The sequence below is a fragment of the Stegostoma tigrinum genome, unplaced genomic scaffold (genome assembly GCF_030684315.1).
Source record: "Stegostoma tigrinum isolate sSteTig4 unplaced genomic scaffold, sSteTig4.hap1 scaffold_49, whole genome shotgun sequence".
Lineage (NCBI taxonomy): Eukaryota > Metazoa > Chordata > Chondrichthyes > Orectolobiformes > Stegostomatidae > Stegostoma > Stegostoma tigrinum.
This window is the reverse complement of record NW_026728419.1, coordinates 3,407,582-3,479,670: the sequence shown is the minus strand read 5'-3', so window position 1 is coordinate 3,479,670 and position 72,089 is coordinate 3,407,582. Positions and strand designations below refer to the sequence as shown.

At 44.4% G+C, this 72,089-nt stretch overlaps 1 non-coding gene across 1 annotated transcript; it reads right to left on the bottom strand.

Annotated features, from left to right (window-relative positions):
* Positions 1-49,481: 49,481 nt before the first annotated feature.
* Positions 49,482-49,553, bottom strand: trnae-uuc (transfer RNA glutamic acid (anticodon UUC)). The gene has a single exon. It is a non-coding gene; the product is annotated as a tRNA-Glu (tRNA).
* Positions 49,554-72,089: the final 22,536 nt, after the last annotated feature.

Here is a 72,089-nt window from a genome sequence, read left to right as displayed (position 1 = left end):
TCGGCTCCTCCACTGGTCACAGCAAATTTTAAATGCAACCTGGTTGGTGATGTGGCCGATGATATAGGGCTCAGACTGTGTCAGCGTCAGTGTAAGGAGCAAGTCAGGCAGTTTTCTTTGATCTGCGAAAACAACATGTTTATGATCAAAACAAATTTACTCAAACTATGATGGAATGAAGAATGACACATGCAGTTCACAAACACACACACACACACACACACACACACACACACACACACACACACACACACACACACACACACACACACACACACACACACACACACACACACAAAGAAATGTGATCAATTCTCACAAATGTTATTCTGGTTCAAAATTTATTCTGATCGTACAAGTTGTTGGCAATGGGATTACTTCCTGCAGCCCTTAGATTTGGCTGAATTCCCTTTGCTACAGCTGGTGGGAGATTACAATGAATCCTCATCATGAATCCTCCATGAGTGTTAAAGATGATTGGCGCGTTTTCAGCTTTCATTCATTGATGTGATGAGGAACAAGGAAATAGAGACGGAGCAATAGGCTGTTGCTTTCGAGGCAGGTTACTTTTTTTCCCTCTGAGTTGAATCGCACAATAACACTATCCAACCCACAAACTGGAACATGTGAGGTCTCCTTGAACATTGTCTCCATTATATGCGTACATCACATTCCCTGCTCCATGTAGATGTATCATTGCTGCTGTAATACACAGAGCCACATATGACCGCACTCGTTATAAAGGTATGTTTATATGTGCCTGCATAATATAAAAATAACATGTTTAATATATGTTTAATACATATATAATCTGTGTTAACAAGAATGTGTCTATTTCGTAAAGAAATACAAAAATTACTGGAAAAGCTCAGCAGCCTGGCGGCATCCATGAAGAGAAATGAGAATTAATGTTTCAGGTTAAGTGATCCTTCCTCAGAAACTGTTTTATTTTTAAAATTATTTCCCCAGTTTTATTCTCCCATACAAGAGGAAATATCAGTCAGGTCTTCACCATTTACACTCACCTCAAGCTCTTACATAGTCAAGAACATTTCTCGTTCTCAGGCCTAAACTGTTACTCCTCCAAGAACTGAATGCCTTCATCACAGGACGGTATATACAATTTAGCCAGGAAGGAGCTGAAGGAAAGGCTTAGGAGAGCTATAATGGGGCATGAGAAACCCTTGGTGGATAGCATCAAGTAAAACCCCAAGGCTTTTTACACGTATGTGCAGAACAAGAGAATGAACAGAGGAATGGTAGGGCCGATCAAGAATTGTAAAGGGAATTTGTGCACAGAGCCGAAAGAGATAGGAGGGGTCCTTAATGAATACTTTTCTTCAGTATTCACAACTGAGAGGGACCTCGTTGTAGAGGAGGACATTGTGAAACAGGTAGGCTAGAGGATGTGGATGTTCAGAAAGAAGATGTACTATGAATTCTGAGGGAGTTGAAGGTAGATATGTCATGCAGCCCTGATGGGATTTATCCAAGGATTCTGTGGGAAGTGAAGGACAAGATCACAGGGCCGGTGGCAATGATCTTTTCATCCTCATTGTCCACGGTTATATTGCTGGAAGATTGGAAAGAGGCAAACATCATTCCCTTGTTCATAAAAGGGAACAGGGATAACCCCAGAAATTACAGAACACTTAGTCTTAATTCAGTGCTGGGCAAGTTATTGGAAAGGGCTCTGAGAGATAGAGTTTATGATCACTTGGACAGGCACAGTTTGATTCGTGATATGCAGCATGGACTTGTAAGGGTTAGATCATGCCTCACAAACCTTACTGAATTCTTTGAAGTGGTGACCAAACACGTGGATGAAGGTGGAGCAGTGGATGTGGTATATGCGGATTTGACCCAGGCCTTTGATAAGGTTCCCCATGGTAGGCTCATGCAGAAGGTAAGGAGACATGGCATATGGGGAAATGTGGCAGATTGGCTGACCCTTATAGGACAAAGGGTGGTAATGGACGGGAAATATTCAACATGGTGCTCTGTCACGAGTGGTGTACTACAAGGATCCGTTCTGGGTGTTCTTCTGTTTGTGACGTTTGTAAATGATTTGGATGAAGGGGTGGAATGATGGATTAGTAAGTTTGTGGATGATATAAAGGTGGGTAACTGTGGACAGTGTGGACGGCTGCTGGAGGTTACAAAGCGACATTGATAGGATGCAGAGCTGGGCTGACAAGTGGCAAATGGATTATAACCCTGAAAAGTGTGACGTGATTCATTTCTGAAGGACAAATTTGAAAGCAGAATACAGGGTTAACGGAAAGATTCTTGGCAGTGTGGGGGAGTAGGGGAATCTTGGGCTTCATGTCCACAGTTCCCTGAAAGATGCCAACCAGGTGGATAGAGTTGTTAAGAAGGCACATGGTGTGTTAGCTTTCATTAATAGAGGGATTATGTTCAAGAGCCATGAAGTTTATGCTCTAGCTGTACAAAAGCTTGGTTCTGCCACATCTGGAGTAATGTGTTCAGTTCTGATCACCTCATTACAGGGAAGATCTGGAAGCATTGTAAAAGGTGCAGAGGAGATTTTCCAGGATATCGCCTGGAATGGAGGGAAGGTCGTCTGAGGAACGGTTGAGAGAGCTAGGGCTTTCCTCCCTGGAATGACAAAAGATGAGAGGTGACTTGATAGTAGTGTACAAAATGATCGGAGGTGTAGATAGAGTGGAGAGCCAGAGACTTTTCCTAGGGTGGAGGTGGCTTTAATGAAGGGACATAGTTTTAATGTGAGTGGAAGTAGATATAGCGGAGACGTCAGAGGTAGGTTCTTTACTCAGAGAGTGGTAGTGGCTTGGAATGCATTGCCAGAGAGGGTAGTGGAGTCAGCCTCATTAGGGGCATTTAAGTGGCTATTAGACATGTAAAAATGTGATAGTATAAGGTTGGGGTGGAGGTTAGATAGACCTTAGGTTTAGGGTAAAGGTCTGGCACAACATCGTGGGCCGAAAACCCTATACTGTGCTGCACTGTTCTGTTCTATACAGAGACCCATCTTTGAAAAGTTTCAAAGGCCATCATTTTTTATTAGTTTAGGGCATGATACCTACAGACAGTGCATTGGGTAGAATCTCAGCAATGTCCTGTAGAAATGCAGGGAAATATGCCTAAGATCATACCCAGCACCCTTTGCAGGAAACAGCACCATTCCATTTCCTTTCAAAATCACTTGTGACATCTTCAGATTAACTTTATCTGATTTATGTACCAGGACCCACAACTCCCTCTTTCACACGCAAGCTCTGCTTTCTCCCTCCAGTTAAATAATTTACCGCCGTTTTACCCTTTCCCCAAAACACAAACTTCCCATAACCCACACTGTAGTGTTTTATTTGCAATGCTGAAAGTTTGCTCATTATCATCCCCTGTCTACAGCCCGTTATAGATGTTCTTCCTCTACATGACATCTTATTGAATGACTGTACTGGTGTACTACCAAATTGAGCTCCAATCTTATCAGACCTTCGTCCAAATCGTTAATCTGGATTGTGAACTGTTGATGACCTCGCACTCATCCCCAAGGAATTCCAGTCACTGCAGCTTTTCAAACTGAGAATAAATAATTATCTCTACTCTGCATTTCCTGTTAGCGAACGAGGGCTTGCTGTGTAGCAGCCAAGAAAGATTGCAGGGCCTCTCCTGCAGTGTGTAACTCGTAGACGAGGTGTATTTGAGCTCAGCAACACACCATTAGGGCTATTCGTTGTCAGATCATCAGGTAGAGGTTGTATTGTCAATGATTCCGATCCTTGAGCATTTAAAAATTCAAGCACAGAATATAGACTGACATTTGAGTAGAATGCTGTCCGGTCAAAAATGCTGTCTTTTAGATGCAGCAATAAATCTAGTCTGCCCTCTCAATCAGGTGCTCAATTTTCCCCGGACACATATTGAGGAAGAGGGAAGATTTCCTATCAGTCTGGTTAACATTCGCCCCTTTACAAACACCACAAATACAGATAATCTTCATAATTAATTTCATTTCTGGCTGTAGGTGTTGTGTGGAAAATTTCCCATAATAAAATAGAACAAAGTCTTTGACGAGTGACCTTACAGACGTTTGCAAAGTCATAACGGGCACAGATGTGCAAACAGCCAAGGCCTTTTCCCTGGGGTGGGAGAGTCCAAAGCGAGAGAGCATAGCTTTAAGGAGAGAGGGGAAAGGTTTAAAAGGGACTTAAGGGGCAACATTTTCATGCAGAGGGTGATGTGTTTATGGAATGAGCTGCCAGAGGAAGTGGTGGAGGCTGGTACAATTACAACATTTAAAATTATCAGGATGAGTATGTGTTTCGGAACAGTTTAAAGATGTATGAACCAAATGCTGCCAAATGGGCCTAGATTTATGTGGGATATCTGTATGGCATGGACGAGTTGGGCCGAAGGGTCTGTTTGGATGCTGTCTATCTCGATGTCTCTCTGAATCCATGTTTGACTGATCCATTTGTGTAACTCCTGAGAGGGGAAGAATGATCCTCTATCTCATTATAACTTCCTTTCCCTCTGTAACAGCTTTGAGGGGTGGAGTGAGAGAACAACACACAGGATAGGAACTGCAGTTGGCCATTCAGACCCTCGAGCCTGCTGCTCAACTTAGAAAGCTCATGGCTGATCTGTTTGTGGCTGAACACCCGTTTCCTGTTTATTCCCAATAATGGTCTCTCTTGTCCATTAAAGTTCAGTTGATCTCTGCCTTGAATATCTTCACTAACCCAGTCTTCACTGTTCCCTGCGGATGAAAACACCACAGACAGCACAATATTAAAGAGAAAGATAAATTCTTATCTCAATCTTAATTGGGCGACTCCTTAAAGTGGGTTACCCTCACAGCAAGTTACCTCCTCTTCAAAGAGCACAACAAATAGGAGCAGATGTCGGCCATTCATTCCCTCAAACCTATTCCATATTCCGATTGGCTCTGTTCAGTAAAGTATTTATCAATCTCAGCCATCACTGCTCTCTTGGGAAAACATTCCCGATACCTTCAGACAAGACAGCATAAGAAGTTGGAGCAGAATTAGCCATTTGGCCCGTCAGGTCTGCTCTACTGTTCGATCCTGCTTGCCAAGTTTCTCAAAATAATTCTCTTGCCTTCTCACCATAACCCTCAATCTGCTCATTGATCAAAACGTATCTATCTTTATCTTAAAGACGCGAGTGTGTCTGTGTCTGTGTCTGTGTGTGTGTGTGTGTGTGTGTGTGTGTGTGTGTGTGTGTGTGTGTGTGTGTGTGTGTCTGTGTCTGTCTGTGTGTCTGTGTATTTCTGCTTTATGGCAGGAAATATCGTGGTCATGTGGGATTGTCCATCAGACTGGAAGCCTGTGATTCGCTGTGATCCACAGGGATTGGTGCTGGATTTATTTTTGGTTGTCATTTCAATAAATGATTTCGATGAAAATGATAGAAGGCATGTGTTGCAAGTTTACATATAACACTGAGATTATTTCAACTGTCAACAGGGAAGGCTCTCCAAGATTACAAAGTGAACTTGATTAATTGAATGAATGAATCATAAAGATGTACAGTATGGGAACAAATCCTTTGGCCCAACATGTCCATGCTGACCAGGTATCTGAAATTAATCTAGTCCCATTTACCAGTGTTTGGCCTATATTCCTCTGAACCATTCCAATTCATATACCCATCCAGACACCTTTAAAATGGTGTTTTCACAAGCCTCCAGCATGTCATCTGGCAGTTCAATCAAATGTTTTTAAAATCTTTCCCCTCGCACCTTAAACCTGTGCCTTCTAATGTTTGACTCCCCATACTCTGGGAAAAAGACCCTGACTATTCAACCTATCCATGCCCTTCATGATTTTATAAACATATATAAGGTGCACATTTTACTCCAGTCCACACGAATGGCTGTGCTTTCTGTTATCCCGGGACTGAATTCTGAAATTCAACACTGATCCTTCTCAATCAAGTCAAAATTCTGGGAAAAGGTTGAACCAATTTGTTCAGACATTTTATGAAACACTGCTGTGGGAATTGAACCCAGACGTTTGGGCCCAAAGGTGGAGACACTGCCACCACACTGCAAAGGCCCCTGAATCTGCAACATTACTCTCCTGTAAATTTGCTCATCAGCCTGTTCTGACAGGCTGTGACACACCTCTGTGACTGGCAGCACTTGAATCCAGAACTTTTGGTCCAGGGCTAGTGACATTGCCACAGGTTCAAGGACGGAAATCGAATCCAGAGCTGTAGCACAGAGGCATTGGCACGACTCATTACACAAGGCCTAAGTCATGCTCAGATTTTGAGTCACATTTTGCCTGCCAGCTGTCAACTGAGTTTTGGTTTGTCAAATCCTGGTTAACTTTTCTAAGTACGCAGGGAAGATTTTTCAGTGTTGACCAAATGCAAAGTACTTGCCTCAACTATTAGCATGTTGAGTGCATTTCTGTGCCATGGAGATCAACTAATAACATCTTGAATTGCTTGGCTATGATTTCCAACTTTCATGGTTATTATCTGAAACCCTCCCTCCACTGACCCCTTCTCTCCCTCCTCCTGGACACCACCCCAAGGCCTCTTACTCTCCCTTGAACTCTTCATTTCCAACTGCCATTGAGACATCAAACACCTCAACCTCTCCAACCTCTCACCCACTCCAACCTCTCCCCCACAGAGCATTCAGCCCTTTGCACCCTCCGCTCCAATCCTAACCTCAGTATAAAACCCACGGACAAGGGAGGTGCAGTTGTAATATGGCGCACTGACCTCTCCATCACCGAGGCCAGGACCAGCTCTCTGAAATCTCCTCCTACCGCCCCCTGGATCATGACCCCACCCCCGACCACCAAAACATCATCCCCCAGACCATCCACAACCTCATCGCTTCAGGTGGCCTCCCACCCACAGCCTCCAACTTCATGGTTCCCCAACCCCGCACCACCCGCTTCTATCTCCTTCCCAAAATCCACAAACCGGACTGATCTAGTCGACCAATTGTCTCTGCCCGCTCCAGCCCCACCGAAGTTGTCTCCACCCATGTAGCCTCAACTTTCTCCCCCTTGGTCTGGGAACTCCCTACCAATGTCTGTGACACTACCCACGCCTTCCACTGCCTCCAAAACTTCCGACTCCCTGGTCCCCAACACCTCATCTTCAGAATGGACGCCCAATCCCTACATTATTGATGTCCCCATGCAGACGGCCTGCAGACCCTCTGCTCCTTCATGTCCCGCAGGCCCGACCAGCCCCCCTCCACTGACAGCCTTGTCTGTTTAGCTGAACTCATCCTCAACCTTAACAACTTCTCCTTCAATTCTCCCACTTCCTACAGACAATGGGGGTGGCCATGGGTAGCCGCATGGGCCCAAGCTATGCCTGCCTCTGTGTAGGGTACGTGGAACAGTCCCTCTTCTGAAGCTACACTGGCCCTATCCCCCACCTCTTCCTCCGGTACATTGATGACTGTATCGGTGCAGCCTCATGCTCCCACGAGGAACTCGAACAGTTCATCCACTTCACCAACTCCTTCCACTCCAACCTTAAAATTATCTGGACCATCTCTGACACCTCTCTCTCCATCCAGGGCCTCTCTGTTTCCATCTCTGGCAACCACCTGGAAACCAATATCCATTTCAAGCCTATGGACTCCCACAGCTACCTAGAATACACCTCCTCCCACCCACCTTCCTTGCGAAAATGCCATCCCCTATTCCCAATTCCTCCGCCCCCGCCGCATCTGCTCCCGAGATGAGGCATTCCACTCCCGTACATCTCAGATGTCCTCGTTTTTCAAGGGCTGCCACTTACCCTCCAAGTGGCTGAAAACCCCGTCGACAGGACCTCCCGTGTTTCCCACAACTCATCCCTCACACCCCCTCCCCGCAATAACAACAAAAACAGAATCCCCCTTCACCTCACGTACCACACCATGAACATCCGGACCCATTGCAACATCCACAAGCATTTCCGCCACCTGCAATCGGACCCCACTACCAAATCTGCTTTCCAGAGGGACCACTCTCCCCCTGACTCCCTTGTCCGCTCCACACTCCCCACCAGCCCCACCATCCCCGGCACTTTTCCCTGCAACCGCAGGAAGAGCTACAGCTGCCCCCACACCTCCCCCCTCAAACCCATCCCAGGCCCCAAGAAGACTTTTCACATCATGCAGATGTTCACCTGAGCATCTGCTAATGTGGTATATTCTATCCCCTGTTCCTGATGGGGCCTCCTCTACGTTGGGAAACCAAGCGCAGGCTTGGAGACCACTTTGTGGAACCCCTACGCTCGGTCTGCAACAAACGATAGCACCTCCCAGCCGCAAACCACTTCAACTCCCCCTCCCATGCTTTGGACGACATGTCCATCCTGGGCCTCCTCCAGTGCCACAGTGATGCCACCTGAAGGCTGCAGGAACAGCACCTCATATTTCGCTTGGGAACCCTGCAGCTGAATGGTATCAATGTGGACTTTATAAGCTTCAAAATCTCCCCTCACGCTACTGCATCCCAAAACCAGCCCAGCTCGTCTCTGCCCCCGTAAACTGTCTGCCCTTTCTCCCACCTATCCACTCCTCCCACCTCAAATCCTACCCCCATCTCATACCTCCCAGCATCATTCCTGTTTCCTTGAACTGTCCTTCTCCTCTCCACCTATCTGATCCTTTATCTACCTTCTATCTGACTTCCCCTCTCTCTCTATTTATTCTAGAATCCCCTTCACCTCTCCCATTTCTGAAGAAGGGCCCAGACCTGAAACGTCAGCTTTCTTGCTCCTCTGATGCTGCTTGGCCTGCTGTGTCCATCCAGCTCTAAACCTTATTATCTCCGATTCTCCAGCATTGGCAGTTCCAACTATGTCTGTGAACTGCAATGTTAGCGTAAGAAATTCTGCAGACATATTCTGCACTATGAAGAATCTCAATTAGACATTACTGAACACCAGACATGACCAAAGAACATAATTTCCAACCCCAAAAGATCATATTGCAGATCACTATTTCCTGCCTCGAATGTGTGACTGCCCTCCCCTAAAACCATTAAATGTTACAAGGCAACAAACTATATTCGATGAATAAAAGCAAAGTTGCTGGAAAAGCTCAGCAGGTCTGGCAGTATCTGTGAAGGAAAAAAAACAGAGTTAATGTTTGGGGTCCAGTGACCCTTCCTCAGAAGTTATGGTCACTGGGAAAATGTCAGTTTGTCTGCCGAAAATAGGGAGGTGGGTGGGGTAGGGAATAAACAATACGATAGGGCCCAAAGAGCGAGAAAGAAGTTGGACAGACAAAGGAGTTGCTAATGATCAGCCTGGGAGGGTGAGTAGTTGCAAACAGGGACTGTTAGTGATTAACAACAGGTAGTGTGTAATGGCAGGGTATGTGGTAACAAGGCCTGGTGTGTGCAGTGGGGTGTGGGACATGGGAGAGTTTAGGCCCTAAAATTATTGAACTCAATATTGAGTCCGGGGGGCTGTAGGGTCTCAAGCAGAAAATGAGGTGTTGTTCCTCCAGCTTGTGTTGGGCTTCACTGTAACACTGCAGCAAGCCAGAGACAGAGATGTTGGCCAGGGAGCAGGGTGGTGCATTAAAGTGGCAGGCAACAGGAAGATCAGGGTCTTTTCTTGGGAGCAAAATGTAGATGTTCTACAAAGCGGTCGCCACGTCTACGTTTCGTTTCCCCAATGTAGAGGAGGCCACATTGTGAGCAGCAAATGCAGTAGACTAGATTCTGGGTAGTTCAGGTGAAGTGTTGCTTCACCTGGAAGGAATGTTTGTGCCCTTGGGTACTGGGGAGGGAGGGAGTAAATGGGCAGGGGTTGCATCTCCACTGGTTCCAGGGGAAGGTGCCGTAGGGCTGTGGGGAATTGTTGGGGGTTTGGACCAGGGTGTCCCAGAGGGAACGGCCCTGCAGAAGGCAGACAAGGAAAGGGAGAGGAATATGAGTTTGATGCTGGCAGCTCGCAGAAAGTGGCGGAAATGGTTTCTGATGATCTACTGGATGTGGATGATGGTGGGATGGTCGTTGAGGAGAAGGGGAACCCTATCGCTGTTGTGAGAGGGAAGAGAAGGAGTGAGGGCAGAAGTGTGGGAGATGGGTCAGACCTAGTTGAGGGCCCTGTCGACAACGGAGCTGGGGGATCCTTGATTGAGGAAGGAGGTGGACATGTCGGAGGCTCCCTTGTTGACGTTGGCCTCATCTGAACATATGCGACAGAGACGGGGGCCCTGAGAGAATGGGATGGAGTCTTTAGAGGAAGTGGGATTGAGGATGTATAGTCCAGGTAGCTGTGGGTTTGTCATGGACATTAGTGGCCAGTCTATCCCCAGGAATGGAAACAGAAATGTTTAAGAAGGGAAGGGAAGGGACAGAGGTAGACCAGATGAAAGTGAGGGCAGGGTGGAAATTGGAAGCAAAATATTTGAAGTTTTCTAATTCCAAATGAGAGAGAGAAGCAGTACCGATGATATCAATGATGCATTGGAGAAAGATTAGTGGATGGAGGCTAGAATAGGACGAGAAAAAGTTCCACGTACCCCATGAAGAGGCAGGCATAGCTTGGGCCCATCTGAGTACCCATGACAACCCCTCTTTCCCGAAGAAAATGAGTGTCCTCATTTGGTCTGCAGTCCATCCCCCATCTGGCTCCTCCTGCCCGCACAAGCTCAGAGACTTTGTAAAAATAAAGACCGGAGTTTGTAGGCCTTCTGGAGATGGGAGGGCCTTTCAAAACATGTCAGGGTTGTGTGGGGGGTGGGGGTGGTGTGGGAATATCCCTCCCTGGGCTGTGGTGTGGCAGATTGTGTTTAATCTGCATAAATATGGGACATTGCCTTTGGTAAAACAAACAAGGGCAGGACTTACACAATTTAAATTTGGGCCTTTGGTCATGTTGCAGAACAGAGACGAGGCCATCAGGTATAATTCTTTGAAGTGTGAGTCACACATAGACAGGCTGGTTAAGAAGGTATTTAGTTCGTGACCTGCTTTGCTCAGACCTTTGACTTTAGGAGTTGGGGTGTCATTTTCATGTTGTACAGGATGTAAGGGAGGCATGTTCTGAAGTACTGTGTCCAGTTCTGGTCGCGCTGTTATAGGAAGGATAATATTAATCTGGAGAGGGTTTAGCAGAGATTTACCGGGATGTCGCTGGGAATTGATAGTTTGAGTTATAAGGAGAGGCTGGACAGGCTGGGACTTTTCTCAGTTGTGCATCGGAGATTGAGGAGTGACCTGATTAAGGTTTACAAAGCTTGAGGGGCACAGATAATTTGAAAGTCAGTAATCTTTTCTTGGGGGTGGAGGATTTCAAGACAATGGGGATGTTTAAATTTTTGAGGAACAAATATCTTAAAAGACATGAGAAACAATTATTTTACAGAGAGTTGTTCGTGTATGGAACAAACTTCCAGACAAAATGGTGAATGTGCAGACAGTTACAACGTTTAAAAGACATTTAGGCAAGTACATGAAGAAGAAATCAGTTTGGATGGTGTTGTGAGCTTCTGCCCTCCCAGGCCCTCTCTCTTTCAATCCCTGATGGTTCCCATCATCTGCGACTGCCTGTGCAGTGGCGTATCGTGACCAGCAGAGGGTGGCATTGCATCACACCAAACAGCACAGAGACTGTCAGACCTGCCCCACACAGAGACACACAGATACACACACAAATACACCGATACTTACACAAATAAGGGGAGCCTATCACAATTTCTCTGGCTCTGTGGTTTGTCAATATTTCATTCATTCCATCTGGTGCGTGGCAGGATTCCTGTTATTCCGTGGACAGCATTTCATTATTTGAGTCACTCCATGCGATTACATCAGTATTTGCTCTCTCCAGTGAGTGTGACATTATTTCAGTTGTTCCATGGGGACTGTGACTCTCAGATTTTCAATGCTTGATTATTGAAGCTGCAAGGACAAGTTGGGAGACCAGTAAATATTACAGGTTAGTTTCAGTATCTGAGCTGTCTGAAGGAGGAGGTGTCGGAGGGAGACTCCGTGCTCCCTTCCTGGGAGCTGGTGGAGACGATGTGTTGTAAGCCCACCCTCCTGCCCACCGAGACTGTGGGGATTCCATTTGTACCAGCTCGATATGAAAGGGAGATGGCATCAGGGGCACGGTTTCTAACCTGTGCCAGGTGGAAATGGAACTGACAGTGGGGTTAAAGTGAGAATTACCCTTCACTGAACATTGCTGCTTACTCGGTCGGTGGGACGTGTATATTTTGGAATCTCCTCACGGGCCGTCCTGGTTCTCTCCGGCTCATTCCAGAGCCCTCCCCATGTGGTGGGGTAAGGTGGGTGAGGGAACTGATGTGGGGAACACCACCGCCCTGCTTGGCCCTTTCTGTCCTATTCCAGGCTGTTTCTCCTGGAATAAGGGAAAGGGAGGGATGGAATGAAGGTGAATGTGCGTGGCCCTGGTGTTAGTGATGGTGTAGGTGAGGGGGAAGTGGTGAGGGATCCGGATTGAATCAGTCCACAGAGAGAGAGTGAGAGAGAGAGAGAGAGAGAGAGAGAGAGAGAGAGAGAGAGAGAGAGAGAGAGAGAGATGGAGCAGGGAGAATATGGTGACACTTACCCTGACACAGCGGGGAAGGTTATTGTTGCTTGTCCTGTGTTGCTGGACATTTCTTCAGACTGCAGGCACTGCACTGAGCTGGGTGCTGAGCTCAGGCCATGATCGGTGGGTCTGGTGGTGTGGTTTCCTCTGCAAAAAGAATGGTCCTCCTTTGTACTAGCCCATACACCAGAAACTCTGTGTCCGTTTCGATAAACCTTGGTGCAATTGCCCCTTATCTGCCAGGCTCGGGGTAAATTGTGCAGGCTGGCACCGAACTGGGAAAGTGCAAATGTGTGCCCGTTGGCCTTTTAAAGATGGTATCTGCACCAGGGATGATGGAATACCCGGGCCATCCAGGCGATGGGAACTATTACCAGTCATAATGGGTGGGAGAATCGGGCTGGCATTGAATGGGAGGAATGGCGTGGTCTGGGGTAGGTAGATAATGAGGGGAGTTTGATAACATAGCATCCGAAAACTAGCTCGGCCTCCTGCAGACTCTCCCTCTGTCACACTCAATTAAAATGTCACTGAGACAAATTATTGTTAACTTCAGCCCAATGAGCCAAAGAGTGTGCTCACCTTACTCTCAGTCACAAATGCAGAACAAATGCTCATTCAAAACTCTCCATCATCTGAACTCACAGTATTATCCTATTCACACATCATTCCTGAAAAACTGACCTGTGTTGCAAGACGCCATCAAAATGTCTACATGTCGGCATTCTATAACTTGTGAACACATCCTTCCATGACACAGTCTCTCCAATCCTCCCTCCCTGTCTCTTTGTCCAACCATCCCATTTGTTTGTATTTAAAAGGATGCCCCACCATCTCCCTCTGGCAGTGATTTCCACACTCATGGCACCCCTTGTCATGGCACATTGGAGATATGGAGCTGTAAATAGATGGGAGCTCCACATCCTGTCACTTCCAGCATGGGCTGCAAGTTTCCCCAGGCTGGGCAGTGATTTAACACAGCATTACTGGGCACTGCACTGGGGTGGCCTGTACAGATCTACACGCTGGGAGGGTAACTGCTCCGGGTTTACAGATCAGTTCAGTGGTGTTCACTTCACAGCCCCGCCGTGCTGGAGAGATACCTATTTGGCTGGTGAGGCCTGCACAGTGTCCCACTCTGGACAGATTGTTGGGCTGTATTGAGCAGGACACTAGCCCGGTCTGCACAGTGCTCCATGCTGAACAGATATTTCAGCTGGGTTTGTGGTGTCTGGGCTGGTTCTGTGAGGTGGATTGAGAATGTGAGATAACTGACCACTTCAGCTGATGTGGCAATGCCTTTAATTTGTGTTTGCCAGTTGTGTTGAGTTTGGGGAGAGATTTCCACCACGAGGCTGAGTGGGTCTCACAAAAACTGATGGACAGAAGGACCTTAGTGTTGACTCCATCACATTCTGTAACTGACATTCCCCGGAACATTCTGGAACTGACATTCCTCGGGACATTCTGTCACTGACATTATTGGTGAATGGTTGGATGTCAGTTAATTGAACAAAAGATAAGATCCCGAGGGAAAAGATCCCATTCCAGACAGAAGGAGACACTGTTTCAAAATCGTCTCAGGCAGTTAAAGAGGTGAATACGTATTCCCAGTGTTCATGTTTCTTCAATGGAAAATTGACCGCAATTTAGACGAAATGACAGAAATTTACAACCTCCGTTTGTCTTCAAGAATCTGGGAGAGAATCCTTCAGGACGGCAACGTCTTCATCCTCTGTATCAGGAACTGTAAAGAAGTGACCTGTGCCTGCTCACGAGTGTTCGAGTGTGTAGGAATGTTCAAGAAACCATCTGTTCTTCTGGATGTGCGTTCGTATCTTTAGGGAGGGAGAGATTGTTGTGTTTTCTGTTACATTTCCAAAAAAAGATCCATTACTATTTTTTACTTCAGCCTCATTTATTTTCAATAAATCAGTGATAAATTTGAAAATGTCACTGGGCCCACAATCAAACGGGTAACTTTGCCTCCAACTGATGTATATTTTATTTGTTTTCCTTCCTTACAGTTAACATAGTGACGATCTTCGTCCTGCTTCATAAAGATTGTGGATTGTCTCCATGTGTCAGACGTTACCTGGGGGCCATGGCAGTGGCGGATCTACTGGTCATTATCCTCGACCTGATATTGAGACTCATCCCATTGTTTATCCGGAACAGTTTTATTTCCTGAAGTCCATCCCTGTATGTAATATCCACGCCGTCCTGCTTTATGCAGCCACTGACTCTTCCGTCTGGTTCACCGTCACTTTCACCTTTGATCGATTTGTGGCCATTTGTTGCCAGAAGTTGAAAAGTAAATATTGCCGTGAGAAAACAGCGGCTGTGGTTCTGGGAACAGTGACTGTGCTGAGCTGTGTAAAGAACATTTTCTGGTATTTTATGCTCACAGCTCGCTATTTGCTGTGGAACGCCCCCTGGTTTTGTGATGTAACAAACGGTGTTTATGTCTCTCGTTCTTGGGTCACAATCGAGTTCCTCCACCACATTCTAACCCCGACTCTCCCATTTCTCCTGATTCTGCTGCTCAATGTTTTCACCGTCAGACACATTTTAATGATCAGCAGAGACCGCAGGAGACTCCGGGCTCACACCAATGGGGACGGTCAGGGTGACACAGAGATGCAAAATCGAAAAAAATCCATCATTTTACTGTTTGTGATCTCGGCCAATTTCATCCTGTTATGGTCAATCTTAATGGTGTTTTCTATATGGTACCGGATGTGGTTTCTGTGGTATGACTCTGTGTATTTACATGGCTTTGTGCAGGAATTGGGCTTCATGCTGCAGCTCCTCAGTTGCTGCACAAACTCTGCCATTTATGCCGTGACCCAGACTAAGTTCAGGCAGCAGCTGAAGAATGTGCTGAAATATCCCTTTACCCAAATTCATCCATCAAACAAATTCACTCATTATTCAATCCATCCAGGATTTTCTCATTTCAGTTCGATGTTTCAGCAATGAAGCAGCTGTCGCTATGGTAACAGACTGAGGGTAGTGCGGGTTTATCCAACCTTATCCCACAGTGGGTTACAGGGAAACATGTCAATGTTTCTCTCAACTCACAGGCCAAAGAGAAAAGGCACCATTCCACTAACTGTAACTATTACTTCGCTGTGTAATTAAATAAAAAGGAGCCAGGCTGCAGAGCAAAAATGTTGTCGTTTGTCTTTGTGTTGAAGAAGGTGAGCTGAGGAGAGACAGACTCGGCCCCAGGTCCTGTCCTCAGGGAAGGGGAGGGGACTGGGGACAAGCACAGGACATGGGTTTAAGTCAGTCTGTCCTTGCTTTCAATGGTGGGTCACCCATTCTGACCTGGCCTCGACAGAATTCATCTCTCCCTCCGTTCCATCTCCCTCCATATCTCCCTCCGAATCTCATCATGTCCTTCTCTCTCCTCATTCTTTTTACTCCCCTCTTTTATTTGCAGACGTCTCTCTCGCACATTCTCCTTCACACTCTCTACTTTCCAGCCTCCCTCTCTCTCTGGTTTTTGACAGCCCCCATGGCTCACTTCATCTAATCCTCTCTCACCTCCCATTGCTGGGGGAACAGTGTGGATTGGGGAATAGGATGGTGTTCGGGACCATCGTATGGGTGAAGGCCACGCCAGTTGTTAAAGGATTAGTGTAGTCGGGGTTCAGCAGGTCAGTGGGAGGGGAACAAAGTGGGTGTAGGATCCCTGGCATTTTTCAGGGGAACAGTGTTGTGGTGGGGCTGAAGGTCATCCCTGTGTAGGTTTGGAACAATGGACACTGCTGTGGGAAACATCTAGGTGTGGGTACACATGCCATTGCCATGGGCAAAGACTGAGTGTGTCAATCTGGTGATATAAAACATAGGAGTAACTGAAGGACAAACAGCGAAAGCAGCTTGTGATTGACACAGCTAAGGGACCACCCAAACAGCAGATCAGGTCTGAGCTGTGCAGACCTGCCGAGGGGAGCTGTGAATGGAGGTGGGCAATTCGACCCATAACAGAAAGAGGCATCTCCATAAATATTCCCAGAGTCAATGCTGAGGGAACACAGGACATCGTTCCACTGACACAGCAGAACTGTTTGCTTCCATCTTCAATAAGAAGTGTCGAGTTGATGACCCATCGATTCGATTTGGTTTGAGTTATTACTGTCACATGTACCGAGATGCAGTGAGAAGTTTTGTTTTGCATACAGAACAGCCATATCACACAGGTATGCCTTTTGTATCTTCTTATTGTTGCCCCTCCTGAGAACATCAATGTCCCTGATGTCAATCTTGAACTAATTTGACTCACTCCATGTAATATCAGGAAATGGCTGAAGGAACTGAACATTACAAAAGCTGTAGGCGCTGACAGACTTTCAGCAATAACACTAAAGGGTCATGTTCCAGAACTGGCATGGACCCAAGCCAATCTGTGCCAGTACTTTCACAGCACTGGCATCTACCCAGAAATATGGGCAATTGCCCAGCAATGTCCTGAGCGCAAAGGGCAGAATAAATCCCAGTCGAGTTAATTGGCATCCAATCAGTTACCTCCCAATGTTCAGTGAAGTGATGGAAGGGAAGTGGACAGGACCCTCAAGCATCACATTCTCAACAACAAGCTGTTCACTGACACTCCATATCTTCTAATGTTCGCTGTCTTTGTTCATAGTCTCAATTTGCTTGTCGTTTTAGATTTATCACCCTCTTTCTGGCAGGGAGGTGGCGTTCAAACAGAATCACATGAAACATGAGCTTTCCGAATGGCGGGCCAGAGAGAGAGAGAGACAGCAAGAGAGAAATGTAGAGAGAGGCGGGGAAGGAAGAAATGCGAGAGATGGTGAGAGACTGTGCGATGGGGGAGATGGTTGGAGATAAACGGAGAGGGTGAGAAAGAAAGAGAGAAAGGGACATAGAGAAGGAGGGAGGGAGAGAGAGGGGGGAGAGAGAGAATGTGCGAGCGCAGGGTAAGACAGAAGGAAAGAGAAAGGCTCCCCTGTCTCACCACTGACTTGTCCCTTGTGTTAAAGTGGTAACACACCACTATCTGCTCGCTTCCCCTGCCACTGCACAGGGGATGGTGAAGGGTGAAAAGCATCAGTCAGAGAGAAAGAGATAGGTGCCCGGTCACAGCAACAGCAACACACACACAAAAAATGTGCTGGCACAGAGAGGATTACAAATGTACTGATGCTCGTCAGAGTAAATTTGTTCATGTTCAGAAATGTTGTGTTCCCCCTGCAAATGTGGAAATGGTTTGCCTTTGGGCATTTCCTGACATCATATTCATTTAATAGAGTATTCCCTTTGCGAATGTATTCATGTACCTCCGAGTAAACCGCTTTGTGAGGAGGCATGGTGAACCTTATTACACTTTCTGCAATTTGTCATGTTTTGGAATCTGCTCTCAGATCCTAAGCGGGAAAAGAAATCAAATGTGAAGGGAGTGAGATCAGCAGTGGGCTTGTTCATGCCTCGTTCTGCTCATATCTCAGGGACAACATCTATTGGACAAAACTTCTCTGTGTCTCCAAAGACATTGTTTAAAGAGTGAAGCAACTGTGCGTCCGGAGAGGTTAAAAGACTGCGATGCCTTCAAAGGAACAAGAAATCAGCGGTTTGTGTAGAGTCGTCGGGAGGCCGACGATAAAGTATCACTTTAAACACAAGAGGGAGCGAGAAAATGAGTTTTTAATTCCTAACTTTTTTAATTCATTCATGATTCCCTCATTCAAACATCCCTCCAGGGAGTACCCCTGCAGCCAGAGATAGAAATACAGATACAAACACACAGAGACACACATATGGAGACACACATTAACAGGACAGGTGTATCACTTTAAACAAAAGAGGGAAAGACAGAATGAAGGAGGACTGGGGGTAAAACATATTTCAATGGATTCACACCCAAGACAAGAGAGACCCCACTGCACTTTTGAGACACAGGCACAGAGACGCACACAAAAATCGAGACAGATTCTAATGCACACACTCATAAACACTAACTCACACTTACACACACAGTTACAGAGACACACAGGCACATTTATACACAGTCACAAATATACACAGACCGAGAGAAATAAACTAGGGATCATTTGTACAATGAACAAATGTCCACTCGTACAACAGATCCATGCCACCATTTGATGTACATCGCTGAAGAGGATTAACGTTCATTCCCAGAAGATCATTAAAAGTAAACTCACGGGCTTTACTGATCAAGTTCAGCACCATTCACACCTCCTGTTGGTTTGCGTGAAAATACTCTGTTTCGCTGTGGGATAAATCTGTGTTCCCTGGCTGTAGAAGATTCTGTTCCCTTGTCTGAAGAAAAGAGTTTGGTAGCTGGTTTGGACCTCCAGCTTTGTCTCTGTGTGTATTTCAGGTCTGAGGCGAGTTTGTGTGTGTGTGTGTGCCTGTGTGTGTCTGTCTGTGTGTCCGTGTATCTCACTCTCTTTTTCTTTCTCTTTGAATTCCTGTCTCTTTCTCTGAAAGTCTGTCCTCTTGTCTCCCTTTCGCTCTTCCTCTCTCTCTTCCTCTCTCTGTCTCTTTCTCTTGCCTGTGTCTCTGTCTCTCACAGAGTCAACTCTTTATTTCATTCTCCCCCTCTCTCACTGGCAACTTCTCTTTTGGGCCCCTCCCTCACGCTTTATCCCTTCCATTCCCGTGTCTTTTACCTCCACTTTTATTTGTCTTTTCTCTCTGCATTTTTTTCTGCATTCTTCTCTGCCTCTCTCTTTCCCCACCCCTCACCCCAAAACGTGACGTTGAGATTTTTGTGTATTCCAGTTTTGAGCCCCGATACTCTTTTCATTTCACATTCTCCCCTCCTCCATTCCCCCGATGTTTCCCTCAACACGTTTCATTGCCTCCTAGTTTTGCCCCTCTCGTGACCCTCCGGAAGTGCATCTTCAAATATTGCCACCCCTTCGCAGTATTGTACCCCATCTGCACATTTTGTGCCCACCAAAACTATATTGCCCCCTTAGATACTGCACTGCCCCCGCACAAATATTTAGACCCCAACTGCCAACAATTGCGCTGCGAATATTGCATTTCTCACAATTCCGTTCCCTCCAAATACCGAACAAAAACAAAGTTACTGGAAAATCCCAACAGGCCTGGCAGCATCTGTGAAGGAAAACGTTTCGGGTCCCGGGACCCAGCACTGAGGAAGGAACAACGCACCCGAAACGTTACCTCTGTTTTCTTCTTCACAGATGCTGCCAGACCTGTGGGCTTTTCCAGTAACTTTGTTGCTGTTCCTGATTTACAGCATCTGCCGTTCTTCCGGTTTTTATTCACTGCAGATATTGCCCCTTAAGTGTGCCCTCCATCCCTATTTTGGAGCTGCCCCCGCCCCCACTTTGTGCCCTCACAAATGTTGCTCTCCCCCACCCACCCCCCGACACAGGTTTGGGCCTGACAGAGGCAGAGGGACAGACAGAGCCAGGAACAAACAGAAAGAGAGGGAGACAGGGATAGGACAGAGGGACAGGGACTGACAGAGGGAGAGGAACAGAAAGAGGGAGGCAGGGAGAGAGGGAGACTGACAGCTGGAGAGGGAGGGAGAGAGAAAGGCAGGCAGGCAGGGAGAAAGAGAATTTGAGAGGATAAAAAAGGGGCATTGACTGGGGAGAGAAAAGCCACCGGGAGAGAGGGAGAGAGTAAGGAACCCACTACAATAACAATTCAGCACCCGCAATTCCGACATTGAGTCCAAACCTGATCCCGGAGAAAGGGACAGGGGTAAAAGGACACAGGCAGGCAGAGTGACACACCCAGGGAGAGAGACAGGGGGATAAAAAGAGAGAAAGTTAGTGTAGGACTGACAAAGAAAGATGAGGGGGAGAGTGAGCCGGGGGGGGGAGGGGTAGAGTGAGCGGGGAAAACGGAGGTGGAGAGTGAGCGGGGGGAAAGGGAGGGGTTAATGAGCGGGGGGCGGGAAGTAGGGGGAGAGTGAGCAGAGTGGGATGTAGTGGGGGAGTGAGTCGGGGAAGGGAAGGGGAGAATGAGCAGGAGGGGGAGACTGAGCGGGTGTGAAGGGAGGGAGAGAATGAGCGAAGCGAAGGGAAGGGGAGAGTGAGCGGGGGGAGGGGGAGAATGAACGGGGCGTGGAAAGAGTGAACGGGGTGAGGAGGGTAGGGTGAATGGGGCGGGAGGGGGAGAGTGAACGGGGGGAGGGATGGAGAGAGTGAACGGTGTGTGGGGAGAGTGAATGGGGGGGTTGATGTGAAGAATATGGGAGCGGCAGGCAGCTGGGAATTTGGGGAGAGAGGGAGACGATGGGGTCAGACTGTTCAGCAACCCCCCTTTACCATTCTGCCACCCCAGCCCAGTTCCAGGTTCCCTCTGAGGATTCCTCATGGCAGAACCATTTGATTCTTTCTCTGCCTCTGTACCGTCCCGAGTTTCAGCTCCTGGATTAAATCTCCTCAGGGATGGCGGTTGTGATAAAGACGGAGACTGAAATGAAATTTGAATAAAATTGTACAAAAAGCATCAAAAGCACAGCAAGATCCCAACCCTGGCTACATTTCACAATCTGACAAACTGTCCCCCCACACAGCAAGATCACACCTCACTCTGGAACAAAGTGGAACACCTCAAAGTTTGCAGACGAACCCATTTGGATGAGAGGGTGAGCTCTGATGAGGATGCAGAAATGGATGCAAAATATTTGGACAGTTTGTGTGGGTGCGCAAATTTATGGCAGATGCAGTCTAGCGAGTTCTGAGAAGATTTGTAGCTCAGGTTGAGGTAGACGAAACGCCTGAAAACTAACCTTCCAGCTCAGCGAGCAAACTCACATCCAGATGCAGTCTAATTTGGGTAAAAGTGAGGTTATTCAGTTTGGAAGCAAAACCAAAAGGCAGATTACTACCTGAATGGCTGTAAATTGGGAGAGGGGAGTGTGCAGGGGGACCTACGTGTCCTTGTGCACCAGACGCTGAAGGTAAGCATGCAGGTGCAGCAGGTGCTAAAGAAGGCAAACGGTATGTTGACCTTCATTGTGAGAGGTTTCGAGCACAGGGCTAGCCAGGGCCTTGGTGAGGCCACACACAGAATATTGTGTGCGGTTTTGGTCTCCTTTTCTGAGGAAGGATTCTCTTGCTCTCGAGGGAGTGCAGTGAGGGTTTACCAGGCTGGTTCCAGGGATAGCACGACTGGCATATGGGGAGAGATTGAACAGGTTAGGATTATTTTCCATCGAGTTCAGATAAACGAGGAGGGATCGCATAGACACTGACAAGATTCTGATAAGACTGGACAGGGTAGACACAGGAAGGATGTTCTCAATGGTGGCTGTGTCCAGAGCCAGGGCTCACAGTCTGAGGGTTCAGGGTAGGCCATTCAGGGTGGAGGTGAAGGAGACACTTCTTCACCCAAATAGTGTTGAGGATGTGGGATTCATTACCACAGGAAGGAGTTGGTGGCAAAATATTGAATGTGTTCAAGAGGCGACCAGATACAGCACGTGGGGTGAATGGGGTTAAAGGTGATGGGGAGAAAGCAGGATAAAGTTCTTGAGTTGGATGATCAGCCACTATCACGATGAATGGTGGAGCAGGGTCGAAGGGCTGAGTGTTTCTGGAATCCGACACATTCACCCAGCAGCACAGCAAGTTCCCACCACACACTGCCTTCCACACTCTGAGGCTTCCACACCCGACCGCAAGACAGCAGAGAAACAAATGAGATCCCATCACTGGCTGACTTCCCAAATCTCAAACATTTTGCAAATGAAACGAAAGGTCAAAAGCAGTGTCAAGACAAAAAGTTGCAACTATTGTGCGCATCTTCCTTTTTGGGATTCACCGTTACAACTGCTGTGTTCTCGGTTTGATTCTGAAATAAGAATGAAGATTTTATTGCTCGTGCCAAAACTCTTAAAATGAACACAAATTCCTGACATTAAAAGACAAAAAGGGAATGGCTCTGTCAGTATCAGTGAAAGTTTTTCATCAGGGGTGAAACCAAAGAGGACGAAGTCATGAAACCCAATGACTCCACGTGCTCAGACACAGTATTACAAAAACAACACGTGGTCCTTATTAAAGCTTACAGGTTTCTTTAAGATTTAGTCTGTTGACCACACAAAAAAAAATGGTTTTCCTTCTGGGCAATCTTCCATTGTAGTGCCTAACAGCAGAATGGGGTCTTGTACATTTAAGACAGGTGAGGAAACATTTATTCTCTCAGATGGTGGTGAATCCATGGAATTCCTTATAGCAGAGGGTTGTCACATCTTGGTCATTAAGTGTATTCAACGGTGAGATCGAAAGATTTTTATTCAGTGAAGGTATCAAGGGTTATGGGGAAAGGCAAAAAGTGCAGTTCAGGATTATAATATCAGACACAATATCAGTAAATGGTGGAGCAGGCTGAATTGTTTGGATGGTTCCTTTCTACTTCTAAAGTTTAGGATCTTAATACGAGACTGTTAGGCTGCTCTGAGTGAAATTTGCCATGTTAACGTGCATGGATGCCCTCTGGGCTCTGAACGAAGTTGAGATGTGCATAGGACAGCACACAAAGGAGAGTCATTGTGGGTGATTGATCCAGAGTGCTGATATGTCAGGGTAAAGAGTGAAAACCAGCCTTCAGAATCCCAAGATAGTAGGAACTGTCGATGCTGGGAATCTGAGATAACAAGGTGTAGAGCTGGATGAACACAACAGGCCAAACAGCATCAGATGAGCAGGAAAGCTATTGTTTCCGTTCTGGGGCCTGAAGCATCAGTTTTCCTGCTCTCAGAACCTACATTGGGCCTGGCTGCATTAGCCCTACGGTTAGCTCTCACAAACCATCATGGCCCTTCACTTGCACTGACGTCCCCACAATGGATTGTTTTAATCCAATTGCACGTCAGACAATTGCATCTGGCTTTGCTGATATGGACCTGTAATATGCAGTGAAGTGATTCTGACTGGTCCATGGCATGATTCTGCTTCTAAAGATGCATCAGTATTTTGTATTTATTGCTGTAAATGTTAAACATTAAAAGGCCATGCCAGTGAAGGCACTGAATCCTCATCACTAGACTACCAGAGTCGAGCTCTGTTCATCCTGGACACTGTTTGATTTGGCATTACAATCTCCCATTCTTCTGCACATGATAGCCTCGGCTCTGTATCGGATTTGTCACAATGTCTTCGTGTATGATGCACAGCTATTCTGTAACCTATTACATTGCAGTTTCTAATGCATGACTTTGCAGTTTAGTGGTTTGCCCAGTGCTCTTGAGTTGCATTCTTACTGGGGAGTGAGAGAATTTTCATCACGTTCTGCAACCAACATCCGAAGGAGCTCGTTAAAATCATATGAAATTATTTCTCATTAAATAGTATTAACACCACCATGTCATTTCCTCACCCAGCCGGAAATGCGTTTGAAACAGCACATTCCTCTTTGTCCTTTCAGGTACTTGAGGAAGATCATTCGGAAGGACGGAAAACAGCTGACGTGAGCAATGCTCCAGTCAGACAGAGTAAACTGCAGAGTAACGGGGAAACAACTGGGGAGTAATACGGACAGGGGAGGGGTCGAATTTTTTCTTTCTTTGCTGTAACCAGACACTGGTTTTGAAGTATAAATTATGGCAATCTAAGCTAGATGGGTGAAATAAAGGTAATAAAGTGTGAAGTTGGATGAACACAGCAGACCAAACAGCATCTCAGGAGCACAAAAGCTGACGTTTCAGGCCTAGATCCTTCATCAGAGAGGGGGATGGGGAGAGGGAACTGGAATAAATAGGGAAAGAGGGGGAGGCGGAACGAAGATGGAGATAAAAGAAGATAGGTGGAGAGGAGAGTATAGGTGGGGAGGTAGGGAGGGGATAGGTAAGTCTAGGGAAGACGGACAGGTCAAGGAGGTGGGATGAGGTTAGTAGCTATGAGATGGAGGTGCGGCTTGGAGTGGGCGGAGGGGACAGGTGAGAGGAAGAACAGGTTAGGGACTCAGAGACAGGCTGGGCTGGTTTTGGGATGCAGTGGGTGGAGGGGAAGAGCTGGGCTGGTTGTGTGATGCAGTTGGGGGAGGGGACGAACTGGGCTGGTTTTGGGATGCGGTGGGGGAAGTGGAGATTTTGAAGCTGGTCAAGTCCACGTTGATACCATTGGGCTGCAGGGTTCCCAAGCGGAATATGAGTTGCTGTTCCTGCAACCTTTGGGTGGCATCATTGTGGCAGTGCAGGAGGCCCATGATGGACATGTCATCGAAAGAATGGGAGGGGGTGTAGAAATTGTTCGTGACTGGGAGGTGCAAGTGTTTATTGCGAACCAAGCGGAGGTGTTCTGCAAAGCGATCCCCAAGCCTCCGCTTGGTTTCCCCAATGTAGAGGAAGCCACACCGGGTACAACGGATACAGTATAGCACATTGGCAGATGTGCAGGTGAACCTCTGCTTAATATGGAAAGTCACCTTGGGGCCTGGGATGGGGGTGAGGGAGGAGATGTGCGGGCAAGTGTAGCATTTCCTGCGGTTGCAGGGGAAGGTGCCGGGTGTGGTGGGTTTGGAGGGCAGCTTGGAGCGAAAACGGGAGTAACGGAGAGAGTGGTGTCTCCGTAAAGCAGACAAGGGTGGGGATGGAAAAATGTCTTGTGTGGTGGGGTCGGATTGCAGATGGCGGAAGTGTCGGAGGATGATGCGTTGTATCCGGAGGTTGGTGTGTGAGAATGAGGGGGATCCTCTTTGGGCGGTTGTGGCGGGGGCAGGGTGTGAGGGATGTGTTGCGGGAAATGCGGGAGACGCGGTCAAGGGCGTTCCTGACCACTGTGGGGGGAAAGTTGCGGTCCTTGAAGAACTTGGACATCTGGAATGTGCGGGAGCGGAATGCCTCATCGTGGGAGAGGATGCGGCGGAGGCGGAGGAGTTTTTGCAGCATCGCTTCCAATTCTTTTTGCATCTGTGTGGCTTTGAGAAGACTAAGCCTGTAGGAGTTTTTTTTCCAAACAGCATTACCCACAGCATCTTCATGCAGGATAGAATTACTCTTCCCCATTCTATTCCTGTATATGTTCTCATATTGCTGCAACGAGTCTTTCGATTCAGTGACCTGTTCCTCAGGCAGATAGCTCACTGTCCTATCCCATTTCTGAAGGAGTTCCTTACCTTTTAGATTAAGTTATGGCACATCAGAAGCAGATAATTTGTCTTTTGATGTGCCTCGATCTGAGTGTCAGTGACTAATACCTTTTCCTCAGTGTCCATTCCAAAGGCACTGATTTTATTCCTGCCTGTGTCTTTCCTACCATTTGACATGTATGACAGAAATGACAAAATTCAACCACATCTTTATTTAATTCAGACAACAGATTTGCTTTCGTATTTTAACCTCACTCTCCCTCACTCCCAAATGACTTCCTGTCAGTAAATCACGTGCTAGCCACATTACTTCCTGTCTGTATGCTACCAGCGACAACATTTGGTGCATTTCTGCCAATTTCTCTTCTGCATGAACTTGTTGTGGACTCCATTTTTGCCTTCAGATTCTACCTTTAAGATAATAACCATTTGGAATATGTTTTGATTCCTATTCCGAGTAAGTCTTACGATATAAATATTTTATTGTCTCATCTTTTTGATGTAACTCCAAGAATCATCAGAACGAAGCACCTCTGCCTGACCCGCTCCCTGTTCAGATTTTTCCTTTACCATTCCATAAAACAGGGCAGCTACCTGGAACTTTGACTTCCTTTTTTTGTTTTTACTTTTTTTTCCCTTCTTGCTGTAACTTATGGCTGTGGGATCTTGTTACCATACATTCCAGAAAAATTCCAGGCTATTTTTCTTATACCTCCGCTGGCCCCGGTATACCTTTGGCTTCTCCACTACAAGGGTATGACTCCTGCCTTTGATCCTGCTCGGCCATTTCCAATAACCAACTGTATTCCTGGAATTGATGCACTTTCAATGGCTCCCACTGTCACTTCCCCAGTCTTGATAGGACATTCCAACCTGATCTTACACAGTGGAATGATACATCTCCCTCCAATCTATCCCACAGATTCCCACTGTCACAGGTAACATTTCAGAAGGAGTGCAAATACTTTCATCTCTCACTTTTAGAGACTGATAAGCTCCCATTTCCCTCAATGTTTTTACTTCTTTAGCCCCTCCCCCTTTTCTTCCTGAGTAAACCTTATCCCAAGAGGTGAAACCTTTATAGAGGTCAGGTACCGTCCTCCTATCCGGTCTGTGACTCGGCTGTGCACTCTCTTGCAGCTTGTTGGGAATCTTTTGGGAATTCCTTCACTGTCTCCACTAATCGCACTGGTTTCGCCTCATTTACCACATCCTTTCTCACCAGTGCTTTTCTTCAGCTACCAGCACTGTGGCTATGTGTGTCCCACCATATGACAGTGAAAACACCTTTTGCCAGTACCTTTTTAAAACGACTGGCACTGTATGTTTATGTCTCCCTCTCCATTACAGTGTAAACACCTGGTGCCTCTTGCCTCCTTTACACCTGCATGGGTTTACTTTTTCACCATTGGTAATCCAGTCACTGTGTGATCCACTTTGTTTTTTTTTCATTGAAGAATTGCTTGTTTTTTTCTCCTCGATTCACATCCCTCATGGAATGAAATTGCTGTCGGAAGCTAGATTTCGATTCATGCAGGAATATATATTCATCCGCCACCTCAGCAGCTCTTCTCAGTGTTTGAACTTTTGGTTCCTCAACTTGAGTTCTTATCACTTCTGGAAATGAGTTTTTAAACTTCTCCAACAGAATAATCTCTCGATGAATCTCATAAGCCTTTTCTGTCTTTAATACTCTCATCCATCAATCAAAGTTATTCTGTTTAATTCTTTCAGTTTCGACATAGAACGGACCAGGTTCCTTCCTTAAATTTTTCAACTGTTGTCAATGTGCTTCTGGTCCCAATTTGTAGGCACTCACAATAACCTGTTCGACATCTCCATAATCTCTTGACACCACATCTGACAGAGCTGCAAACACCTCACTCACCCTGCCTACCAATGTTGTCGAAAGTAACATTACCCACAGAGTTCCTGGCCAGTTCCTGAAAGGAAATGGTTAAAAAAAGGCTTCTATATTCTTTTCATTGAATTTCTATAATGTTTGGATATATTTGTATGAATCCTTATTAGGCTGTTGGTTTGATGAGTTTGCTCATCCTCACTTCTAGCTTGTACTTCTCCTTCTGCCATTTGAAATTATTTTGATTTATGTTCCAACTTCATCTTTTCCAACTTGAGCTGCCTTTGCTTTTCTTTATATCCCAACATGGATCTTCTTTCCCGTTCTTTCTCTTCTGCATTCAACCATAATTCAAACTCTCTCTCTTCCCTCTCATTCTCTAATTCCAGTTGTCTCATTTGCATTTTTTTCTCATTCATCTGAACTTGCCTGTTTCTCTGATTACCTAAGTGTTTGAACAACTCCATTACAATTTCAGCCTTCCTCTGACCCGATTCCCTTGAATCCAATTTTCGCCTGCATGCTAATTCGAAAATATATATACTTCCTCTGTCTTTCTAAACTTTCTTGGCAAATTTGAGAAGCATCTCCAAACCCCAGATTCTCTTTAGAAATGTTCAGAGACATTTCCCTCACATTTAATTTTACCCCGAACAAGTAACCAAAATTAAACAGATTTTTCTCACCTATGTTCTATTTCGTGATCTTGCACACAAATATCCCACTCTGTTTAATTCTGTCCAAATACGTCCATATCAATTCAAATCCTGTACATGAACTGGCCGTATTCCAGACTTGAGCCCCCAATCTGTTAGAGAGGGAAGAAAGGCATCCCTTTGATATTTAAGCTGAAACAGAAGCTCCAGACCATTACGGAGGGAGTAGAGATTCCCCTCTAATGATTAAACGTGAGTCACCCAGAAAAGCTCGCCTCCCATGTATGATGTGTTAAAAACAGAGATTAAATGAAATCAGATGCCTGATATCAATTTTATAAGTAGCAAGTAATAATTGATTTACTTAACCCTCACAGTGAACAAATAAAGAGAATTACTTGCAAAACCAAACAATATCTCCTTCACGTCCCATCTCTCCCCCACCTCCCATCCACCTTCTCACCCCAACTAGCATTGCCCCTGATATCAAACCCAGAGAAGAGAGCATATGAAAGTGTTTCATATTGCATCATAACTGCAGCAGTGTTTCTGTTCGAAGGGTAGGACAGAAGAGTTATTAACTCCCTACTCTCAGACACTGTGTGTCTCCCTCTCCCTGTATCCAAGCTTCAGTCTCTCAGAAAGCCCCCATGAAGAGTGAAGGAGAGAGATAGGAATCGATTGAATCAAAATTAAGATGATTTGAAAGAAAAATAAACAGAGACAAATGAGATCCCATTACTGACTGACTTCCAAAATCTTCCCAATTGTCGCCATTGTCCCCTGATTTCAAACCCAGAGAATATGAAAGGTTTCAATTAGAATTAAAGGGCAAATACTTTCTGACTGCCCCCAGGTTTTAGTTTCTGAGAGGTTGGGCAATGAGCTAATGTTGAGGAGTCAGTTTCTCCAGTCTCTCTCCCTCCCTAATAGAGAGAGGATATGTGGTGGTCTTTTTGAAGCAGTTGGAGACTTTGTCTTGTAGGAGGGAGACATTGAATATGTTGGTGAATACCTTGCATCTGTTAGTCTGCACAGGATCTGAGTGCTCGGCTGGGGACATAGTAAGAACCCCGTGCTTTCCTTGGGTTGACTCTCAGAAGACAGATCTGACATCTGCAGTGTGACAGTGGACACAGGCACATCCAGGGCTGTCGGGGCAGGCATCAGCCCCCAATTAGTGACAGTCGCATAGTCATTCATAACAGACATCTCTCAGTCATGATCAACACATGGCAATACTGGTTAGTGTGAGCAGCACACAGTTTGTGTTGAGACAGAGAGGCATCAATAGACCAGGGCCATGGTCCACCAAATTCTGCATCACCATAATGGGGTAAATTCACAACAAAATGGGGGCAGGATGTGCTCCTACTGAGTGCCGCTGATGCAGAGAGTGAATATTTTGCAGATGTGATTCCAAGCAAGCCACTGCTTTAACCTGAATGGCGCCAAGCACCCTGAGTGCTGTTCCTTGTGGATGGAGGACAGTCCTTAGGGAGTTATGAGCTGCCATATACATGAAGAACTTGAAAGAAAGTCCTGACGGCATTTCTGATACATTTACAGATGATACAACGATATTTGGGCGTACAGGTGATGTTGAGGAAGTGGGGAGGCTGCAGAAAGACTTGGGCAGGCTCGGACAGTGGGCACACAAATGGCAGATGGAACACCACGTGGGACATGTGAGATTTATGCATTTTGGTACGCAGAATTATATGCATACACTATATTCTGAAAGATTTTGTGAAATCAAAGGTATTTTGGAGTCCTCATACTCTCATATGTTTCATCTGCAGGTTCAGTTTGTGGTAGGAAAAGTAAATGCAATGTTTGCATTCATTTCAACAAGGCTAGAATGCAAGAGCAGACACATATTGCTGAGGCTTTATAAAGGCTCTGGTCATCTGCATCTGGAATATTGTGAGCTGTTTTGGGCACTGTATCTATGGAAGGATGTGCTGATATTGGATGAGGTCCAAAATGATCCTGGGAGTTACAGCATGTCATATGAGGAACAGTTGAGGACTCTGTGTTTGTACACAATGGGATTTAGACAGATAAGGGGAGGGGTCTGATTGAAACTTGCAGAATACCGAGAGGTTGGGATACAGTGAACATGTAGAAGATATTTCCACTAGTCAGATAGACCATGGTCCCAGGACACAGCCTCAGATTGAAGGGATGACACTTTAGAGCCGAGATTGGGAGGAAATTCCTCAGCTCGACGGTGAATCTATGGAACATTTTACCCCAGAATGTTGTGCAGGCCACATTATTTAAGGCAGAGATAATTGGGTTCTTGATTAAAAGCAGAACATGTGTTAAGGGAGCAAGCAGGATAATGGGGATTAGAAATATATCAGCAATGATTGAATGTTGGGCATGATTCGATGGGCTGGTTGTCCGAAATATATTGCTTTCTCTCATGTCTTAATGAGCATTCCGTCGATTATTCACTGTCGAATTGTTAGCTTCTGACCTGCTCTTGTACACTTGTATGTTCATTTCAATTCGATCTCACGTTCTGGTCAATGCTAAGCCCTATGATACAGACAGTGGAAAGATTCAGTGTGGGCCAGTAGTCCAATAACGTGTTGAATGCATGCTGCCGTCAGTGAGTCCCATTTGCCAGCAGCACATTGTCTGTACGAAGATTGTCATTTTCAGTCTTTTTTTTCAAAGAATCAGTCCTGTGGTGCCAGTTCCATTGAATTCAACACCATCGATGAAATTTATCACAGCCTTCAGCAAGAATAAATTATGCAATATTTGAAACCTTTCTAATTATAGGAAAGTCTAAACTGAAGATATTGAATCTTTTCTTGCATAGTGTTCAGAATCAAAATCTGTTTGTGTTCAAATCATGCAACTTGTCACATCAAGGTGTTGAACTTGTAATGACTTGCAATAAGTTCTATTCTGTTCTCATTTCTTGTGCTGCTCTGTTCTTGTTTTATTATTTATATTATATTGTAATCCCATTCTTCATTAAGTCCTGATTGAAATGTTCTCCGGTGAATATCCTCCACCTGACTTAAATTACATTTAATCTATTTGAACAGATATTTTGAGGCAGCTGCACATCAGAGAAGAACCGGAAGAGATAATGGGTAATTGTACACTGTGTCCATCATTCGACCAACTTTTCTCTCCAGCCATCTAAATTTTTTATTGTAGGTCAGAGAACATCAGAATTATTACAGCACAGTTAAAGGCCATTCGGCCCATTGCGGTCCATGAGCTGTTGAACTGTACAATTTGGAGACAGAGAGAGTGTGTGAAGGTGGACTGAAAGAGATATAAACAGAGAGAAAGAAAGTGAAGGGCGATAAACTGAGTGAGAAGAGAAAGGGGAGCAACAGGCAGAATGAGAATGAAAGCGGTGCTGGAAGAGGTGCAAGTTAAATAAATCAGAAGCCAGAATGAGGGGAGATAGACCGGGACAGAAAAAAGATGGAAATTTTTTTAGAAATTCCCATGATCTGCAAACACTGTGTCTGATTGGCTGTCATCCCAGTTCATTGATCTCCAGTAATACTGCAGAGCTGAGTTGCTCACAGCTAAGCAGAATCCAGCCAGCCAAATAGAGTTGCTCCAGGGAGAAGGTTGATTTATTGAAATAGACTGGGCCAACAGCTGCAAGAACTGATAGCATACACACTGTGTGAGAGACGGGGCAGAGAATCTCAGTGAGGAAGATCATTGATAAAGGGGAAATCAGTATTAGACTGATAAATTTTGCACTCCAGTTCCAAGATTATATAATCCACATTTCAATTCATGAAGCTCTATATCATGAGTGCATTATAATGAACTTAACTCTTTGTGCTTTTCATATTGTGGTTTGGATGGAAAGTCATTTTGTCCTGTACTTTGTTTTGAATAAATATATTTCATTAACATTGTTTCGCCACATTTCTCATTGCAGATATTTCATTGAGACTGCTCTTCATATGAGTTATAAAGAGTAATATTACAAGACTGATGACTGGGAAATATCATTGTCCTTTCTTCGAATCTCAACAGCTATGTCCTCCGATTCTCTGTATTCTGTATATTCTCCAAATTCACAATCATTTTGGTCAACCCACAGCAGGGGGAATGCAACAATTCAAGAAGGCAGCTCCCCACCACCTTCTCAAGGGCAACGAGGGATGGGCAAGAAATGCTGGCCGGCCAACAAGGCTCACTTCTCACAAATAAATAGAAAAAAAATCACACTTTGATTAAATATCATTTATTAGAATTCACATGCAGTCCATTGACATCGATAACATCAATGGCACAACTCTCATCTTCACTCTCTGATTCTGGAACAACAACCTGAATTGTGTTTGTAAGGTACAGTTCTCTGTTAACATATCCATACCATCTGTCTGTTATTTTATGCACATATTCTCCTCAGATTAGACAATATACAATAGGTGCAGGAGTAGGCCATTTGGCCCTTCCAGCCAGCACCACCATTCATTATGATCATGGCTGATCATCCACAATCCGTATCCTAATAGACAATATTCAATAGGTACAGGAGTAGGCCATTCCGCCCTTCAAGCCAGCACCACCATTAATTCTGATCATGGCTGATCATCCACAATCAGTATGCTAATAGACAATAGACAATAGGTGCCAGAATAAGCTATTCGGCCCTGGATTATGGACTATAAATGTTTTACTGATCGCGTCATGACTGATCAGTATTTACAAGATGGATGTAACCATTTATGAACAGATAAGCATGTTTATGTTCCAACAATCCTTTGGCATTACTCCCATATCCAAAGCAGGTTGAATGATTGAGCACAATTGGTTGACTATCTCGAACATTCCTCCCCTCAGTTGTGCTCACATGGCCCATCCAAAATGTGTAAAAGTTAAATGTTATTTTGAATTTGAATAAATCAAGAAAAGCGTTAATTGAAGCTTTTTGTTCAGTGTTTGCGATTATTGTCAGTCTCTGTGGATCCTAAACGTGTCACTGGAGGGTTTGCCTGTTCTATGAATAAGGGACTCCTTTCAATGTGTTATCCCATTGCATGCACAGGAACATCGCCTACAGCACCGACAGAGATCAGCAGCTCCAGGGAGAGGCAGAGTGGAGACTAGAGCCTGAGAACAACAGGCTGGAATATTCCAACAATGGGCAGGAGTTTATCTTTGGGTCTTTACTGGCTTTCTCAGCCTTGGATATCATTAGCATGGCGGATTCATGATGTACTGATGATTATTCAAGCTGGTTACTATCCCATCCTTGCAATAGTTGGTGTTCCCGGTAAGTCTCTTTGTCTCTTAAACCAGTTTGAACTGACTTGCGGCTCATGATGTATAAATTTTGGAAAGGTGGAATTCAACATTTTCCGTTCCAATCAAAAGTTCCACTCTTTACAAATTATAACCAGCTGGTTACTATTTAAAGGTTACTCACCAATATGTGAGGAGGGACTGGATTGTTCTCAAATTCCATGACCCTTTTTTTCCCTGCACAGATTTACGTCTTCATATCCTCACCACTCACCGATCTTCCCCATTACTGCCATCATGTTTTCGCGGTGTCTTCCTCAGCCTCAGTGCAACTTCTGAAAAAGCCATCAAATGTGCCTTTATTAAATCCGGATACAACTTCCAAGTTCCTTCTAACTATGTTTCTGTTGCAAAATAATGACACCTGAGATGTTTAACTTGTTCTTGGCACAGAATCTATCAGATGGGAAGACAGTGCCTTGTGCTCAAGTCATTGACTCATAATCTAGAGGCACAGAATAAAAACCTGTTGGTATTTCATAAAGGAAGGTGGTGACATTTAAGTGAAACCATGATCTTTGTTATTTAAAAAAAAGCCCAAGCAAATGTCCTTTGGAGAAGGCAATGTGTCACCCTTCCCTGGGTATGTGACTTCCATGTGACTGCACACCCGCAGCAAACTGTTTTATTCTTTCTTATTATGTGGAACAGCTGAACCAGCCACTCAGTTCGGGACAGATATAACATGCTGGCATGACCAGGGCTGCATACATCACATGAAAGTAGAACAAAAGTGAAGATAACTCCCTTCCAGTGCCTGTTTACCATATTCCTACAACTCATTTCCATTCAGGCATGTGGCAATTTCCTATTTCAAGTTCATTCTCTCTCACTGAGTCTCTCCCTGAGAGTGATGGCCATCTCCATAGGCACCTCTGGTGCTGGCTTTATTGATGCTGACATACATATGCAAGGAGCTTTTACATTCTATATCAGCCACAATGCAGAGAGAAGGAATGGCCTTACCCGCCAAAGGAAATAAACAGAGAGGTTTTTGCAAAGATCTGTAGCTTGGATTGTGGATGAGGTTGTTGGCTTGCTCGCCAAGCAGACTTGCTTTTGTTCGGGTGTTTTGGCTCTAGGAACAACCATGTGCGTCTACTTTTGGCTTGAGATCCTATTGTTACCTTGCCGAAATTAAATTGATAGCCTTCATTGTCGGAATATACAGACATTAAGGAGAGTTCATCGTGCCATTTTGCTGCTGACTGATGTCATATAGTCTGATGGCTAGTTTCCTTCCTGTCTGTCGGATGCATTCATTGCCCGGTATTTTGTAAACCATGTTCGTTCTGCATGTTGTGGGAATAGGGTCTTTAATCCTTGTCAGAGAGTGGCTTTGCGTTTGCGGGATACCATGATTCCTTGTGGTCTTCGGAGCCTTGTTGTCAATTCTGATATGCTCTTGATGTAGGGCAGTGTGGCCGGTATGTTAGGTCGTACGATGTCCTCCTGTTGTTGTCTGTTTTGTGGATGGATAAGTAAGGGTAACAAACTATTAATAAAAACCTGGGAGTGTTACTGAGGCAGCTTTTTCGGAATTTTGGACAGACTTTCTCTCTTTCATAAGGAATTATATCCTTACCACAGACAGAATGGAGCTTCACCAGGCTAATCACTGGTATGATGGTACGATGAGGAGTGAGTGAAGATTAATCTGTAGAACTGTGAGAAAAGGAAAGATGATTACATTGAAACTTGAGGGTTGTGGTCTATCTATATGTTCTAAACAGACACTAATAAAGTGGTAAATTCCATGACTCACTTTTTTTTATTTTCTCAAGATACATGATTTTGGATAGTTTAATTGCCTCTGAGGATGTTTCTCCAATCCACCCCCACTCTCCAAGTATAGAGAGATAGAGAGAGAGAGAGAGAGAGAGAGAGAGAGAGAGAGAGAGAGAGAGAGAGAGAGAGAGAGAGAGAGAAGAGAGAGCGAGAGAGAGAGAGGTGTCAAGTCGTTGAATAAAGTCTCACCACATTAATGTGCAGTTGGTGTGTGACCCTGCAGTGAGTGCTACGTTATCTGCAACCCCAGCAACAGCCACAATACCTTCGTTCTAAATCAGTTAACGATTCCCACCAGCTTCTGATCTCTATGGAGAGCTTGGATCGTATGTAACATTCCTGACTGGCTGAGTGGAGTGGTCCTGTACTCTGTAACAGCCGTGAGGGGTGATTTAAGAGAACAAGGCATCAGTTAGGGGCAGCAGTTGTTTGCTCATGGCTGTCCAGATTGTGTCTGACCATCTGAATGTGTCTGACCGTTTCTTTCCTATTTTTCCCAATATACATTGACTGTCCAGTCCAGCAATGATCAGCCGAGTTCAGCCATGAATATCTCCAATAACCGAGGCTTCCCTGCTTCCTGTGGATGAGTGTACCACAGATAGCACAACAATAAAGAGGAAGGGACATCCTTATTTCAATGGAGGTCTGTTAAGTTAAAGATGTGTTCAACTAACAGCAAATCACCAACTCTTATGAGACACAAGGACACAATAATTAGAATAACCAGAAACCATTTGGCTCTCAAAACCTGACTCACATTACCACTGACTCTTTCCAATCAAATATGCATCAAACTCAGCCTTCACTGCTCTCTTGGAAAGAGAATATCAGATAGCGTAACACCATTGAAACATAAAAAAGGAGCAGAATTTGGCCTTTTGGTCAATCGGATCTGATATGCTGTTCAATAATGTCTTATATATTTCTCAGCATTATTCTCCTGCCTTCCCCTGTAACCCTTGATCCCCTTATTACTGAAAAACCATCTATTTCTGTCTTAATGACACTGGTGTCTCTATACCTCTGTCTGTACGTGTGCATGTGTCTCTTTGTGCATGTGTTTATGTGTCTGTGTACTTGTGTCTATAGTTTTCCGTCTATGAATCAGCCTGTGTGGTTCTGTGTGTGTTTATGTCTATTTGCGCTTGATTGTATCTCTCTCTCTCTCTCTCTCTCTCTCTCTCTCTCTGTGTGTGTGTGTGTGTGTGTGTGTGTGAGTGTGTGTGTGTGTGTGTGTGTGTGTGTGTGTGTGTGTGTGTGTGTGTGTGTGTGTGTGTGTGTGTGTGTATGTTTATCTCCGTATATATATATTGTGTGTGTTAGTATATTGGGGTGTTTACCAATGTTTCTGTGTATTTTTGTATCTGCATCTCTGTGCAATGAGATATCTATTTTGGAGATGAGACAACTGATGTCAGAAATGAGAGTGGGTTTAATGTGAGAATTGCCGTTAATTGAGCAAAACATCTCAGTTGGTGGAGCTTCGATCTTTCAGAATCTCCACATGAGTCGTTCTGGTCATCTCCAGCCTGTGCCAGGGCCCACTCAACAATGGGAGTGGGGGGGTGGGAGGGGTAAGGGAACGGATGTCGGCCACTGTACCATAGGGCTTGGCTTTTACTGTCTTATTACAGGCTGTTTCTCCTCACAAGAGGGAAGGGACAGTTGTGAGTGAGGGTGAAAGAATGGCACTGGTGTAAGAGATAGTGTATGCTGCGTGAAATGATGAGAGGTCCAGAGTGAGTCAGTCCATAGTGTTGACTCCATGCGTTTTAGTTTTTGCGGTGACGTTGCCGAGGTGACAGCGAGTTTGAGGCAAAAAAAGGCATTGTATTCAGTAGTGGGAGTGGTAAGAGTTTGAGCCTCGCTTGGTGATAGAGTGTGAACCTTGTTCGGAGTTAGTTGCTATAACAGATATAGAATGAGTGTGAAGGAGCAGAAAGAATACAGTGGCACTTATACTGGCAGTAATGGAATGGTTACAGATACTCGTCCTATATTTCTGGATGTTTCTTCAGATCAGCTCAGCATCAAGGTGAGCCTCACCGAATGTCTTATCCAAATCCATCACTAATAACACCATAGGTCACCCCATCAGTTTCCACTGAATCAGTTTGGGTGGAGCTTACAAACAGCAAGAAGAAGCAAACATTAACATGTTTTATAATTGAACCAAAACTGCAGTACAAATTTTGTACAACTTATGCTTTGAAGATTAGATACGCCAGTATTGTGGAATTTATCTGCAGTAATAATGGATTATGTCAAGTTGCATTTAAACTCCGTGAAGTAAGTGACTGCTAACGCTATGAAAAAATAAAATCCACACGTTTATATGAGGTAGGTTGAAGAGAATGTTGTGAACCAAACCAGAGACCAAGTAATTTTGACTTTAGTGTTGTGCGGTCAGAAACGCTAATTAATAACTTTGGTCTGAAGGAGCTTTTGAGGAAAGCTGACAACAATATACTGCATATTACATGATATAAACATTGAATTTTTAAAAGTTACTGTCAAACATCATGGAATCCATGAGGCTGGATTACCAGGTTAGCTGTAATGAATTGGGAAAATTCTAGATAAAATTTAGTGGCAGGCAGGCATTCATTGTTATTTCTAGACATATTCAGTCATAGAGTCATAGAGATATACAGTATGGAAAGAGACCCTTTGATCCAGCTCATCCATGCTGTTCAGGTATCCTGAATAAATCTAGCCCCATTTGCCAGCAATTTGTTTCATACCCCTCTCAAACATTCCTATTCATATGTCCAACTTGATGCCTTTCAAATGTTGTAATTGTACCACCTTCCACCACTTCCTCTGGCAGCTCATTCCATCCACACATCACCCAGTTGCCCTGCAGGTCGCATTTAAATCTTTCCCCTCTCATGTTACCCTTTGCCCTCTGGTTTTGGATTCCCCCCACCCTAGGGAAAAGACCTTGACTCTTTACCCAGATTTACCATAATATTACAAACCTCTATAAGGTCACCCCTTAATGACAATTGTTTATTTTATTGTGTAGGGACTGCAGCAATTTTCCCACACAGCTCCCACTGCCAAAAATGTCATTAATCATTAACATTATCTGTATTGGTGGGACTGTTAAAGGGACAAAAGTCAACCAGGCTAGCAAGAAATTTCCCCTCCTGTTCAATACATGTCTGGGGAAAATTGAGAACCTGATTGAGGGGGCAGACTAGCTTTATTGCTGCAGCTGAAATTTTTGACAGTGCAGCGTTCGACTCAGGTGTTAGTCTATATTCTGTTCTCGGTTTTTAGTTGCTCAGGAATCAGTATCAATGACAATACAAACTCAGCCTCATTATCTGACAACAAATGTCCCTAACGGTATATTGCAGACCACAGAAACACCTCAACAGCCGGCTACACACCACCGGAGGAGGCCATGCAACATTTCTCGGTTGCTGTACAGGAACAGGGAGCCCTGGTTCACTAAAATTAAATACAGAGCAGAAATAACTACTTTTTATATTTGGAAAGCTGTATCCAATGGAATTCCTCAGGGACCCGTGTGAGGTCATCAACAATTTACAATCCAGATTTACGATTTTGGAGGGAGTGGTGAGAGCACGAGACAGGGGGCAGCCAGGAAGGCAATCTTCTGGGTTTAAAAACTTACCCCGTGAGCCGGCGGCCTACTGATTTGCGTGGCGGAGGTGGTGAGAAGGCCAGCCGGAAAGCGAAATATTATATTTGGGCATTGTCCTATATCAATGGTTCAGATAAACGTCAGTGATGCTAAGGTTAGCGGTAAATTAAGCTGTCAGGAGGAGATGGAGAGAATGTAAGTGGATAAGCAACTGACACTTTGGCAGATGATATATGATGTTGGTAATTGTCAACCTGTGAGACCTTCAGGAAGAACAAAAGGCTATATGTTACACGAATGGAGGGGGATTATATAACCTAGTGATACAGTGTGTGCCAGAGGGTTCTCTCTGAAACTTTCAGACATTGGAAGCGTTGCTCTACCATCCTAATGGCTACTCCCTGATGGCCCGAGTTGCCTATTACTCTCAGTACACACGGGATATTTTGATGTGGTTGGTTGGTGGTGAGCAGTCGTGAGGAGGAGAGTGTTTTGGACTGTGAATCAAGGGTGTGGCCTTGATCAAAGATACCATCCTATATTTTTACATGAAGATCTTAAAACAATGGGAATGGCTGCCTGCTTCTGAACGAAGAGGCTGTGGGTGCTGCCAGGACAGTGGGTCTTCACTACCATGATGTAGTGTGTATGGTCACACTGCAATGTTAATGGAGTGAGAGTATGAAGGGCTCAATCACAAGAAAGAAAACATTAAATGTAGATATTTCCAGATCAGCTGAAATGGTTAGTTATATCCCATTCTCTATTCCACTCCCAGAACCAGCCCGGCCACTTTCCTCTGTTCAATCACACGATGTGGGCTTCACTGGCTGAGCCAACAGTCATTCCATCCCTCATTGCCCAGAGGGTAGTTAGAGCCTGTGACGTTATTGGGTGTGTGGGGACACATTTAGGCCAGAGCAGGGAAGGATGGCAGTTTCCTTCCCTACAAGATATGAGTGAATCAGATCGGTTTTCCTGACAATTGCCAATGGTTTAACCTTCAACATTCAACTTTTAATTGCAGACTTTTATTGAATTCAAATTCCAACATCTCACTTGGCAGGAGTTGAACTTGTAGACCCAGAGCATGATGTGCATTTTTGGATTAATAACCAAATAATAACCAAAGTCATTCAGATATACAAGATTGAGAGGTATGAACAGTGTCAAAAGAAAGGAGCTGCTCCTTTTAGTAAAAGTGCCAAGAAAAAGGCAGCACAATTTTAAATTGAAGGGTTTGAGAGTTAAAGAAAATTTAAGGGTTGTTTTCACCCAGAGAGTGCCAGGGTCAAGAATGCACTTTCTGAGAGGAGTTGTCACGGGTAACCTCACAACCCATTAAATAGTATTTGGATGAGCGCTTGAAGTGTCAAAATATTCAGGGCTACGGGCCTCATGTAGGAAAGTGGGACTATTGGGCATGCTTCTGTGATTGTATGGTTGTGGACGTTCAACCATTGAGCAGCATAGGGCAGGAATTGTTGGGTTTCTGGAGACGATAATAACAAAGGCTATCAGAATGAACTGCAATTGCTTCTAAAAGGATGCCAGTAGGGAACACATGAGAAAACATTCTGAAACCAGACAGTGGAGAATAAACAAGGAAATGGCAGAAGTATGACATAACTCCTTCAGTTTTTGATTAACAGAAGAAAAGATAGAAAGATAACCTTCTGAGCAATACTAGGAAATCTGAGTGTGGTGAGAAATAGAAGGAGAATGAAATTAGCAAATAAGCTAATTTAGAGAAATTATTGTGACCGGTTTTAATGGGCACAGACAAAGCCAATGTTGGCTTATGATCTGGGATTCGTATTTGACAAACCAACCTGGAGATAAGTTTTGGTGATGGAATAGATGCAATGCATTTGGAGGTTTGGAAAGGTTTTTGATAGATTCCCAAGCCCAATGTGTAAAGTAAACACATGGGATTGGGCCAAATATATGGTGCCATAATGGGGAAGCTGACAGGAAACTGTAAGCAAGAATAAATGGATTTTTTTTGTTGGTTTGAAAGTTTCACGGTGTAAATTAGGGATTCCAGATATTCACAAAACATATCAAAAGTTTGGTTGAGGGAATCAAATGCAATGTGTCCATGTCGGCTGACAGTACAAAACTGGGGCTGTGAGTGGTGAGGAGGATGTAAAGGTTCTCCAAGGCAATTGAGACAAGTGGAATGACTGGGAAAACATCTGGCAGATGAAGAGCAATGAGGATGTATGCGACGTTGTGCACTTTGGTGGGAAGTAATAGAACAACAGCACAATATTTGAAGAGGGATTGTTTGAAAAATATTGATCTATAACGGGACTTGTACTCCCTGTCTTTTGTGTTCTTCTGCGCAGACTCCAAAATCTATGCAGGGCGGTAACGTCTGAAGCTCCCGACCATACGATTTCCACCCCCCGCCAGCTAAGCTTGTCCTTTCTGAGCTCTAGTTGCTGTTCAACACTCAGGACATTTTACATTTCTCTTGGATACTAAACTCTAGTTTAATTTTAGGGCTATAGCCATCATCAGAAACAAACTGCAAATGTCAGAACAAAAGTAACAGAAAACTACAGCGCAGAGCAAGGCCTTTTTAAATTCATTTGTGTGAAATGCGTATTGTTGGCTGGCCAGCAGCATTCACCCTTGGCCCATCATGTTTTAGTTGGCTGAAATAGAACTGGCCAGGCTTTACAGCTTTCTGGCCCCATTCACTGAAATCAACAATTTCAGACTGTGAACTCTGCCCCAATTTGTTTACATTTCTTGTTTCCATTTGTGTCTTGGTCCACTGCACACCTGGCTCCAGGCACACCTTTTGTTTATTTGTTTCTTTTCCAGCCCTAACTCCATTCCCTGCAGCCTCGAAGGACTAATAACATTTCTGCAATTTCATCTCTCCTGCCTTCCCCCTGTGACATCTGGCTTTTTGCCCTTGTCTCACCCCCAACTTGCGCAGAATCTGTTACATTTCTGGTCCCAGGCCTCTGTCAAGTCACCGCGTCCCCGGGTCAGAGTTTTAAATCCTCTTCCTCCAGAGTGAAACTGAAATCGTTGTGGCTGCAGCTTTCCCCAGATTTTAATTTTGGAAACAAAAACCATGAAATTGTTTCAGAGTTGATTTTTTTGAGCCTTAATCCACAATTTCGCCTCTTTAGAGCGAAAGAGTGATGTTCCCACAATCCAAAAATGCAAGTTAGCTGCATTGGCCACACGAAATTGTCCCCGAGTGTGCAGGTTCGATAGTTGGGTTAGCTGCGGTAAATGTGGGGTTTATGTAAGTCGGGTGGGATAAAGAGCTAATGCAGACTAGATGCACGGAATGACCTCTTTCTGCACTGTTGGGATCCTGTGATCTTAACCACTTGTGATCATGCTCACATTTTCCTCACGACAGCCCACACATCACCATGTTCATTCAGCTCAAGCTTTCATGCTGTCTTTGTGTTTTGAGAAGCTCTGTTGTTGGAATGGGAGCCTTCTTTGATGTGGCCTCTCCTCATTCTTCCGCCCACGTCCCAGTTCCATGCATTAATTCCAGATTTCTCTCATTTTCCCAAATGGGGTTTTTGAAGAGCTCAAAAGGCGACTGGACGGAAATTGAGAAATTAAAGAGTCAGAATGAAAGAGGACGTGGAAATAATAAACCGGTTTCGTAGATCCCAGGGAAATGAGGAAGGGTCACAGATGCTTCTAGACCGGCTGATCTATTCCAGCAACTTTGTTTTTGTTCCAGGTGTGAGAGATTAGAAATGTTGTTTCTGCAGATAAGGATGAATGGTGGGGTCTTGCAAAAGAAGAACATTATAGTCACAAGATTTTGTAGCAGAACTTTATCATTAAACAGAGATAAGGTTCTGCAAAGGCGGCAGTTAGCACGACCAGAAATCTTGATTCTGCAGACAAGGACATGGTAGAGATAAGGGTGTTGTAGCAGAGGCTTATTTCTGCAAACCTGACGATTCGCACGTACAGCATGTCTGGCGCTCTTTAGGACAGCAAACAAGGATTGCAGTAAACAAGGGAATGGGGCCTACGGCCAGCAGAAAAGGGAACAATAAACAAGGGCGGTCCGATAGGATGGGGAATGATAGGATCAGAGAAGACCAATGGGAGCAGGGAGGTGTGATTCCGCAACTTGTAAACTGTATAAGAATGTTTAACATTCTTCGTAGTGTGTGCCTGTCTAGGAGACACCCTTTCTTGCAAGATCGTACAGAATAAAATTGTATTGTTTCCAAGGCTTTGTCTCAGGCTGAATTTGTGAACAGGTACTGTTTCTCACACAGGGGAATGAGACTCCAGGATCCACCTGTTGTGACTGTTCACAGAGTGTTTTTTTTAATTAATGTGTGGGATGTGGGTGGCCCTGGCTGGCCAGCATTTCTTGCCCGTCAGTAGTTGCCCTTGGGAAGGTGCTGGTGAGCTGCCTTCCTGAGCTGCTGTAGTCCTCCTGATGTGTGGTGACCCGCAATGCTATTAGGGAGGGAATTCCAGGATTTTGACCAAGCGACAGTGTAGGAATGGTGATATATTTCCAAGTCAGGATGGTGAGTCACTTGGAGGGGAACAAGGAGGTGGTGATCTTCTCATATATCTGCTGCCCTTGTTCTTCCAGATGGAAGTGGTTATGTGTTTGGAAGGTGCTGCCTGAGGATCTTTGGTGAATTTCTGCAGTCGACACAAAATTCTCTGAAGAGAGTCAAACCCGGGCAGGTGAAAATGGAGCACTGAATAGTAACAGACTTAGTTCAAACGCAGGAGATTTGTTCAGCCAGTAATAGCACATAGTGTAACAGTCAGGGATGTGAAGTAAAGAGTGAGGGAACATAATGCCACATGCTGCAGATGGAAAACTTTTATCGGAACGGGGTAGACCATTCAGCCCCTCAAGCCTGTTCTGTCATTAAATTAGTTCATTGCCTGATCTGTAGCTTAACTTTCTATTCCCAAAACCGACCAAACCTATCAATGAGGCTCCTCTGAAACAGATAAAGTGAATATTGAAAAAAAAATTTACAAAAAAATTGCAAATGCAGGAAATCAGAAACAAAAACAGAAATTGCTGGAAAAATTCAGCAGGCCCGGCAGCATCTATGAAAGAAATCAGAGTTACCCTTTCAGGTCCATTGGCCCTTTGAGTGATGAGATACAGTTGACCATTCCCCCTTTCCTATGACACTCTCCGCAACAGGTGATGGTGTGAGGGCCATGAGGTTGTCAATAACAACTGAGAAAGCAGCAGGGCATGCTGAATCAGAGAGAAAAAAAAAAAAAAAACATTATGGTCTTTCACTTTTAAATCAATTGCACCAATTTATTCACTATTGTTCCAGAAATGGGACAAGAGACCAGAAAATCAACACCATGCCATCGGGTCTCGGAACCATTGTTATTCTGACCTCCATGTGAATCCATCCTGTAACCATTAGTTTGAATCTGAACCATCCTCTGGGCAGTTAGAACGGATGATAAAAGCTTGCTGAGCCTCTGATGCCATGATCCCATGAACAAACAAAAGAAATGTCCAATTACTGAAGTTACTTGTGAACCCACTGGTATTTCTTCAAGCTATATGTCTGAGTGAATTTTCTCCCATACAAAGAGTAGGTGAATGACCTCTCCCCAGTGTGTATTTGCTGATGTACAGTGAGGGTTGATGATGCCCTGAACCCAGCCCCACAGTGACAGCACTTGTGAGTACGTTGGCAGTTCAAAAGTCTACTTGAGCTTTTATTGCACTTCCCACAATCTGCACATTTCAAGGGTCTCTCTTCAGAGTTAACCTGTTGGGGCTCCAACAGGCTGGATGACCGGGAGAAATCCTTCCCACGCTCGGAGCAGGTGAATGGTCTGTCCCCAGTGTGGACCCATTGGTGTGCCAGCAGGTGGGATGGCTGAATGAATTCCTTGCCACTCCCACAGCGGGGAAACAGCCCCCTTCCAGTGTGAAACCGCTGTGAATGCCTTCTCACACATCCAGCAAGTCAACAGTTTCTTCCAGATATGATTGTGCTGATGTGTTTGCAGCTTGGATGGGGAATTGTAACTCCTCACAGTCCCCACGGATCCACAGTTGGATGAAGGAAAATCCCAAGGCATTCTATATTTATGTGAGGAACAAGAGAATGGTCAGAGTAATGGTGGTGCCTTTCAGGAATAGTGGGAGGGAACTTGCGCTCAGAGTCAGACATGGTTGGGGAGGGCCTTGATGAATATGTTGCTTCAGTGTTCGCCAGTGAGAGGGGCCTTAACATTTGTGAGGATAGCATGAAAAAGACAGATATGCTCAAACAGGTTGATGTTAGGAAGGAGGATGAAGTGAGGGAAAGAATGCTTTGCCTTTGGTGATGACTTTTGCGTCCGCACGGCCTATTGGAGAAATACCAAATGTTGGGAGGGTGGAAAATGTTATTCCCTTGTTCAAGAAAGGGAACAGGGATAATCCTGGGAATTACAGAAGAGTCTGTCATTCTGTGGTGGGCAAATTAGTGGAGAGGATTCTGACTGACAATATTTATGATTATTTGGACATGCACAATTTGATTAGAAATAGTCAGTGTGGCTTTTTGAGGGGCAGGTCATGCCTCAGAAGCCCAACTGAATTCTTTGACGATGTGGCAAATGACATTGATGAAGATCAAGCAATGGATGTGGCGCATATGGATTTTAGAGAAGCTTTTGATTTGGTTCCCCAAGGTAGGCTCATTTAGAAAGCTAGGAGACATAGGATTCATGGAAATTTGGTTGTCTGGATACAGACTGAAAGCCAGAGGGTTGTACTGGTTGGAAATTATTCAGCCTGAAGCTCGGCGATCAGTGGTGGTCTGAAAGAATCTGTTCTGGGAACCCTGCTCTTTGTGGTCTTTATAAATGACTTGCATGAGGAAGTGGAAAGATGGGTTAGTAAGTTTGATGATGGCACGAAGTTTGGTGGCATGGTGGGTGGTGTGGAGGGCTGTTGGAGTGTGCAATGGGTCATTGACAAGATGAAAAGCTGGGCAAAGAAGTGGCAGATGGAATTCAACCTGGAAAAGTGTGAAGTCATTCATTTTGAAAGGTTGACTTTAAATACGGAATTTAGGGTTAACCTAATGTTCTTGCTAATGTGGAGAAACAGACGGATCTTGGGGTCCACATCGATAGACCCGTCAAAGTTGCTACCCAAATTATTAGTGTTGTTGAGAAGGTGTATGGTGTGTTGGCTTTCATTGGCTAGGGAATTGAGTTTAAAAGCCGCAAGGATATACTGCAGTTACTTAAAACACTTGTCAGATCACACGTTGAATATTCTGTTCAGTTCTGATTGCCTCATTATAGGAAGGATGCGAAAGCTTCTGTGTGGGTGCAGAGGAGATTTACCAGGATGCTGCCTGAACTGGAGGGCAGGTCTTATGAGGAAAGGTTAAGGGAGCTCGGGCTTTTCTCTTTAGAGAAAAGAAGGATGAGCTGTGACTTGATATAGGTAAATAAGATGATGAGAGACGTAGATAGCATGGATACCCAGAGACCTTTTCCCTGAGCAGAAGTGACTATTATGAGGGCGCACACTTTTAAGGTGATTGGAGGAAGATATTGTGGCGATGTCAGAGGTAGGTTCTTTCCACAGAGAGTGGTGGGTGCATGGAATGCTCTGTCGGCGGTGGCATTCAAGTCAGATACAATCGGGACATCTAACCGAGTCTTGGGCAGTTGCGAGGATGATCGTAAAATATAAAGTATGCAGGGTAGTTTGATCTTAGAGTAGGATAATATTTTGGCACAACATTGTGGGCTGAAGAGCCTGTGCTGTATTCTGCTGTGTTCTATGTGTTCAATTCAGCTAGCCTGCATACGTTTAGACCATGGGAAGAAATTGAAGCACTGAGACGCAGACATGGTGAGAATGTGCAAACTCCATGCTGACATCAGCTGAAGCTGAAATTGAAGCTGGGTCCGTTTTGCTGAAAGGCCCCAAAAATGCTTGGGTTGGGTCCTGTAGGAAATTGAACCCTGGTCTCCCTCGTGAAAGGTGGGGATACTGACCACAATGCTAATGAGTGAATCAGGTGCTAATGCCCCCTCAGCCCTTTACATGTGCACCAATAACACACAATCGTTACAGTATCCAAATTCTATTTCTATTGCTTCGCCCATAATCGTCAATGCCACAGCATCACACATTCACTTCTGAATGCTTCTTAAAGTCATAAGGATCTCTGCCTCTAGGACACTTGCAGGCAGTGGCTTCCAGATTCCAAACATCCACTGGATAAAAGCGATTTTCTGTAAATTTACTAAAAACTTCCTTCCTCTTAGGTTAAATCTATGGTCCCCGGTGATTGATCCCTCCCTCAAGGAGAAGCGTTTACATAGTCTACCCTCACTATTTTGTACATCGCCTCTGCTCTGAGGAAAACAACCACAGTCTGTTCGATCTCGCTTCATAACGGAAACTCTTCAGCTGAGACAATATCCTGGTAAATCTCTTCGGCACAAGTTCTGGTGCTATCACATCCCACAATAATGTGAATTAATGAACTGCGCACAATACTCTCGCTATAGCAAAATGAACAAATACAATGAATGTTGCAGAAAGCCACAGAAACTGGTCTTTTCCGATGCAGTCCATTTTGCTCATTATTGCCATGGGTCATGTTCCTAGGTCTGATGTTCCAATAATCACTGGTCCATGTTAGTAAAAGCTGCTCCATTAGTCTTGATCTTAGCGTCCCAGTATCTAAATATTTCATCTGGTTTAGTGTTCCTGTTGGTGAGACAGGCCACATTCACTCAGCAACACTGACTGCAACAAGACAGAATGAACAATGTCAATGTGAAAATGGATGTTAGATTGTGCAGTGTCTTAGTGAAGTGGAAGGAGGGATGTAAAGGAGAGTTAGTGATTGTGGGAGGGAGAAAATTCTCCAAGTGGTGGGTTTGAATTCTGACACATCAAATGCAGATATGTGAGAGAGCTGGGGTTGGGAGATGATTGTCACCACCTCAAAGAATATTTTCACGTAAAAATGTTTGACACTTGCTGCATTTCTGTGGCCCATGGCACAAGGACTAAAAAGAAATACAACAAGCACCCACTGTCATGACTCAGATTCGAGCCGAGGTTGCTGTGGCCACAACACAGAGTACTAACCACAATACGATCATCGCACCACATGAGTTCACTGGTGTGCAACAAGCAATAACTACAGTGTCAGAGGATATGTTAGGAACAGCACCAGATCGACAACTGGAATTCTTTCCATGCAGTGCACTATAATGTGGAGATTCACAGAGGGCTGGTATCTGTAATTATGATGCTACCAGAGACTGTGGAGATTCCATCAATGATTATATTGAAGACTGAGATTGATAGATTTCAACGAAATATCAAAGACTCAGTGTACAGTGCTGGCTCTTGTGGAAATGTACCTTTCAATAGTAATCTAGTTTAACATTGGATATTTCATCAGCTCCCTCACAAAAGGAAGCAACCATTGCTGTGTACAACCATATAATCACAGTTCCCGGGCCCTGAACCAGGGAAACTCAGTGACCCAGCCGCAAAGATATAACGAGAAATGGGGATGGCAATGAGCGTGCAGACATATGCTATGATAATAGATGACTGGATAGTCTGTGCATTTTGAGCCAAGACACTGCGACAAAATCGAGATAGAGCCATGGATGATCGGGATGATGTACAGAAGGATGAGAGATGCAATAGTGAATCAGACAGTGACCCGGGGGATACAGATAGAAGTGATGCAATCGGTGAGCGTGCGGTCCTTCTATGGCCATCGAGGCGCATGAAATGCCGAGTCTGTGAGCTCCAACCTCACCCGGAGCAGCTTCTATTGACATGGAGCAGGGATTATTGGGACCTCAAGCTGTATGAAAAGATACACAGCAATTTTAATCTGAAGCAAAATAGTTTTTGGAAGCACATTTATTTGTGGATTGACTGAGGATCTGTCCATGAAAATCTCACAATTATAACGAAAAATGCTGCAAATATTCAACTCCTCAAGAGAGAAATCTGTGCTGGGAGAAATAGAGATAACGTTTTAGCTCTCTTACTTTTGTCATTTGGCTGACCCTGCACTGGGTTGAATTGTGGGAGGAGCGTTCTTTCGCTCATTTCATATTATTCAATTTCATGCAAACATGCACAGGTCACTGAAGTCATCTAAACTTCCGAAAAATATCGGTCATCTATGATGTTGTGATTAGGCTCGGGTTTACCTCAGGTTATGGAGGAAAAGTGGGAAAGCGGAGTTGACATTTATCAGATCAGCAGCAATCTCATTGAATGGCTGAGCAGACTTGATCGGGTGAATTGTTGCTTCCTGACAACAAATGGCAGTGAAACACACCGCGTCACAAATGGGAGACAATTGAATTGAAGTGGCGACTGTGATTATCTTTGTTGGTTGTTTATCTTGTGAATGTTCCCCTTACTGCTTATGTCCCTGCTAACAGCACAACACAAAGGTGAGTAGCCTGACTGAGCAGTGACGGCTAAGGCACCTTTCCCCGCTTTAAGTGGCTGGAATATGGACCATGATGTTCTCAGGGACAGTAACTGACGTTGAAAGGATTGCAGACAGAGCTGCACTGCCTTTGCGTTGTCACCATCAGGAAAAATAAAACTTGATTCCCTGACCGGGAATCGAACCCGGGCTGTGGCAGTGAAAGTGCCAAATCCTAACCACGAGACCACCAGGGATAGCAGTGGACGTGTGTGCATCGTTTCTTAATGGCACAACTCCTGTTTTTTTTTTCGTTCTACGACAGTTGTTTGTCCTCCAAAATGACTGAATCATCGTGTTTTTACAGCACAGAAAGAGGCTCAACATCCCAGTTTCCAGGCTTTGCCCATAGCCTTGTGTGCTACGAGGCAATGGGCCGTCTGTTTGAGATGTTCACATTCCCTTGGGGAAGTGGACCACATTTCCACCCTCAGAAGGTAATACACAGACATATTTTCCAGAAGGTGACAAAGGCCTCAGCAGAGACCAACCCACAGAAAGTAGGATTTCATCCATTTGGGTTCTATAGTCCCACTTCACACTTCAAAACCAGAATCTGTTTACAGCAAAGAAATAAAGCATTCGGCCGCTCCCCTCTCCGTGTTGCTCCCCCATTGTTTCCTTGTAAACCTGCAGTTTATAATACCTCACCTCACCTCACTGCTGGCCTGTGGGGGAGATGACACTGGCATAATTTCAGACAATATTGAAAGTCCTCTTTTAGATGTTGGATGCTGCAGTTGTACAAACATTCTCATCTCCTCCAGTTGGAAGTAAGCTCATGACTGGTGCTTTACAAGACCATTGCTTTCAATACTGTGCTATAGAGTGAAGACTGTGCCCTGTAAGGTAGGGTTTCATGCATTAGAAACTGCAATGTAATAGATGGCAGGATAGTCTGTGCATTATTAACCAAGACAATGCGACAAAACCGTGATGGATCTGAAGGAATCATGTGCAGAATGATGAGAGATGTAATGCTGAATCAGGCAGTGACCAGGGTGATAGAGATATACGTCTTCCCTCATAGTCTGCTGATTAGGATTCAGTGCCTTCACTGCCATGGCGTGTTCATGGTTAAAATTAGCAATAATAAGTTTGAATATTGACTGACCTTTAGAAGTAGAATAATGTCATCGACCAGGCGGTGTCGCCTCAATCTATATTACAGTTCTACATCACCAATAACAGCTGCAGTTGCCTGACGTTCAATTTGTTTCAGACAAGAACAGGGGAGGTCAGGAAAAGTGAAGGGCAACGGTGGTTTGTGAGAGGTGACTGTGGGCCACATGGAGCCAGGCTTGGCGTGGGTGCTGAAGACTGGCTTTTCCTGTTTAGCTTGGTATACAGATCACTCTGGAGCAGCCAAGGTGTATCAGGATGGCCGAGTGGTCTAAGGTGCCATGCTCAAGAAATAAACTACTTCGACTATAAACCTGTGTGTTCTGGGCTCCAGCTAGAAGTCTGCGTTCAAATCCCACTTCTGACAATGACTGCCCCTTTGTTTGTTGTCCTTTGCAAATATCACTGAGGTTCGATATCCCGATGGGATCTACCTGTTTTTAAGCATAATTTGCTCTGGTCAGATTTGCAGCTTTATATTAACATGATGCAGTTTTGGAGGAGAAGGAGACAACTCAGCCCATCAAGTCTGCTCTGCTATTAAATGAGTGGATAATCCTGACCTGATAATCCTGAACTGCACTTTCTTGGATTTCCCGATAACCATTGGTACCCTTGCTGCTAAAAATCTTTCAAACTCAGCCTTAAATGTACTTTGTGGCCCAGCTCTGACAATCCTCTTCTGTAAAAGAATCCACTAATTCACAACCATCTGAGAGAATAAACTTCACCTCGACCCTGCCTTAAATGTGCGCCCTCCATTCTGATATTAGACACTCGGTTCCCAGACGGTCCCAGGAGGGATCGAACCTTTCTGCATCCAATCCGTTACATCGCCAATAACACCTGTATGTTTCAATAAAGAGCATTTCTGTAGTACTGTTTCTGAGCTAATGAAAGTGATGTATTTCAATGGTTCTTCCCATTTAATTCACCTCTGATGTGAAAGTCTCACTGATTGTGATAGAGATTATCATTATCACTAAGGAGGCAGTGCTGGGCAAGGTAACGGGGCTAACAGTGGACATGGGGGTCTCGTGGCCTTGATTAACAGCATCCCAGGATACTAAAAGGGGCGATGGGAGACATAGCAAATGCACTAGTAATTATTTGCCAAAATTCACTGGACTCTGGCGTGGATCCCGCAGATTGATAACAGCCAATGAGACGTCCCTGTTTAAAAAAGGAAGTAGGCTGAAAGCCGGTCACTTGGGTCCAGTTAGCTTACCTTCGGCACTGGGGAAAATGATTGAATCTATGTTCAAGGAAGAAATAGCAAGACATTTGGATATAAATTGTCCCACTGGTGTTCATGAGTTCCTGAAGGGTCGGTCTTGCTGAATTAATTTGGTGAAATTCTTTGAGGACATTACCTGCAATGTGGACAATGGGGTACCTGTGGATGTGGTGTATCTTGATTTCCAGAAGGCAAGTGACACGGTGCCACACCAAAGGCTGCTACATCAGATAAAGTTGCACCATATTACAGGTAATGTATTGGCTTGGATAGAGGATTGGTTGACCAGTATAAAACAAAGAGTAGGGGTAAATGGGTGTTTTTTCTCATTGGTGTTCAGTGGCTAGTGGTGTGCCTCAGGGATCAGTGCTGGGACCACAATTGCTTACAATTTACACAGATGATTTGGAATTGGGGACTAAGCGCGGTGTGTCAAAATTTGCAGAAGACACTAAGCCGACTATAGGGCAAAGTGTGCAGAAGACACGAAACGTCTGCAGAGGGATAAAGATAGTCTAAGTGAGTGAGCAAAGGCCTGGCAGATGGAGTGCAATGTTGATCAGTGTAAGGTCATCTATTTTGGTCGGAATAACACAAAATGGACTGTTTTAAATGATAAAAAAAAATGCAGCACGCTGTTGTGCACACTTGGGCGCCCTTGTGCATGAATCGCTAAAAGTAGGATTGCAGGTGCAGCAGGGAATTAAAAAGGCAAAGGGAATTTTGGTGAAAGGGATAAACTGATCTGTAGCCAAAATGGGACAAAATAAAAAGTCAGAAGCAGTGTCGGTGAGAAAAGATACAAGAGTCTGAAGTACCCTTCCTGGTGGTGCAGTGGTTAGGATTTGATGCTTTCACTGCTGCAGGCTGCGTTCCGTTTTTGGTCAGGGAATGGGAGCTCTATTCTGCTTGTTTATTGTGATGACTGATTTTCAGGAGCAGGAAAGAAGCTCTGGAACTGGTAGGTGGGCTGATTTGTCCCAGAAATTATTCAAGTTAACAGATGTCAATGAACTGCAGATGTTGAAAGTCTGAAAGATAAACAGGAATTGACCGAGATGTTCAGCAGGCCTGGCAGCATCTGTGGAGCAGAAGAGAGGTAACCTTTCAGGTCCACAGATCATTAATTGGAACTGTATTAGTAATGCATTTCAATCATGTCATCTTCGGCAAAGTGTTCAGGTTTATCTGTCAAATCGGGATATTTATCAAAATTTCTCTCTCTGAGTGGCTGACACTTGTTAATTGTTACCGTTCCCAAAATAGCAACAAACAAAACAGCCAGTTGGGTTAAGATCAGGTAACTGGAGTGGGAGCAGAGGAATAATAATGCATTGAGTTTAAATACAAGAAGCTAGCCACTTCAGCTTTCAGGAACCAAGCAACTGGCACTATTTACAAGAGGTTTAGACAAGATACAGTCAATCTAAGCCACAGGCACCTGTGGGTCTCAAACCACAGCTGTGCTGATTTTTAGAAAGGCACATTAGACAAGTAAGCCACAGCACCACACAAGCTGCTTCAGCACCACACAAACTGACTCAGCTCCAATCCATATGTTCATGAACTTAAACACCCAAACACAGAAACTTTTTTTCTATCTCAATGTTAATCAGTGAGAATTTAAGTCAAGCACCGTTTAATTTAAAGACAGACAGTTCACAGCTGAACATTTCCAGTGAAAATGCAAAGAAAGATACAGTCTCCTCTTACACTGCTTTAAAACCGATATTTTCACAATTGAAACTGGTGGGATAAAGCGGATGTGTTCATCCTCTCTGTCTCCATTAACCACGTTAATACACACAGACGAAACCTCGCAAACTGCATTCAATCCTCTTCTCCCTGCTCAAGGAAAGATGAAAGGGTTTACAGAGAAGTTGCCAGGGTTGGAGCAGATGATCCGGAAGGAGAGGCTGAATAAAATCGGGCTCTTTACATGGGAATGTTGGAGGCTGAGGGGTGACCTTATCGAAGTTAATAAAATCATGAGGGGTGGTGATCAGGTCTTTTTTCCCAGGGTAGGGGAGTCCAAACTTTAGGTTATAGGTTTAAGGTTTGAGGGTAAAGATTTTAAAGGGACATAGGGTGTAATGTTTTGACACGCAGGATGGTGTGTGTATGGAATGAACTCACACAGGAAATGGTGTAGGCTGGTATAAACACAACATATAAAAGGCATTTGTATGGATACATGTACAGGAAGGGTTTAGCGGGATATGGGCCAAATGTTGGCAAACAGGAGGAGATAAATTTTGGAAATCTGGTCGGCATGGATCTTGTCTGTTTCTGTGCTGAATAACTCTCGGACTCGATAACTGCTTTAAGTTTAGAAATGGTTCACTCAAACATCCTACCTGCTACACACCAGTGAGATCACACTTAGCTGATGTCGATAAATGCTCCAACTGTTGGAAGAGATCTCGCCAGTCTTTCCATCAGGTCTCACACCAGCGAATTCACACAGGAGAGAAACCATGCATTTGTTCTGAGAGTGGGAAAGGATTGAATCAGTCATCCCACTTACTGAGACACCTTGGTGCCCACACAGATGATAAATGTTTTAGTGGCCTTGATTGTAGTTGTTCGTTTTTATCAAATATTGTGTACACATTCTTTGGTGACTGGAGAACTAATAACTAGACACTTCCAGACACAGTACGGAGTAAGGAACTACACACCTGTAATGTTGAACTCTGTAAATAATCTGTGCCAAGAAAAGAATGGCTTCTGATTTTTGCTTCACTGTAAAGCCCCTTTTTTATGAAGGTGATAAATTTCAGGTAAAAATATTTCCATAACTGTTCAAAGAGGCAAAAGATGCATTTGGGGTAGGATGTGGGATGTGGCTAATTTAGTTCTGGGAATGTGCAATGTGGCAGGTTTAATGAATTACATCAAGTTAAAAGATCTCTGAGAGAACAGTGCCCATCAAATAGTGTACATTAGAGTATGGTGGGTGAGTTGTGGGGTGTGGGTATTTCAACACGAAATATACCCTTTAATCCCGATTCTGTGTGTTCTGTTAATTAAACACGAGGAAGTCCATGCTCAATTATGAGCCAACATCATGAACTCTGACCTTGTGCTATGACCTTTTTTGACCCCTTTTTGAGTGCCGTGGAATATTCAAGCAGACTTCATCTACGGGCTCCCTTTATGAACTCTGATGTTAATATTAACAAGCATCTCTTGGTTAATTGTTAAGGCAATGGATTTCAAATCCATTGGGGTGTTTTTGCAAGGATTCATATGCTGCTGACTGTGGGCAAAAGCTGGGAATGAATGCGAGGGCTGTTTGCTTCCTCTGTTTTGCTTGTGACAGGAATCAAAACAGCAGGAAAAAACATTTCACTCAGACTACCAACAGTGGGAAAAAGTAATTCACTGCCTGTCATAGCAGAACCAGCACAAACCTTCATAAAAGTTAAAGAGTTTTAAGATATCCACTTGCTGGGCCAACAGGTGAGGCTGTGAGCCATGTCCTGGGAAATAAGTCTAAACAGTCAGTTCTGAGAAAGATTCACCCAACCCAAAACAGTAACCCTGATTTTCCTTCACAAGTACTGCCAGACGTATTGACCTTTTCCAGCAATTTAGTTTTGTTCAAAGAACAATCAAGGTCAATGGATTATGTTCAGGAAACTGTTTGATCCTTGGAATTCCTGAAGCATTGTGGGATGTACGTCACACAAAGCAAGTCCCAGCTGGTTGAGGATTGGCCCCTGCGGTCTACAGGTGGCTTGTTGGTCCAGGGGTATGATTCTTGCTTTGGGCCTTACAGCATTTGTAAATGCTAGAAGTCCCAGTTTTACATCTAAACAACCACACGTGTTTTGCCAAAGTACCCAATTAATTTTCTCAAAAAGAGGCTACATGAAATGAACTCGAACTGCCTGACTTGGGGATAGTGTAGAGGTCCCATTGCAGCAAACATGGCCAAGCGATACACTTGTTCAAAGGAAGAACAAGAGTTTTAGAATGTTCACACAGGCAAACCGAATCTGAATGAATTCTTCGGCTGAAGCATTGCTCAATCATGGACATGAAACTTCAGAAAGTGGGAATGTGAAGTGATTGGGGATAGTGCTGAACAGGCTCGTGTGAATCGTAGACAAAGAGGAGACTGGAAGAACATAACAGGCCAGGCTGCATCAAAAGAATTGTTTCTGGAGGCATTGAAGGTGTTGTGAGTTAGCAGCATTGAAGATAGGTCCAAATATTGAAGGTTTAAAATGTATCTGTATATCAGAAATGAAGATGGGTTGGAAAGTTGAGACAGTTCTCCTTGGGGAATAGAAGGCTATAAAGTGATACGAACGAAGCTTTCCAAGTCACGAGGGGTCTAGTCTGTGGAAATAAAGGCATGGAAGTTCTACCACACCGCGCTTGAAGGGATTGAGAATGAAGAGGCAGAGATTTGAAGACATGAGGAAAATGAAGTAAAAGTGACTTGAGGAAGAATGTTCCCACACAAAGAGTGGTTAGTATCGGTAAATCATGATCTGACAGCGACAGAGGCAGATTCAATCAACACAAAATGGAATTGGACAGTTATGTTAAAAGTACCTGTGCAGATGTTACAGGGAGAAGGCAAAAGATTGATACTGAAAGTGATAATCATTTCCTTATTGGGGAGACGTGGCATAAATAAGGTAGGTTGTATGACCTCCATCTGAGCTGGGACAAGTTTTGTGCTTCTGAGTGAAATCGACCAACAGAATGTGGGAAATTAGACAAAGGTTATACTTACACAGCTGTGACACGTCTGAGCAACAAAACAACAGTGAAGATCTTTTGACATCATCATCGAATGGAAATGCTGCACTCCAGATGGAAAGCTGAATACTTGCCTGAGACACACATAGCCCATGGTAGCAGAGTGGTGTAGCGGAAGCGTGCTGGGCCCATAACTCAGCAGTCGCTGGATCGAAACCATCCTCTGGTATTTTCTGCAGGTGAGTGTTGTGGTTTGCAGTGGCCTGCTTCCCTCAGCTTCATATATCTGAAATGAATTCCTCATGTTGATGCACTGGCCAAGTTCACACAGGAGAGCTGATACACTTGCAAAGGTCTGAATGGTCTTCTCCTGTTCTCAATCGGTCTGCTCCAAACGGAATGTAAAACGTCCTCTCTGAGACGGGAATAAACCGGTGAAGTAGAAACACATTACTTGCAGTATTTTTGTTTTCATGCCTGGCAGTAATTCTCCATGCTGTTTCAGACGTGAAAGACAAACGGATCAGGATATCAGAGACAACATCATGACACAGATACAGTTCACCATTATCAGAACAGACATCACCGATTGTGAATAACTACAGAGACATACAAGAGGCAGAGAGTTGCTGTGCACTCGATGGGCTGAATAGCTTCTTTCTGCATGGGAATGATGCCATGGGTTTATGACGTCACTCTCCCTGTCTCTGTGAGGGAGCGGGTGGGGGAGAAACAATGGCTCATTATTAACCCTCCCTTCCACGTTGTACTGTCTGCAGCCTCGCAACTCAGGGCCGTTGGGGATGTCTCTCAGTGAGCGAGTGTTTCACTCAGATTCACTTAATGTGGGGCTGTTGGTGTCAGACATTAACTCGTGCTGTGGAGGTCGCAAACAAAAGGACGCCCTGTGTGCAGACAAATTCTGAACACCAAACAGGCTGCACAGAAAGATCGCATTTTAAGTTGCTGGAGAGACTAATCTGTAGTTTTGACTTCTATCTTTCACAGCTGCTCTCCGTCCTTCTGTCTGCCTCTGATAAATGTCATTTGATGGAAGTTCCAAATCACTTTTAAAATTTGCTGCACAAGTCTGATTCCACACTTCTGCTCCTTCCTTCTTCCAGTGTTTGAGAGACGGTGACAAAGTGTCTACCACCCACCCCAGCAATGCCTGCCCGTGGCCAAATGGTTGAATGCATCAGCCATTGGAGAGAGCTTTGTCCCAGAAGAATGGTGACAGAATGAGAAGATGTTCATTGAAGCAACGGGCAATAGATTGTTTTTTCAGCAACTTGTTCAGATATGTTATTATATGCCTCTGGAGCAGATAAAACTTGAAGTCTGTCTCCTACATCCGAGGTAGTGACACTGTCACTGCATGATTGACACCTCATTTATTGTTAAGTTGCCCGGCAGCAGACAGCATCATTGGTCTTCTGGTCTGCTTCTTTACATCAGCTGGCTGTTAGAAATGTGAGAAGCTGCTAGCTTGAATCCTGCATCAGCCATTGTTGCCTCTGATTTTTTTAATGTTCGGGAGAACAGGGGGTGGTTCTTTATGAAATCCATTTCATTCTATGTTCCCAAAAGGTGTTTCCTGCAAATATATCATATGCATCCACTTCACTGATGAAGGTTTAGAATTAATAATGGTCGTAAATTACATTTTATTGGATTGATTTGTAAACTAGCACAGTAACTGAATAAAACAATGGCAAGTCTCAGTGGAGAAAGAGGTGCCAATGAAGCAGGCATCTGAGGATAAATTTGTTTCTTTTGCAAGTGAAATTTACCGTTTCCCAAAGTGGGGCCCATTGAAGTGAAGCAGTGACAGAGATTGCCTTTGCTGGTGCTCAACTCGTGTATCACATTTCCACCTTGGGCTTTGTAAACATCTCAACTCAACAAGAAGCCAGGTGCCCACTGTGGGACAGTGGCATGATGGATAAGGCATCTGACTTTAGATCAGGTTGTAGGTTTGACTCCTGCCTGGCTCAAACACAGTTGGTCCATTTTCAATACTAGCAAGGTGAGACCTTCACCTGAAGTTGGAATGTACAGCAGGTGATTTTGCAGTCAGATTTCCAGAAGGTAAAGTATGAAATTGGAAGTCGCGCGTGAGCAGTGTTGGCAACCTTTTTCAGATCACTGTTTGTTTCAATTCCAAGCACACAACAACAGGTTTCATTGCCTGGAGAACTTGCTTGTGTTCCAAGTAAATCTGCCTGTTGTCGGTGAAACATGTGTGGGGACAGAGAGTGAACGTGAAGCACCTGGAGTCAGTGTCATCCTGAGTGATGTGTCTGCGTATCTCCCTCTGTGGCTAAACACGAGGATGAGTTCCATAAGTCAGCTGTAACACAGTTTGACTGTCACAAAGCCTCAGTCCCGTTTGTAGATCACAGCATTAATCTCATTGATATTTGTCCCTGATACGTCAGAGGAACATGGGCCAAGTGCTGGAAACTGAGATTAGAATAAATAGATGCCTGATGACACGTACCGATACAATGGCCCAGATAGTCTCTTTCCACGTGATAAAAACTCGAAGACAGGGAGAAACTGACCTGTCACCAAAAGGATCAAAAATGGAAGGGCAAAAACTGTTGTTGAGAAATGATGCAAGCACCTCTAATGTATTCGCTGGTTGTCTAGTGGTTCGGATTTGCTGCTTTTGGAACCACGGCCCTGTTTTGAACTGTTGAGTGGAAGATCCTCCCTCCTAGCTTTTAGTGATGACAGCTTTGCTGATTAATTGTAATTTTATTCATTAACTGGCACCACTGACTCAGCAGCATTAATTCAATCAACCACATTGCTGTAGGTCTGGAGTCACATGTAGGTCAGACCAGGTAAGGGTGGTAGTTTCCTTCCCAAAAGGACGTTAGTGAACCAGATGGGCTCTTCTAACAATTGATTGCATGGATTGTATCACCTCCCCTATGAGGAGAAGGAAAGGGGCTGTGAGGTAACTAACTGTGTCCCAAACGATATTCAAGCTAACATGAAACAAAGAACTGCAGAGGCTGGGAATTAACAGAAACAGGAATTGACAGAGAAACCCAGCAGGCCTGGCAGCATCTGTGGAGAGACACAGGGTTAACGTTTCAGATCCATTGAATGTACATCAGAACCAAATCAGTTATGCCCTTCCATATTATAATTCAGGGAAATTATCGCTTTTGTCTGTCGAATCAGTATATTTATCAAAATATCGCATTAGTTTCCTGTCATCAACTTTACAACTTTAACAGGCTTTTATCGGTTGTAATGCTGCTTCCTTCACCCTCAGGTGGTGAAAGGCTCTGCTTAAATGGTTTTTTTTGTCTTTTCCTTTCAGTTAGTTAGCAGCGGTGTCGAATGGAGAATTGGCCCTTTTAGGCTCTACCTCAATACGTGTCTCTATTTGTCTCTCTGTGTTTCTGGGTATTCACCTCACCCCCTTATATTTTCTCCTACACTCTGTCCGTCTATATCCCTCATTTCCCATTTCTGCTCTTTGAAAAGTCTGAAAATCGGGGAGTGTTTGAGAGTGGAGCTGCTGAGAGGCTTCCTCACCACAAGCACCACTCCCAGCCCGAGTGTAAAGCCTGGAACTGGGCTCACTTTCTCCAAATAGTCTTTCAGTCACTTACGACTGAGGCAAGGAGACATTTATTCCCTCAAAGCATGATGAGTGTTTAGACTTCTAAATAGGATTCCTAATCCACCAAAAAGAAACAAAATGCCACAATTATACGATTACGGTGATGTTTTGTTTTCACTGTGGGTGTAAAATGAATGAATGGTGACAGCAGAGAATGAGGGTGATCAGTTCGTGGTGTCCGTCTCACTACCACAATATTCCACAGTAAGTCTCTAGTTTATTCTGCCTTACCCTGTTATTGCTACCAAACCTCAGGATGAATTATTTGTTCGCAGGAAACCATTCCCTGGTGGGGAGAAAATAGGCGACAGGAATACCAGCACAAAATGACAACTGTCTGCATTCAAGCAGAGAAACCATGCTCAGTTCTCTGCACCAACATGGCAACTAACGGCCCAGTGGTATTATCGTTAGACTGTTTATTCAGAAAGCCAGGTAGTGTCTGGAGACCTAGGTACAAATATCACCCTCAGAAGAGGACGGCATTTGAATTCAACAAATATCAGGAATTAAGAATATCATGATGATCATAAATCCATCGTCAGGGGAGACAAAACCCATTTGGTTCCCTTCTGTCCTTTTGGCATCTTTTATCCTTACCTGATCGTGCCTACATCTGACTCCAGACCCAATGAAGTCATGGTGGGTAATGAGCAATGGCTGATTGGCTAAATGCCCGAGCCAGTGACACCCCTATTCCATGAACGAATAAAGGGGCAAAAATAACTTTACGGTTGAGATGAACAGTATGGCATTTCAGAGAAGTTGAAACGAGGAATCTTCAATAGAAAGCTCAGGCACCACTGGGATTTTAGCTCAAGTTCGCCTCTTTACTACACACTGAAATTTTTAACCCATCGATTAGGACATTTCCTTAACCACGCAATCACAGTAACTTGGGGAACTTTCCTGTATCAGTGTTACTCAGTGAGAATTTCAATCAAACCCCACTTTTGAAACACGGACTGTTCACAGCTGAATATTGTCCTGTGAAAATACACGGAAAGAGGCAATCTCCTCCTGCTTTGGTTTAAAACTGACATTTTCACCTGTTTAAGCTGACTGGACAAAGAGCATGGGCTCATCCTCTCGGGGCCCATTAACAACGGTAACACATGCTGAGGGAACCTAACAAGAGGAACAGGTTCATTTTGGTTAATTGACCAGATGTAAAGCTTGACCCATTGGAACCAACATTCAGCCTTGCACCAATAGCTCCACACTCACTTCCTGCCTCATTCCCCCGCACCCCCAGCCATCATTGTCTTTCACTTTTGCTTCACTCCCACACTTTGCTTCTGAACGTGTTCCTGACCAAATATAGGTACTTAGTTAGAAGGTGTAACTTGAACACGGATGCCTAGAATAGGACTTCATTCAGTGGGATTGGATTTATTGCCCATCCCTAATTACCCCACAGATGGAGGTGACAAGTCACTTTCTTGAACGCTCGAACTCCTTGGCACATAGGTACAGCTTTGATGCCATGAGGTAGGGAGTTCCACGATTTAGAAGCAGTGACACTGAAGGAACAGCGGCATATTTCAAACTCAAAATGGAGAGAAACTTGAAGGGAGTTTGTGGTGGTCATATTCCCGTGCAACTGCTGCCATTATCCTTCAACGTGAAGGCAAACGCTCACTGGGCTGATTCTGGTAGATTCAGGGTGTGTGTTCGGTGCATTACCAGGGACTCATTTTCATTCCTTCAGTTAACAGGAAGAGATATAAATCTTCATTTCCCGACTGGGAATTGTAGCCACGCCTGAGTGATGCAAACCCTGAATGCCAACCAGTTTACTTACACTCATCCGTGCGACCTGACTTGTACACACTCCGGCGCCTGTTCTTACACCAGTCGCACCTTCACCAGTGAAGTGTCTCTCTCCAAGTTTCGAAATGATTCATATTATCACCCTGGGTTTCAAAGTGGAGAATGCGGGGCTGTGATAATCTGATGTTGTTCAGTAGATACATTGCAGAAAAGTTGTTGTTAACAGGACATACCATGAGCTGCAGATCCTTTATTCGGACATGGGATGAGGGTGATGTTTGGTGAGACCAGCAATTTTCATCCATTGCTAATTGCCAGAGAGGGCAGTAAGGAGTTAACCACATTGCTGTGGGTCTGGAGTCACAGAAAAGCCATGGATAGCTGTTTCCTTCTCTCAAAAATATTAGTGAACCAGGTAGGTTTTTCCCCAAAATTGACTTGACTCCTGAAATGACTAAATGCCTGTCTGTCTCAGCCTTGAATATGCCTAGCATTGACAGCCTCTGTTTTCAAGAAATCCACAGATTTGCTTCTCCCTGAACGTGAGAACATCCACCTTGTCTCTGAGTTAAATGGGCAAATCGTTTCCCTGAAATAACACACCCGGGTATAAATCAGACCACAACAAGCCTCCAAAGTTTGGTGTGAACTCACCGACGTCTCCAGTGTCAGCTGGAAGTGCTGAAAACATTTTGTTTTGAGACCTCTAGTTAAACCAACTGTCCTGATTTGCACGTTAGATTTGCCAAAGGGGAATCTAATCCAAATATACGGCATTGGCTATGATTTAGGTGGTGAAAGGCGCGAGAAAAATACAGGGACATAATTCTTTCTCGACCCATTGCTCTGATAATTAAACTTTCTGCTCATGGAAGTTAATCCTTTCCATTCACACTATCTTACAATGCGTTTAGTTTAATTCAATCCCCCAACAGCCCGTTCTGTTCTGATCAAGTGCAGGGTGATGTTAAATATTCGGGTAGTAGCACAGACATCTCAAATCGAGTACTCGCCTTTCCTGTCAGAACATTCCATAAGGCATGTTAAAGGTTGCGGTGTTGCCTGCAGTTGTGGTTGATTTGTTAAAGCAATAGATTTGAAATTCACTGGGGTTTCCCTGTGTAGTTTTGAATCCTGCCAAGTGCATTTCTGCAACTCATTTTAAATGACTTCTTGATGCCAACAAACTCCCGTTTTCTCAGGTCTGCCAGTGTGTTGACATTCAGGAAAAACGTATTCTGAACAAGAATCTAACTGTACTCAAAACCTTAGCTCTGTTTCTCTTCCCACCGATACAGCTGGGCTTGTTGAGGTTCTGCAGTATTCTGTGCGATTATTCTGAATAACTGCTATTTTCACGAAATATCTTCAATCCCAGTCCTCTGACAACTAAATCTTGTCGTTGGCACAGTTTCTCCCGATGCTCAACCGGCCCATCCCCACACCCATCCAACCACCTCATTACATACACCCCCAGGAAATCTCCTATTTTGCTCCAAAGAGAACATTCTCGGCCTTGGGATTCTGTCCTCCAAACGGGACTTCGTCATCTCTGAACATGGTGCAAGAGATTTTGGGAAAATATTGTCAGCTGGCGGAGAAAAGCTATTCAGGAAGCAAAACTGGATTTCAGCGGCAGCAGCATGAGCCAGAGCACCGACGGGAAGGTAAGGTCGTTTTTTTGGTGGGGGGGGGGGCTCTAAAAATGCACCTCATGCAGCAGCGACACTCTTGTTTTCAGCAGCAGCAGCACGAGCCAGAGCGCCAACAGGAAGATCAGTGAGGTAATATATTTGGGTGGTTGCTTTACCCAAAACACTACTTCAGTAGTGTCTCTCACCCATCCTCCGCCTCTCATCAAAAAAAAAGGATCTGAGCACTGATCTGGTCGGATTCCTCCTTTTTTTACTTTTTCAATCATCTGTGTGTGAATTTGGAACCGAGGAACGGGTGCCAGGGCAGTTGCATGCTCCTCCTGTAAGATGGGAGAGGTAAGAGTCACTACTGGTGACCCCAGTGACTTCATCTGCAGGCAGTGCATCCAACTCCCGTCCTCAGGAACTGCATTAGAGAACTGGAGCTGGAGCTGGATGAACTTCGCAGCGTTTGGGAGGCTGAAGAGGTGATTGAGAGTTACAGGGAGGTAGTTACACTGCAGGTACAGGACAAAGGTAGATGGGTGACAGTCAGGGGACAGAAAGGGGACAGGCAGACAGTGCAGGGATCCCCCGTGGCCATCCCCCTCAATAACAAGTAGACCGTTTTGGATACTATTGGGGGGGATGATTGACCACGAGTAAGCCATAGGGTACAGGTCTCTGGCACAGAGTCTGCTCCTGGTGCTCAGAATTCAAGGAGGGAGAAGAGGAGAGCATTAGTCTTTGGGGGCTCCATAGTTAGGGGGGAAGATAGGAGATACTGTGGGGACGAGAGACACTCGCGGTTGGTGTGTTGCCTCCCAGGTGCCAGGGTCCATGATGTCTCAGATTCTATTTTGGGGATCCTTAAGGGGAGGGGGAGAAGCCCCAAGTCGTGGTCCACATAGGTACCTATGACATGAGTAGGAAAAGGGATGGGGATGTGAGGCAGAAATTCAGGGAGTTAGGGTGGAAACTTAGAGCTAGAACAAACAAAGCTGTTATCTCTGAGCTGATATCCGTGCCGCGTGCTCGCGAGGTGAGGAATAGGGAGTAAGAGCAGTTGAACCCGTGGCTGCAGGAATGGTGCAGGAGGGAAGGATTAAGATACCTGGATAATTGGGGCTCATTCTGGGGTATGCGGGACCGCTACAAACAGGATGGTCTGAACCAGAGGGGTACCAATATCCTGGGGAGGAAATTTACTATTGCTGTTCGGGACGATTTAAACTAATTCAGCAGGGGGATGGGAACCTGAATTGTAGACCCTGTGTACAGGAGGTTGGGAGTAGCGAAGTCATAAATAAGGTTTCAAGGTCACTGGAGTGTACTGGCAGGCAGGAAGGTGGCTTGAAGTGTGTCTACTTCAATGCCAGGAGCACCCGGAATAAGATGGGTGAACTTGCAACATGGGTTGGTACCTGGGACTTTGATATTGTAACCATTTCGGAGACTTGGATCGAGCAAGGACCGGAACGGTTGTTGCAGGTCTGTGGTTTAGATGTTTCAATAAGATCAGGGAAAGTGGGAAATGAGGGGGACGTGTGGCATTGTTAGTCAAGGGCAGTATTATGGTGGCAGGAAGGACGTTTGGTGAGGACTCATCTACTGAGGTAGTATGGGCTGAGGCTAGAAACAGGGAAGGAGCGGTCACCCTGTTGGGAGTTTTCTATAGGCTTCAGAAGTTCTAGAGATGTAGAGGAAAGGATTGCCAAGGTAATTCTGGATAGGAGCGAAGGTAACAGGTTATTTGATAGGAGGACTTTAACTTTCCAAATATTTACTGGAAACACAACAGGTCAAATACAGTAGATGGATCAGTTTTTGTCCAATGTGTGCAGGACGGATACGCCAACAAGAGGTGAGGCCACTTCGGATTTGCTTCTGGTTAATGAACCAGGCCAGGTGGTAGATTTGGAAGTAGATGAGCACTTCGGTGATAGTGACCACAGTTTGGTTACGTTTACTTTAGCGATGGAAAGGAATAGGTATATACCGCAGGGCAAGAGCTATAGCTGGGGAAAGGGAATTATGAGGTGATGAGGCAAAATTTAGGATGCATAGGATGGAGAGGGAAACCGCAGAGCTTGGGCACAATTTGAAATGTGGAGCTTGTTCAAGGAACAGCTACTGCGTGTCCTTGATCAGCATGTACCTTTCAGGCAGGGAGGAAGTTGTCTAGCAAGGGAACCGTACTTTACTAAAGAAGTTGAATTTCTTGTCAAGTGGATGAGGGAGGTTAATGTAAACAAGAGGCGTGAAGGCTCAGTTGGGGCAGTTGAGAATTACAAGTTAGCCAGGAAGGGCCTGAAGAGAGAGCTAAGAAGAGCCAGGAGCGGACATGTGAAGTCTTTGGCAGGTAGGATCAAGGAAAACCCTAAAGTTTACTATCGGTATTTCAGGAATAAAAGAATGACTGGAGTAAGATTAGGGCCAGTCAAGGACAGCAGTGGGAAGTTGTGTGTGGAGTGCGAAGAGAAAGGAGAGGGGCTAAATAAGTATTTTTGTCAGTATTCACACAGGAAAAGGACAATGTTGTCGGGAGAACACTGAGATACAGGCTAATAGACGAGACAGCATTGAGGTTCACAAGGAGATGTTAGCAACCCTGGAAGGTGTGAAAATAGATAAGTCCCCTGGGACAGATGGGATGTATCCTAGGATTCTCTGGGAAGCTAGGGAGGAGATTGCAGAACATTTGGCTTTGATTTTCATGTCGTAATTATCTTCAGAAACAGTGCCAGAAGACTGGAGGATAGCAAATGTTGTTCAAGAAGGGAAGTAGAGACAACTGTGGTAATTATAGACCAGTGAGCCTTACTTTGGTTTTGGGTAAAGTGTTGGAAAGGATTATAAGAGATAGGATTTATAATCATCCAGAAAGGAATAATTTGATTAGGGGTAGTCAACATGGTTGTGTGAAGGGTAGGCCGTGCCTAAAAACCTTATTGAGATCCTTGAGAAGGTGACCGAACAGGTGGATGAGGATAAAGCAGTTGATACGGCATGTATGGATTTCAGTGAAGCGTTTGATCAGGTTCCCCACGGTAGGCTATTGCAGAAAATACTGAGGCACGGGATTGAGGGAGATTTACCGGTTTGGATCAAAAATTGGATAGCTTTAAGAAGACAGAAGGTGGTGGTTCATGGGAAATGCACATCCTGGAATTCAGCTACTAGTGGTGTGCTGCGAGCATCTGTTTTAGGGCCAATGTTGTTTGTCATTTTTATAAATGAGCTGGATGAGGGCATAGACTAATGGGGTAAATTTGCGTTTAACACTAAAGTCGGTGGAGTTGTGGATAGTGCAGAAGGATGTTGCAGGTTACAGAGGGACATAGATAAGCTGCAGAGATGGGCTGAGAGGTGGCAAATCGAGCTCAATGCAGATAAGTGTGACATAATTCATTTTGGAAGAAGTAACAGGAATACAGAATACTGGGCTAATGGTAAGATTCTTGGTAGTGTGAATGAGCAGAGAGATCTCGGTGTCCATGTGCATAGATCCCAGGAAGTTGCCACCAAGGTTGATAGGGTTGTGAAGTACAGGGTGTTAGGTTTTATTGGTAGTAGTTTGAGTTTTGGAGCCATGTGGTCATGCTGCAGCTGTACTAAACTCTGGTGCGGCCGCACTTGGAGTATTGCACACAATTCTGGTCGCCACATTATCGGAAGGATGTGGAAGCATTGGAAAATGTGCAGAGGAGATTTACCGGGGTGTTGCCTGGTATGGAGGGAAGGCCTTACGACAAAAGGCTGAGGGACTTGTGGCTGTTTGCATGCGAGAAAAGAAGGTGAAGAGGTGACCTAATAGGGACATACAAGATAATCAGGGGATTAGATAGGGTGGACAGTGAGAGCCTTTTTCCTCGCATGGAGATGGTTAGCATGAGGGGGCATAGTTTTAAACTGAGGGGTGATAGATATAAGACAGATGTCAGAGGTAGGTTCTTTACTCAGAGAGTAGTAAGGGTGTGGAATGTCGGCCTGCGGCAGCAGTAGACTCGCCAATTTTAAGGGCATTTAAATGGTAATTGGATAAACATATAGATGATAATGCAATAGTATAGGTTAGATGGGCTTCAGTTTGGTTTTACAGGTCGGCGCAACATCGAGGGCCAAAGGGCCTGTACTGCACTGTAATGTTCTATGATCTATGTTCTAGAGCACAAGGATAAATGGGATCTTCTCTGCATGGTGTTCTGAAGCAAGCAAGATGCTGCAATTTTCAGTTCTTGGGAACCAGAAACAGAATGTAATATAGCAAAATTCCCAAATGACATTTAAACAGTTGGTAATTCAGGCTGTGATGGGGAGATAAAGAGTTTACGGATGAATATCAAGTAAAAAGAAGCAAAAGAACTGTGGATGCTGTAAATCAGGAGACAAAACAAAGTTGCTGGAAAAACTCAGTGGGCCTGGCAGCACCTATGGAGGAGAAAACAGAGTTAACCTTTCGGTTCCAGTGACTCTTCCTCAGAATGGTTCGGAGAAAGTGTCAGCAGACACAAAATGTTAACTGTGTTTTCTCCTCCATTGATGCTGCCAGACCTGCTCAGCTTTTCCAGCAGCTTTGTTTTTGTTACAGATGGAAATTGAGAGTTTAGGAGAATGGGCCAGAATTTGGCAGATGGAGTTTAATGTGGGTAAGTGCAAGGTGTTCTATTTCGGACAGAAAATTAAAGGGTAAATTCCTCTTTATTTGGAAGCAGATTCAAAGTGTGTGAATGATGAAGAATTTAGGCGTCTCTGTGTACGAATGTCAAAGTAGGTGTGCACATGCAGCATACAATAAGAAAAGCAAATGATTCCCTTGCATTGATTGCAAAAGAACTGCATTAAAAAATGAAAAAGGGTTGTTACAATCAGGCTTTGTCGAGGCCATGCCTGGAGTATTGTGACCTGTTTTGGTCTCCTTACTTATGAAGGATATGGTTGGCACTGGGTCTGTTCAGAAGAGGTTTAGTGGTTTGATTCCAGGGATGAAAGAAGTGTCATATGAGGAGAGGTTGAATAGTTTGGGCTTCTACATCACTGGAGTACAAAATAATAAGGGGGGATCTGATTAAGTTATATGAAATGCGGAAGGATGTTGATAATGTGGAGATTGGCAACATGTCCTCTTATGGGACTAAATTGCCTTGAACAAGTTGTCAGAGATACAGAATGAGAAGAGGCAGTTTCAAAATTGACATAAGATGAAAGTACTTCTCTCAGAGTGTTGTGAATGTGGAACGTACTGACCCAGAGTGTAGTGGAGGCAAAGTCAATCAACAGTTTCAACAAATAAAGAAATGGGTTTCTAATGAAAAGTGGGACAAAGGGCTGTGGGGAACAGGTGGGAAAGTTGAATTGAGGCAGGATAATATTAGCTATGATCATATTAAGAATCACAGTGGATTCCAAGGGTTGAATTGCTACTTCTGCTCTTAACTCTTGTGTTCCAATGTTGTTCCATCTGAAGTTCTTTGGCATTCAGACCTCAGTGAAGGTTGGAGTGGCGGGAGTCGAGGGGTTCAGTTAATGCAGGCTTGATGGTGTGTGTGGAGCAAGACAGTAATGTGGATACAAAAATGAATCAGGTCTCGCTGATTGCCAGAGCAGGTCTGTGAACCAGGCGGCCTATTCTCGTTCCTAATTCCTGATGTTTAACTGCCTTGAGTAAACAAAATCGAAATGTCACAGTCAGACAGACAGTCCTTAATTAATATGGCAATTTCATAACAAAAAGGCAAATGACCATTTACATCAGAAGTAAAGAGAGGGGGCCATTGTTTTGAGTTGTAAAAATTATTTTCTGCACTGCGGAGGGGGACTTGGGTGATGGGACTGCACAAGACATCAGCATTGTCACAAATTGGCACTTGGGAGATGGAGGAAACGTATTATATTGTCAATTCCAAAGGGGCTTTGTTTTATTTTTGTTCATTCAAACGATGACAGTGTTACTTGTTCGGCCATGATTTATTGCGCATTCCTAATTGCCCAGAGGGCAGTTGAGAGTCAGTCTGGAGTCACAAGTAGGCCAGGACCAGTAAGAATGGCAGTTTCTTACCCAAAAGGGGATGAGTGAAAAAATGGGCTTTTCCAGCGATCGGTAATGGATTTGTGGTCATCATTAGACTCTTAATTCCAGATATTTGTTGTATTCAAATTCTACCAGCCGCCATGGTGGTATTCTTACACAGGTCTCCAGAACATTACCTAGATCCCTGCACTAACAATCCAGCGATAATACCACTAGGCCATTGTCACCCCCGAAAGCAGGCAATTTATATATTCTGATTGTATTATGGAAGAATGTAAACATTGAAAATCTTAAAAGGGGGAAATACAAAGAACACATGAGTCGAAAAAGAGATGTTGCTGTGTCAAGTGAACAAAAAAAATGGTGTATGAAGCACAGTAGGGAAAATGTGTCTGTGTTCGAACATGTTGAAGGTTTGAATGGAAAATCTGTGTATTATTTCAAATGAGAGATTGCAAACATGAGGTAGAGAGGGACCAGAAACCTATATTAGAAAATAAAACTTTGCGTGTACATGAGGTTTTTAGGGAGACAATGCATATGATGAAACATTACAAAACAGAATGCTTTCAGAAATAGGGCAATTTTTGGACAGTTTTCAGAGTAATGGTGAAACTGCATTGAGAGAGCTGTGGGTACGATGAAATCGGAAGCCACACAGAGATGATTGATTGAACTGATTCCTGTGAGAAGTATTTGTCTTCGGAAGAAATCATGACCAGACTGGCTCTGGATTTATTGGACTTTAGACAAATGACACATGGTCTTGTTTAATCCCAAAATATTCCGAGCAGTCTTTTCAAATTGAATGCTGAAACAATATTTCAATTTGTGCAAGAGGTTACTACCAGTGGATGGACTGTAAAACTGGAGAATATCTCAGACAATGGTGACTTATTTTCTTTACTGTTTCAAAGGATTGTGTGTTTACAGAAGTCTTTCCAGAGGGAGATGGAAAACATTGAATATTCTTAAGGGAGAGGCAAACAGATTCTTGACTAAGAATGACACACTAATGTTATAAGGGGTGGAGAGGGATGTTTAGTTGAGGCCACAACCAGATCATTCAAGAGCACATCACACGGAGGATTTGGTTTCACTTTTTTAATCACTTACTCCTGATCGAAGTTTCTACATTTCTCTTGTCTTTAGATACCGGAAAATGGTGAGAAAATTCACATGGCCATGAAGGCTGTCTCTTTCAGAATGATGGGTACAACTTCCAAATACAATTTTTAAATGGCACTATGAAAATACTCAGGAAAGTTTCATGGTTTTGCAGAAAGGCCAGAGATATAGAACAAAGTTAAAATCTCATTAAAACTACTTTAGTAATCAGATTGGGCTAAATATATGTCATAAATAGGACAGATTACTTTTATTTGTTCTGCTGATATGAGTTTCATTGGCAAGACCAGCATTTATTGCCCCTGTCTAATTTCCATTCAGAAGATGATGGTGAAACCCAGGGGCACTAACAGATACGTTTTGTGGAGTGGTTCAGGATTCTGTGAAGGTGATAGTGAATGGAAAATGATATATATCCAAGTCAGGATGCTGTGTGGTCTTGGAGATTGTAATCCTCAACACTAGATGTTCACATTCTGTGAAAATTGTGAGCCTGCATTTTCTGTTTTCAAAAATTAAGGTCAGAGAGTCAATCAGCATGAAAGCAGGACCTTCAGCTCAACATGTGTATTCCAGTCAAAAAACAAAACTACGTAAATCACACTTACCTTGAAGTCTACAGCCACTAGGCCCTGGCATTTTGACTGCTCCTCCAGTTGCTTCTTAAATGCTGCATTATCTTTTATTATCTATACCTGCATTGTGATTTGACTTTTTCTTTCAATTTATGCATGAACAGGTTTGCAAATATATCCCTCAATATCAAAGGCAATGATTAGTTTAATAGATCAATAGAAAATCAGACGTGCACCTTAATTCATATGGGATTTGAATGTTGCTAGACCGGCATTAATTGACCTTGAAAACTTCCAGCTAGAAGTTCACCAAATTGGAAATGTAGTGGACAGTACTTCAGAGTACGGTAGGATCTTGATCACATGGGCCAGTGGGCTAAGGAGTGGTAGACAGAGTTTAATTTGAATAAATGTGGGGTGCTGCATTTTGGAAATCAAATTAGGGCAGGGCTTGTACCCTAAATGATAAGGCCCTGGGGATTATTGCTGAACAATGAGTCCTAGCATGCAGTTGCATTGTTCCTTGAAAGTGGACTCACAGATATATAGGACAGTAAAGACAGCGTTTGGTAAACTTGTTTTTATTGGTCAGTGCATTGTATATAGTAGTTGGGAGGTCCTGTTGCGGCTGTGCACTGGTTAAGCCACTTTAGGAATATTGTAGGCAATTCTCATCTCCCTGCTATTGAGAGGTTTCTGCAAAGATTTATAAGAATGCTGCCAGGGTTGGAAGGTTTGAGCTTTAGGGAGAAACTGATTCGGCTTTTGCCTGGAGACTTGAAGACTGAGGGATCACCTTACTGAGGTTTATAAAGCCAGGAGGGAAATAGATGGGGTAACTAGAAAAGGTGTTTTCATCAGGGTGGGG